We start from the raw sequence: 72,089 nt of genomic DNA, 5'->3' as shown, positions 1-72,089 counted from the left end.
TTATGCTCTACAAGATTTTGGCTGGAAGTAGCATTTAGACCAACCAACATAGTCTGGAAGGAAATCTGCAGCTTGTAGGGATATGTGATCTTCCTGTCTGAGAGAGAAACAGCAACCAGTAAAACCAAATACCAGTTGAAAACAATTATTCTAACTTAACTAGCTGTGTTACTTAGACCATGGGAAAATAGATAATTGGGATCTATAAGGAGGTGTTAACCATGTCTTTGCCTATATTTCTGTCTTAGGGAGACAGTGAATTTTTCTACCATCTGTGGGATGCTGTTGGTTAACAGAGGGAAACTGGGGTGTTCCATAAAGGCAGTGCTTCTATAGAGTTCTCAATTAGGCTATCTTCTAGTGTTATGGATTCCAGTTTCTAATTTTTATGTTAATTAGTTCATCTTTCCCAGGCTTTTGGGGAGCCTCCCTGGAGGGAAGGAGAAGGGAGTCAGAGCTGACTCAGGATAAATGCTCTGCCCTGGATGTCTGTGTCCTTCATCCACTGTCTTTGCAAGGGCACTGTGAGGCTGCTGAGCCATACAAACTGAGGAGCATTTCTGGTGCTTTGGATGGTGTACCCTGCGTTTTGGAAAGGGTGTGGACTGGGTATGGGGTGGTTTTTTTTTTCCACTGTGAGTTGCATCTCACATGTGTGTCTAGGTTGGTGCTTTTTTCCCCTCTTGGTGTGAGGTCATGTTTGATGCATATAATGTATTCAGGGAGTGTAATGATAAAAAGGGCTGTTTGAAAGGTAGGAGTTTCTGGGAAATATCTTTGAAGATTGACAATTCTTCTAGCACAGGCTGTAAGCTTTCAAATGCTGTACTTTTGTAAATAAGAATTCTCCATTGGAGGTGTTTTCCAAGAATACTGCTCTAGTCAAGTTAAAAATCTTTTTAGGTAACTAAGTGATATCACATCTGTCCTTCTCAGAAGATAGGCTGGTGTTTGAAGGGATGTCTCATATTAATTATTTTTTTATCTCTATTTTTAAGAATTGATTTATGATGACTGATTAGAACAACTGTTACTTCGACAATAATCATATCAACAAGTAACAATTCTTGTTCACAATACCTGTGTTGAATTCTTTGTCATCTGGTTGGAAAGGGTGTTGGAGGTAGAAATTAGTCTGGGAGAACTCTTGACTATTTTCTGCTGGATCTCATCATCTGGAGGGGACAAGAATCCTAAAACAGGCTCAAGATTCCTCAGTCTCCTGAGGGTTTTTTCGTGTCTTTAGAATGACAGTTTGAGTATGGACCACTGGTACACAAGAGGGATAGAGATATAACACTTATAAAAAGTTTGTTGTAGTGAATAATTCTCAGAGCTGTTTGTCAGCCTCATTGATGTGTTCTTTCCATTTCATGATTACCATCTTCTTTCTTTTGTTTGCTATTTTAATTGCTGTTTGATGGTTATGGACAGTATGGATTTTCCTCTCTGAAAGATAACAGCGTTTTCTGCTCTCTAGTCAGAAAACATCATTCACATAGACTGACTAATGTATACAGTTAAGTAATCATTTGCAATTTGTATGCAGCTTTGAAATTTCCCCTGGTTTAAATCTGAAGAGCTTGTTTACCTGAAAGTCTACTTTCTTTTCCTCATAAAGGCTCTTTTTCTGCAAGTCTTGAGTGGGAATCTGCCTCTCAGGCAGCAGCAGAGATGGAGGTGAAGTTGGTAGTATGCTTTCTGTGTGATTACATATTAGCTGAAGTGCATAAAGTCTTTAGAGTGGGCTTGCAATTAGAGCCCTCCCCTTTCAATTACACGAATATCTTAATGATGAAAATGAAGGGTTGTGAGTTGTTTTCTCTATGGTAAGGTCAGGCTCTTTGCAGTGATCATGCCCTCAGAGCAACAACTGAAGTCCAGGGAATAGAGTAGGAGAATAAGGACCACAAGGGCTATAATTTTTCATTTTGATAATTCTTTTCCCTACGCAAAATTACCAAGTTTTATACTGTAATTGCAAGCACACATCAGGACATCTGGAGGAACAACAACCACTTGAAGAAAACCAAGGTAGACATCAACACTAATTTTCCTGTAGATAGCTACAGATATTGCTGCTGATAGTATTTTGTAGCAGAAAGAGGAAGTCCTCTTCTGTTATTGGCAGTGGATAAAAAAATAGCAGTAAAAAAAAAACAAATTAAAGGAAATGGATTTACTCTAGCTGCTAAACAGGTGGGAACACGAGAGTTTGACAAGGGTTTGTCTTTGATCACAAGGGCACTAATGTGCAGAGCAGGCAGTTAAGGACAGGCATCCACCAGGAGAGAGAATTGTCTTGATTTTAATATATCTTAGGCTGTTTACAATAACCTCTGCTGCTTGTGTGGTGTTTTATTTTTCTTCAAACCTTCCCACCAACCTGCAACAGAACCTCTTGAGAGGGGGACTTCTGCTTTATGATTGAGTTCAAAACTGGAAGACATGTTCCTTTTTCCTGGCATAATAGATTAAGAGTTAGAAGGATTTTTTTTTAAGGACTCATTTTTTTTTTATAGCTTTACCTCTAATTACCTCCTTAAAAATATTTGTATGTATCTCTAGGATATGTGACTGGTCTGGTCCCACTCTTATTAGGGAGGTTGCTGCAATCTTCCAATCCATTTTTGTTTTGGCACTCAGTTTGTAACTCTATTTAGCCTGTCAAACCTTTTGACAGCAGCTCTAAGCATTTGCCAAGCTGGCTATCTTTAATTTGAGGAAGGAAACACTGATAGAGATGATTTTCTCTGCAAGTGTTAATGATTTTCTTGAGAAGGACAAGTTCCAGACAATGACTCATGCATGCCTTTGGGAAGCAGTCTCTACATCCAATTAACCAACTGGAGTTATTGCTTTATCAGGAGTAGGATGAACTCTAATGCTGCAAAACACTGTTTCTAGAATGTTTCTTTGACTTGAGTGAGCAATAATTCTAATTTGATGTGATAATACACATTCTACTATAGTATGGCAAATTAATGTGTCAACTTGGTATAGATAAATTTCTTTCATGTTAAGAGCCTTGATGTAGCTGATGTAAATTGGTTTTTATTCAATGGGGTTAATTTATACTGGTTCCAGATCTGGTCAATTATTTTCTGTTTATGTCACCTTGTAAGGGGAAAATAATAAGGGCTAAATTCATAACCTTGTGTCTCATTGAGTAAAGCAGCAAACATGAAGTTCATTATGTAATAATTCTATTTAGCTAAGCAACTTGTCTCTGGTTGAAGATACAGATAGAATGCATACATAATTGACCTGAAAGGAAAACAAATTACAACAAGGGCAAGTTCAGCATAACCTCAAGAATGAGTTAGAATTCACTCCAAGTCACTGTTGGGAGTTATGGGGGAATGCCTTCCTTTTTACCTCACTTGAGGAAATGGAGTACATTGAGACAACTAAGCCAAAGGAAAAACTTTTCATATTAACAAATAGATCTTCAAATAATGAGATAGAACATCATCTATAGATTTTTGGTGATGTGGTTACCCTTGTCACTCATAATATGTCGATATTGATAGACTGTTTGATATTTTATAAAAGTAATGTGGACAGGAATGGGCCTTTTTTAATCACAGATGATGAGAAAGCAATGTGGTATTGGAGATTTAACAACATATACTTATGATCATTTGAGGTGTTTGAGGTGATAAATCTAAATGCTTTTGTGAATAAGACCAGGATTAATTAAGGGTTGAAATTTGAGCAAGTTATCAGATTATATTGTGTTGTTTCTTTCATGTACGCAAATATGTAAACAATATTTTTTCCTCTACCTTGTAGAAAGATACAGTACTATCTGTTTTTTGGACTGAGTTGCATCATTGTACTTCTCCTCTCTGCCTAATGTCTAACAAAAAAAGTAACATTTAATTAGAAGTAGTTATTGGGAAACACCAATTAGCTAATTTTTAGAATTATAGCCTGGTTATTTTGTGGTTAGTGTTCTTCCTCGTAGATGTGAATTATAAATTCTTATCATGTTTGCACACATGACATTCTAGTTTATGTGCAATAGTATTTCTTCAGTACACTGCTCACTGTGCTGCCAGAGCTGCAATTTTGGGTAGGCAGGCTGCTCTAAATCAGCCTGAACTAGTCTAAGCTTTGCCTTTTGTCTACTTGATTGTATATGCAGGAAACAACATAGCAGACAATTAAATACTTTTTCTAAATTATTTAAAAGACTGAGGTTTGACTTAGTAACGTGACCAAGGTTTCCAAGACCATTTTCTCTATGGCACAGATGTGCCTATATCCTGTGTCTGCCAATATCATCTGTTTGTTAATCATAAAGTTAATTTATATTTCAGTGGCTAATCTTTTTATCTGAGTAGATACACACTGTCCAAGTCTGTGTCCTTCAGAGTTTGATCCCAAATCCTCTCTACCTGCCATCACTTTAAGTCTAAATGATGAGTTTGTTACTAGTATTCACTCCTGGACCAACTTTTGCTCACTAGTATGTGATCTTTTCCAGTCTTTTTGTTCTCCCTTATTTCTTAATTAAATGGATGCTTTTTACTACTGCAGATGAAATGATCCAATAATATCTGGCTGTAGTGATCAGAATAATGAGCAAATGATACTTTTAATATAGGTAGCTTTGCTTTGAGCTTCTTTTGAAACTAAGTGGAGTATTAAATTAGACAATGCTTGAGGAAGCATTGTACCAGCTAAATTTTAAACTGACTTTTAATAATGTATTTCTAGTAGAGCTTCTAAAGAGCTGTCTAATATTTTTGGAATGACCACAGACACATGAAATGCCATTTTAGGCTGTTTATACTGGTGAAATTCTCAATAGTGCTTTTTAGATAAAATGTGTAGCCTTGATTTGAGTTCATGTTGTACATCTTGTGCCACTATCCCTTCTGGAGAACAGATCAAAAGGCACTGACCTGTGTATAAGATTGCAATTTGGAGAAACCTGGTTTCTTATTTGTCTTTGTTTTTTGACATTTTTCATGTAGCCTTGTTTAAAGATAGAGGCTCATTTTTCTTTCTGTATAGCTTGAAATCTTTTTCCTAGGAGTGTGGATTCCTTATTTTTTACTAGTGCATTAATGGTTCCTGAAATAAATTCAAGTATTTTCCTGACTAAAAGCTCTCACACCTTAGAGAAAAGGGAAGTTGTCTGAGGTCACAAGTTGTGTGCTACAGCTTTGAATGGAAACTGTTTGTGGGGGTGATTTGGTTTGGTGGGGATTTAGTTGGTTGGTTTGGGTTTTTGTTTTTTTGGTTTGTAGGTTTTTGGACTTTTTTGTTAAGTTTTTTGGGGTTTTTTTTGTTGTGTTTTTTTTTTTTTAACCCAAAGTGGGTATGGAAAAATTTCAAAGCAGGAATTAAACTTGGGATTTTTTTTTCCCATTTTCAAATGGGAAGACTGAGGAAGCTTGAGGAAGCCTGGTGACTGGCCCCCTGCCACCAGTCATGTCAGGCACTGGTAACAGCACTGACAGAGGTGTTGTACTCAAGACAAGGCATTTGCTTGGCTAGAATGCCTTTGAGCTGAAAGGTGTCTGCAGCTTCAGTGAGAGTGGGCTCCTTTCATTGTTTGTTCAGAGAAATTATTAATCTTATTCAGCCTGCTGTCTAGCTAATATCAAATATCAATAAAAATATGTAGTCTTCTGCACTCATCCTTCTTAGGAAAGACACTGTTTGCTGAAAGCAAGAGGGTTTATAGACAGCTGGAGTATGCCAGTTTTGGGAAGGGTGATAGGATGCAATACAGATGGATGTAAGGAAAAAAACCCCAAAGGCTAAATAAGGGATTGCTAAAATACAGCAGCAGGATAGGTTGAAAGCAGGTGCAAGTATGTAAGTCCATCTGGAGTCAAATCTTCTGAACTGTTTACTATAAACTGTTAATATGGCTGTAAATATTATTGATAAACCAAAGTGGAACTCTGGTAATCGGGATCCTGAAAATTTAAGGAGGTTAATGTCTAGGATATGGAAGTTAGAAATGCCCTTCATAATTAAAAATAAAGTAGTGTTGTATTTGTCCTTAAAAAGTGAGACACATTATTTTTACTCCCACTTGCAAGGACCAGTGGATGGAAAAGATTAGCAGTAAGCAGCAAAAACTTGAGGGGAAAAATGACCAATGTCACCTTTCAAGACACAAAAGCTGCAGCAACTGAATTTTTATGTTGCTTCCCGGCTCCCCACAATGACTTACAGTTCACATTTGCAGCAGTGGCTGCTGAGAACTAAAGGCTTACTCAGCAGAAGTAACCTAAGGTGAGCGCACGGCGCTCGCTGGTACGGGGTCAGCGCGAGATGAAAATGCTTCACACCCCACCATCATCAATATTGCCAGATAGGGAGGGCAGCCACATGATAACAGGGCTGCCTGTGACCTTGGTGGAAGTGACAAACACCCCACATTACAGCAGTTCACAAGTGGCAATAAGTAATAGGGCTCGCAGAGGTGGCCATCACATATAAGTAATTAACTGGAGCAATGCAGAGAGAATGCATGAGCCTGGGAAATGGTCCAAGGGAGAAGTATAAAAAATACCCATACAAACTAGAGGAAAAAGACAGTTTTGTTTTAAGAAAACAGACTTGTGAAGGTTCCTGATAGTGTCCTGGACTGGCTGGGAAGTGGAGATAAGTTGGATGAATGCTATATAAAAAGATAAATACCTTGCATGCTTTGGATAGGATTACATTGGCAGAATTGGCGTTTTCTTTCCTGCTCACAAATGAAGCATATAGCAAAAGAGTACATATCTCATGGGAGGGAAGGATATGTCCAAACTGGGGCTTAAAACATAAATACATCCAGGGCCAATGTCCTGGACTTACAGTAAAAAATTATTGCTTTCATTTTAAATACTTTTGTTTCTTATTCTCACCCATGTGAAAGGAAAGAGATGATACTTGAAAACATCTCCAGCATGTAATTGAAGTAGTGGTGCCTTCCTGAGTCAGCAGCTGAGGGGTGTGGTGGGGAAAAATGAAATTAAAAGGGATTATTGCAGTGCAGAGGTGTGTCAGAACTACAGGTCACACAGAAAGAATTAGTCCTGCAGAGGCATTTCTACCAATGAAGTGTGTCTTGTAGATTTCTCAAGCATGTACACTGTTATTAAAAGTATAAATTCAGGAGAAAGCCATTTTGGCCAGCTTTGTCGCTAAGCATTTATCACTTTTTAAAGCTTTGGAATCTTCTGTGATGGAAGCTCAACCTTCAAATTGCTTCAGTCTCTCACTATAAGGAGAGAGTGCTATCTTACAATATCAACATCTTTTTTAATTTTTTTTCAGCAGATCCAACTTTTATATCTCTCTTCATCATATTCTGCTCTCCACCTTTTCTAAAAACTGGATGTTACTAAGTAGACAAAGGTTTCCTGCAGTAAGTAAGAGCCACACACTATAAACCTCTAAAATCCAGGACTTTATACCTCCATTTTGTGTAATGTCTGGAGAACGCTTGAGTTGAAAAATTGAATAAAAATATAGCAATCTCTTTTTCCCCTGTTGTGCTTTACAGGTATGGTTGCAAAATAGAGCATTTGGGTCATCAGGTTCTGGGGCAAATGATAAGAAAGTTCTAAGCAGAACATTCATTTGCAAATCTTTTTCTTTTTGTCTTGTGTTTTGTCAATCTCATTTTTATAGTGGGCAGCGAGCACTTTTGTGTGCAGAGAGATCTTATTCAACTCTAGCTCCACTTTTTGAGGGATTCCATAACTGGACAAGGAAGCAGGAAATATTCCTCACTTTGATATTTTCCCTTTCAATTTAATAAGCTGAGGCAGTCTTAAACAGGTGGCACGGAAAAGAAACAACAATTGTTTAAGATTGTCCTGTGGCTCATATCAAAGGTGCTTCTGAAACTACATGACAAGAAGGGAGATTTGAGCAAGAGACAGAAATAGAACTTCTTCAGAGGCTGTGATTGCAGAGGGGTGACCCGGGGAACACAGTTCATAATCATAAAGAACTGATTTCCTTAACTGGAGTAGATTTTTCTTTTGTGTTAGACTTTTTCTTTTAATCTGACATGTGGGTTTGAAGGTGTTCCACTTCTGCAAATTGGCCAGAATTCCTCAAGTGCTCAGTACCCAATGTGCAAGTTCTCTTCAAAAACGGCTGTTTACCCTGAAGATAAACCAGTTGTGTCCCCTTGAAAGTCAAGTCCAGACTCTTAGAAAAATTAAGGACGACTTTATCTCACATGCAATAGCAGCACAAAGACTTCAAATACTACAAAGAAAGTAGAGCTTGATGTCTTCAGCCTGGTGTATTCCAATGTTTCTTAAAGAAATAAAGAGCAATAGTAGGGAGGTTGCCTATTAGTAGGTCTGAGAAAAGTAGAGAATTGGAAATAATTATGATTGCCCTGAAAATCTTCAGTTTTGGTTTTTCTGTATGTTAGAAAACTATGGGTTAAAAAATGAATATGCATGACTTGAACTACTGATTGCTTGAAAATGCTTTATCAACCAGTGAGATGCTTTTCATGGTACCTAAATCCAGCAGTGAACAACAGCTATCAAAATTGCTGGAGGATTTAAGAACACAATTTCCAAAGACTGTAGAAAACTAGATGTTTATAGGCACTTCTATGCTTTTGAAAATCTACTCCTGAACACTATTCTTAAGAGATGTATAGAGCATGTAAGTAAATAAATGATATACAATTTTAAGGTCAAGTCCATGAACAGTTCTAGGATGCTATCTATTAAATAATTATTGATGTATAGATTTCTTTTGATTGAGTATTCTTCTGTAGCTACAAACTCTTGTTCTAGTGGATTTTTTTCAGGCATGTACCGTACTTGATAATAATACGTAAGCTTCTAGTTTCTTGAAAACACTACTAGCTGGAAATCCCATTGAAAACAGTGCAATTGACATTGTTCACATCATCTATGGAATAATTCCTCTGCTTAGGTTAAGAAACTGTCTGGTCATGTTGAGTACTATTCTGGTAAAAACCTGTGGGAATCTTTGGAATTGTCATGGAAACCTTTCAAGTGAGGGCTGGTAAGTTTGCTGCAAGCGCACAGTTTTCGCTGGCTGCCTTTAATTCCTGAATTCCTGACTCTCTTTTCATTTAAACCAGTTCCCTAAAATGTAAGTTTCCCTAAATGATTAGACTTTGGTGGATGGGTGCATATGGTTCTTTCCAAGACAAGCACCTTTTCGGAGAGAGAAGCCACTGTTTTGGGATGAAACCACCCAGAACAGTTGCTAGAACATATTTCCATCCACAGCTGATGGCCAGCTGGCAGTGGCTCCTGCTGGCTGCAGATACTTGCCAGAACTAAATGTGGTTTTGTCCTCCCTGCCTTCCAGTTTTGTTCTCTCTGTTTTAATATTCCCTTTGTTTCTAGTGTTTCAGAATCATCTACCCTGTGACCCTTTGTAGGGCAGCTATGTGTCCTTACACACAACCTTTTTCTTTAATGTATAATAACATATGATACTGGGGCCAAACAAGTATTACTCAATTAGATTGGAAGATAAAAATTCAATTTTTTACACCCAGTTTTGCACTTCCTTTATGTTCAATTCAAAGTATGTTTTGTGATGAAGCTTCTACTGAAGTGTTTATCAACTATTTCTCTAACTAATATTCTGTTTATCTTAATGACTTTTTTAGAATATATTATCTACCTCTTGACAGCTCTTAGGGGCATAATATGTATTGAATTTACAGAACTCATGATATCTTTAAGGATGCTGAACAGTGCCACTAGCATTAGTTAGAGCAAGAAGTATAAAACATTTTAAAAAACAATTTAAACCAGATTTATTTTGTTTTCCCTATGGTTAAAAAACCCCAGAAATTTGGCTAGTGGTAGAAAATACAGTTTTACAACTTTTGATGGGAAGTGAGAGCTAATATAGACTGACATTGAGTAACTTTGCATGTTTTTGGGATTTGTTCCAAGTATTTAAATTTTAAAAAGCTTAAATAATAATACTGTACTAAATAGAAATTCTTCATAATGCACAAAAGTGAAGTTGCACTTCATATGCATGTTATTTTATATTAAATGTAAAATTATGCAATGTATTATGCATATTATTTTGGCAAATTGTTTTTTTTGTTTGTTTTTGCAACGCACTATCTAAAGAAAATTTGAGTGGAAGTTTTCCATGTATTAAATGATGTTTCACCTGATCATATTTTTATCAATGTAACTTATTAACTTTTTTTGCAGTCTGCTTCATTATCATAAATGTTTGTATACAGCAGGAATGAAAAACCTTAGGAAGAGCATCTCTAGAACGCTGTTGCCATCCATTTTGCTTCATATAGAGTTATGTAAAGGCATTTGCTTGATTTTTTTGTTTCTTGGCTGGGCTTTCTTTCCTATGCACTCATAAAACTGCAGTTGAAAATAACCAAAATTAGAAAACAGTTTCTATGAAAAAGCTCACTGTATTTTCTATTAAAAAAATCTCACTGTGCTTCCTTGTATTATAGACCTCTTAAAAAGGGACATTTTTCAGTAGATATTATGGGGAGTTAATAAGTGCTGCAGTGTACTGAACCTTGTCTTTGAAACATGTTTCTTTTAACCTTTTAAATCAGTGGAAACTTTTTTTTTTTCAGATAAATCCACTGAAATTTATTACAGAAAGGTGAACAGAAAATGGTAGAACTGTCTCGTGCAAACTAGCTGTAGCACAGCTGCACTCTAAAAAATGTTTTAAATTTCATATTAACTCTGTAGAAATAATCATAAAATCCATGCAGTGTTAGTTCTGGAAATTTCTGTGGCTGATCACTGTTAATTATTTCTGAAACACTTTAAGCAATTTTTTGGTAAGTGCTCAGAGTGTTCAAATCCCTTTCTGTGTGGTATAATAATTTATGTTCTCCAAATGTTATCTAGATTGGAAGTACAGATATCAAGCATGGTGTGGTACTTTGAGTAACATTCACTGTCAAAATGCAAATCTAGGAAATAGTTTTACAATAGATTAATTTTTTACAGAAGTTTTTTTTACTTGCAGGTTACTAAGTCTGAGACACATTAAAGATGCAAGTTTTAAATTGTCCTTCTATAAGATTTTATCCATGGTTCTCTAGATGAGTTTTGAAATGTTGTACATACAAAAAGAGAAGCTGCAAGGCTGTTAGACTGTTTGGGCCCCTGAAGTGAAAATAAAAGTGGCAACAAAGGGGAATATTGAATCTGAAACTTGCATGCAGCAGGGCAATGGGATTTCTTCTGAAGGGAATCAGGGAGGTAATGATCCTAAAAAACCTCCTCTGTGCATGAATAAGGAGGTATCAAAAAGTAGTAATGATGAGTGAGGAGAAATAGGAGAGGAAGCAAGGTTATTAAGGAACTAATCATAAATTAGCAGTGAAGATTGATAACAATGTGCCACAACAAGAGAGAGGAGATAACTCAAAGTATGATGGTGAAGGAGGCAAAGTCAAGGTCAAGGTTTCCTTCTCTCCCACACTGCATCTCCCATTAGCCTTGCTCTCTTTCTGTCCATGGCAAGTTTGTTGGGAAGTGCAGCCTTTATTTGTCCTGGTCTGGAGGCTCCAGACAGAGATCCTTTCTGTCCCCATCCTTCTTTGGCCTGTGTTGGCAGGAGTCTGGCACTGTAAGGCACAATATAAACCTAACTGGCAAAAATTCCTGGTTTTGGATTGGCTCTTTTTGGATTTTGGGTTCTTAGTCTCTTATAATAAGAGATAATGATAAGAAAAAATTTAATTCTAAGATAATCAAATTAGATGTTATGAAACCAGCTATGTGTTCTTGAGAGGTGGCCGTGGAGCAGTGACATGGGAGATGGCACACAGAAGGGGAGGAGTATCAAACTTGGTGTGGTCAGCCCCTGCACAGTTTGAAAGTGGCAGATAAGAGCAGAAGAGGGACCAAATCAAAGTAGTGATTTGGAGCCTTCCCTGTTTCCTCTCTAGTCCAGCATAGTGTCTAGCTCCAGATATTTACCTGTGTTTTCTACAGGCTTGTGAGTTTTTGGCCCTCAATGGTGAGGGTATGGAACAGGTGCCTTCTCAGAAAGATGCAAATAATGATAAACATTTGAAATCTGAATAAAAGAAAGTGTAAAACGTTCACTTCAAAGATTTTACAATATTATTGAAATTAATTCAATAATCATTGAAGGATTATTCATTTCTCACTCATATTTGTCTTGTATTGAGTAGTGATGATTACATGACACTGATGCATGAACTAATATTCTAATAGATTTTTAATTGAACTGAGGAAAATACTTGTGGGGTCAAAGTTTTTAATGAATGAGCAGATTAAATGTCCCATGAAAGGTACCATATGGTTTTTTAAAATCTGAAAATTAGTTGCAAAGTCACAGTTAATTTAATTATATGGCCTCTCTGTCTTGGGATAATAAAGTACACTGAGAGTTATAATAGAGAATTAAACCTTTGCTATTGAGAGACCTTTTAAAAAACAAATGTTTGGATAACTGCTTTTAAATTACTCATATTTATGAGAATATTGTTTTAAAGATAATGTATTTATGTCATAACACAATAGTGACTGGTGGTGTGTCATCTTATGCACACACATTTTGCTCACAGTAAAGAAAAGATATTCTTGTAAACACATGGGAAGCAAATATTTTGGGCCACTTAAAGAGTTTTAGTTTTAAGTACTCTGACCAACCTTTTTGACCAGTATACACTAACTTTTACAGAACACCTTTGTAAGGAACCATCTCCTTTCAATATAGCCTCAGAAATCTTATTAGTAATTGTTAAAGAAGTAAATATGGAATGATTTTTTGCTTAGACCTATTTAATAAATAATCTATTTAAATTTTTTTCATAGAAGTAGATGGAAAAAAAAGTCAAGTAAAATTTCACTGATTAGCAAAAGCTGTTATTTTCTTTACTAACAGCTTGATGAGGTGTGTAGCTTTTCAAATAGATTGATCAGTCTTTAAGAATCCATTCTGACTTCTTATACCTGACTTCTATATACAAAATGAAACAATAGGAAAAGGTTGGAACTTGTCATGCCTCAACACTTCTTGAATAGAAAGAAATCCTGGTTTGAAATAGGGAATACCCAGAGGGAACTGGAATAGATAACCTGAGTCATTGTTAAAAGAGATTTAATTATTTTCTTTTCTTTATCTCCTTTATTTTCAGGGGCAGAGGTGTTTCTACAGACCTGTGATATTGTCTTGTACTTCACAATTTCCTCCTCAAACCTACTTACCTTTCTTTTTTAAATGAGCACGTTTGAATACTTTCATTTACAAGTGTTCATGGTAGGGTAATATAGTGAGTCTTATTGATTATATTTCTGGTGAAATATTTCCTACTTCTTGTCATATTATTAAATTATGCAGCACAGGACTTTGATGACATAAAGGGAACTACATATACAAACAATTTTTTGCTGATCTAAATGACTGTGCTACTGAGTATTAAAAGTGTTATGGGAGCTAAAGGAATTGGAGTGTCCCTCAGTGCAAAATACTTTTTAGGTAGGAAACACTTCCTTTTTGCTTCCAAAAAATTAATGCTAAAGACAAGATTTGCAGGCAGATTGATTAGCATAGGAGAACAGTTTGGGTTTTTTTAATGTGCCCTAGGATATAAATCGTTCTCAACTACTATTTGCCTGAATCTCAATTCCTTGAGATCTATACCAGAAAAACATTAATACTAAGCACGTGAAAAGATGAGCTTAAACATTTCAAAACCTTTTTCCATGGAGCTGGTTGGATGGAAACCTATGGGAAATACTTTAAAAAACAATAGCCTAAAAATGAGATTTCTGGCAAGATTTATTTTCTGCAGAGTTGGGGAGAAAGGAACAGTAGTAGGCTTGTGTCCAGTACCTCTGATGTACATTTGCTCTGTAAACACCTTTACCTTCTAAGTTGTTTTTCTTTTTAAACTGTAAGACTGGAATATAAGTAATTTTAGGCAGTGGCTTTTCAGTTCTACTCCCTTTATAGTGTTGTGAGTAATAATTAACCATTGTGACCATTAAATGCAATTTTTTGTTTGATGTATGCCATTTGCAGTAAAAACTAAAAAGCTGAAAGTAGATTTAAATTGACCAAAAATAGACAATTGAGGTTTTTTTTTTACCTGTGAACTACTGGGTTTTTTGTGGGTTTTTTTGATTTTTTTTTTTTGTGTTGGTTATAGTTGGAATCTGAGAGAATTCTGGGCATGTGTTTCTACCTCTGGGAGGCCCTTGACATGCAATGAGAATGGAAGAATATTTAAATCTGGATTAGAAGCAGGTAAATTGTCAGGAAGACATGAAGGAGTCAGTGGAGGAGAAGAGGAAAAAGGCTATTTCTATATTGACATGCCATGTGTCAATAATATCAAAGTGTTTGATATTGATATTATGTTGCTATGAGAAACAAAGGCTTAGTCTACTTATGATCTAATTTCATGTTATATCTAATGTAAATCATCTTTAAATCCTGGTTTTAAAATTAAAAAAAAAATGAATGAACAACCAAAGCATAATACTTAAATGTTATTGAAAAAAAATTTTCATTCTCTGTTACTTTTCTTATTTATTACATCTGACAGTATCTGTTGATAGCCATGAGGAAGATCACCTTTTATGATGAGTTATTGCAGTTGTGCCTTCTTTGTTATTGAGTTTTGCTTTGCTTAAATTAGACTTTGTCATTCTTCAGATTATAGATCTCTCTAACTAAATCTGAGAGATTCTGATAGGATTTGTGTGGTTTTTTAAGGATTCTGCACAACACCAAGTGCTCTGCCTATAACTGATCCTAACTAGTTGGAATAACATATTGAGTAAAAAAATCCCCAAGCTATACTGTAACAATGAAAAAATAGGCAATTGCTATTTTAAATAATTGCTGAAGGTGGTGTTCTGGTGAAATTATCGGGGTTTAAACAGTCTGGTTGCAACCACAATAGTGAGCAAAGATGAAGGAAATAGATTCAAGTGCAACTTTCTTAGCTGAAAAAAAAAAAAGCTGAGAGAACAAGGGGCTGAGTTTTTATGCCTTGATAAAGACACACAGTCTTGCCTGAAGGACAAAGGGTGGTGAAAAAAACCAACTTAGCACAAAAGTCAGGTTCTGATGTCTACGCTTCTGCCTGTACAGAAGGTAAGGGAACTGGTCTCTAGCCAGTTACATGTATGAAGGCAGCTTGGCAGTGAGTGACTGATGGGGACAGTGCTCTTGTTATCTACACTGTCACCCTCTCCAAACTGCAGGGAGACTTTGCTGGACTGCTCCTGCAGCAGCTCTGTTTGCCACCTTTAACTCTTCTGGTGTTACAGAGAGAATTTATTCAGAAGCACCTGCGTTTTTGGTGCCTGATCCTGAAAATATGAACATGAATAAATTCCTGCATGAGGCCTGTCCCACAGGAATGTGACACTTAAAGTGGATTGCATGCTTAGAACTGTTCTTGTGAGCAAGGATTTGTGTGTAGAAAGGATGTGGTGTTTTCCAAAGGGATATTCCACACCCTATGATACCATGCTCAGTATGTAAAGCAGGGGACAGAAGGAGGAAGGGAAGGATGTTGTGAGTGATCTTTTGTCACTGTCAAATTTTCTGGAAAAATCCCCTTACCCAGGATTCTTCTCCTGGGAAGCCTCAGAAAAAAAGGAAAACAATATTGTCTCATTTGCTTCTCCTGTGTTTTGTTGCTTTGGAATGTGGTTGGAGATTGTTTATCCAACATGTGAATTGTTTTTACTCAATGGCCAATCCTGATCAGGCTGTGTCAGGACTCTGGAAGGGGTCAGGAATTTTTCAGCATTATCTTCTAGCCTTTTGTCTGTGTCCTTTTTCTATTCTTTAGAATAGTTTTAGTATAGCATTCTGAAATATAATTTCATATCATAAAATACTAAATTAGCCTTCTAAGAACATGGAGTCAAATTCATCGTTTCCTTTCTGCTACAGGGGAACCTGGAAACTCCACAATGTTTGTACTCCCAAGTCAGTTTTATGTGATGGAGCCCTGCTTTCCTATGGATGGCTGAATACCTGCCTGCCCATGGCAAGTGGTGAATGAACTCCTTGTTTTACTGTGCTTGCATGCCTGGCTTGTTTTTGACTGGTTAAGCTGTCTCTATCTCAGCCTCTGGGTGTTCTCACTTTTGTTCTTCCAAGTCTTTCCCCCATCCCAACATGGAGGCAGTGAGCTAACAGCTGTGCTGCTGGCTGAGGTCAAACCACAACATTTCTTTTCCCTTTTTTTTTAAGGAAAAAAAAATCCAAAGAACAACTGCATTTTATGGAGAGGGTTAAGTTTCATGAGTCTATTAAAAAAAGCAAATGAAAACCAAGAAGTGACATTTCATAGGTCACCTGCATGGCTGGAACATGCTAAAGCCATTATGTGGATGTTTGCCACCAGACTTAACAGGGGAACTAATAAGAGGAGCAGCTTACCCTTTTTGTGTACAAAATGTTACTGGGCTTACTCAGCTGGTGCATTTCATAAATATTTGCTGATTAGCTTTAGGCAAATGCTACAGTTAAGCATCACTTTGAAGCATTTTAAGTGGATGTTCTGGTGGCTGCACATCTCAAATCCTGTAATAAAGCCAAAACATATTGCATAGAAAATTGGTGTGTTCATAACTTTTATACTCCTCTTCCCTTTTATGTATCTTTGCTTCTGCAGCTCCAGCTTCACAAGGAGCACATCAGAAGATGCCTTTTTTGTGCTTTTCAGTTTGTATGCCTCTCTTTCAGGTTCTTCATCTCAGTCCTTGTTCAAGATTTTTCTTATCACTTTTTTCTCTTTCCTGCCCTATGGCCTTGTGCAACTATTGTTTCAAACTTCAGACATGAATCTAATCTTATGCTTTCTCACTTACTACTTTCCCCCCATGCTGTAGTTATGAAATTTTCTGTATTTACCAGATCCATGGGTCTTTCCTGAGTTAGCTTCCATTTTTCACACCAGCTACCAATCCTATTTTTCTTCTGATAGCTCCCGCCCAAATCCCCTTTTTGTTTACAACAATGACTTTTTTCTCTATCACCCAAAGGGCTGTGGGACATTTTGCAAAATTCAGCTTTTCCAAATGAGGCTGTTATTCTCCCTTACATTAGGATATTGATTTCTCAAATGTCTTGAAGATGCAGATAATTTAAGAAAATCCCCAGTAAGCATACTCTTGTTTTCTTTTTATCCCATATATTGTATTTCTGCTAGGTACAGTGATATTACTTGTCACAGACATATTTTCTGAAAAATCCTTTCACTGGGGTTTTTCTCCTGAGAAGCTGAGAGGCCTCAGAAACTAAGTGTAAACAATAATTATCAGCTGCTGTGGAATGTGGTGAGTGCATCTTTGATTGGTCTCAGGTGGTTGTTTTTAATCTATGACCAATCACAAGTCCAGCTGTGTCAGGAACTCTGGGCAGTCACAAGATTTTACTATGCATTCTTTTCTAGCCTTCTGATATCTCCTTTCTCTTTTCTTTAGTGTAGTTTTAGTAGATAATTTTCTTTTAATATAATATATATCATAAAATAATCAGCCTTCTGAAACATGGAGTCAAGATTCTCATCTCTTCCCTCATCCTGGGGACCTGCAAACACCACCACAATTACTTGTGAAGAAAGTAGCAGCTTGACAAGTTTGAATCAACTGGTGTAAATGTATGGATTGTTTCTGCTATTCTGTTTCATATGTCAGCACATATGATGTGTCAGCATCCAAAAGGGTATCTTTTTTTTCTTCTTGTTTTTTCTTTTTGCTAAATGTGGAGGATTGCCAGCAGCAGGTCCCTATTTGCTGGCATTAGGAGGACAGGCTCAGCAGGGCTGGGAGGCTGAGGCAGCTTTCCTGTGCATTTCCAATTCATCCTAGCAGGTTGTCTCTCTGTGGCAGGATGACACACAAAGTGCACTGTGGGATTGTGGTGCTTTCTGCTCTACAGATGGAAAAGAGAATACTTGTGTCTGCACTTCAGATCTAGAGCTAGACAGAGCCTGCCTGCAGTCTTTTATCCTTGCATGTATTGTGAGCAATCTTGAGTGTACAGCACAATCTAGCAGGTGCTCTTTCCCAGCTCAACTTCCCCTGACTTATTCTGAAAATAAAAGAAAACCCGTGCACACACTGACAAAAGAGTGAGATCCTAAGAGTCAAAGCAGATGAAATGACTACTTCTGAAGTTGCCATACCAGACTGGATTCTGTTTTGCTTGGCACATCTATTATTGATATGCTTGCTGTGCAGATGTTGTTCATGTAAATACAGGAATGAATTGTACTGACATATCAGAATTGCTGGTACCTGCCCTGATTTGATGATGAATAAATGAAAGCACTCATTTCTGTTAGTGCTAAAGAAGGGCTAAATGATTCACTCACATATACATGTACTTTTACAATTTCTGTACATTAACTATCACAATATGATTTACTTTTTTTAGACAGAGGGCTTCTTAATCAACACTCCTAAGATATCAAATTATGAATGATATTTTATTACAACAGATTGTATTTCTTAGAGAGTGATAGTGTTATGCAGGCTTTTTGAATTTCCAGTGCATAGTTGCACATCTTTGTGACCTGTTAATGCACACCAGCTCAGAGCCAAATAGCCACTAGCTATTCAGAGAGAGTGTGACATTTGAGTTCTCTTGTTTTCTCCTACAGTCATATTTCCAGAAGTGACATCAATTAACACATCAAACATTTCCTCTTAAAGATTTTTTCATTTGTACTGAAAGCCTTTTAATTTAAAGGTATAAATGTTTTTCCTAGTTTTCATATGATGTTTAGAAAAATGTATGTATTAATACATGAATTACACTGGTATAACAATCCAAAATTAAGGGGGTTTTATGTATTTATATGTTCTATATATTCTCCCATATAAGATTCATCCCTTTTCTTAGCATTTACTTGCCTGTGATTTGGATAAAAAGCTTATGTTACCTCCCCAAATCTGCTGATTAGCATAGAGCATGTAATTATCTCCTGGAGGGGGGGGGGGGGGGGGGGGAAGTTACTTGATCTTTAATATATTGGTGTAATGACAGATTTAAAAAAAAATTGTAAGTTAGAAAGGTTACTTTCAGACATAATTAACCAGAACTTAGACTTTTCCCTGCTATTAAAATATAGGTACCTACTGTCCAGGGTTAGAAAACAATTATTTCTATGGTTTACTGCATGTTCATTACTGAAATGTGATCCTGTGGTCTCATTTTGCAGTGAAGGTGTATAGGAGGTGACTGAGCTTAGAGGTGAGAGCAGGATATTCCATTCAAAAGGTAAGTGGGGGTTCAGCACAGTGAAAAGATAAATATTCTTGCTGGTAACAGCAGGAAATGCTCTTTGATGTGTTCTCTAGCAGTTCAGTACAAATGGACCTGTCATGAATGCTGATGGAATTGAAAACTAACTAGAGGAGTCAGCCTTGAGAACATATCTCCTTACAATCCTGTTTTGGCATTAGAAGTATAGCATTTTATAAATAAGGAAATAAGTCAGACAATCCAAACTTATATTACCAGTGTATACAATGAGTAATTTTCAGAAAATGCTATTAAGATCAATCAGGAAGAAATATTTATCTTTAAAGGCAAAAGTCCTTGAGCTTTTTGAATAGTGAAATTGTAATCTAGCCAGAAACTAATTTTTCAGAAGGTATATTGTTTTCAGAGAGGACATGAAATTAAGATTCACATTTCTCATAAAAATCTAAAGATTTATTAGAACCTTATATTTCATTAGCATTGTCCATTGGGGTAGAGCATTTCAAATAAACAGACAATTTTTTTGATGTCAGCTTGGTAAAATAAGTTGAAACTTTAATTTTCTATACTATAATATTGAACTTCATGTACTTTCCTGATATTTCACAACTTGTATTGAGTATCTTTGTATGCTATGCTCATCCAAGTAGATTTCCCAATTTATGAAATAATATATTAGGAAATATATTATTCCTCCCCTCACATAGACCAAGGAATTTTGCCCCACACCATGATGTATGTGCTTCAGCCAAGAGGAAGCCAAACCTAGTAGATAAATGAAAAATTAGGTGCATTGTTGTAGCTGAAATTATTCTTCAACCTCCAAAACATTGTGGCCTTTAAATGTTCAAAGGGGATTTATAAGAAAGATGGGAATGGGTGTTTGAGCAGGGCCTGTTGTAATAGGACAAATTGTAATGTTTTCAGACTAATAGAGGGTTGGTTTAGACTAGGTATAAGGATGAAATTTTACAATGGGGGTGAGGCAAATGGCACACTTTGCTCAAGGAGGTTGTAGATGCCCTGCTCCTAGAAAACTTCAAGGTCAGGCTGGACATGGCTCTGAAGAAATGACCCTGCTCCTTGTAGGGTGTTGGATGAGGTGACCTTTAAATATTCTGTGATTCCATCCAAATACAAATGTAGGCTTGAGTGAGAGCAATATACTTTACATTCTGTGCAGAATACATTATTTTTATTTATGTGTTTTCCTGGCTGCATAACCATACAAATGGAACGGCTTGGAATAATTTATTTGAAGGATAACATATATACACCATCTCTAATTTATAAATGATAACATTGTACAAATAGCAAAAACCAAGCCACTTGCAGTAAAAATTGAACCTGGAAATAAAATAGATGGACTCTCATCCTTGGGGAGAAGTTTGGTCCCATGAATGCTCTACTGCTTGAGAATATTTTACTAGAGATAGAAATTATCCTTGCCAGGGAAGCATCTCAAGATCAGAGGTTTTAGGTTTTATAAAATTCCATGTTGCAGGGAGGGACAAGAACATAGTGATGTGAATTTCAGTAATTCTTGAAATAATCACTGCTTCTAAATGGAAGTGTTTTAAAGAAGATTAAGAGGCTGCTCCTGGTTGCCAAATGTAAGCTATCCTGAGGTACAAGTGCTACTGACCTACACAGCAGCAACAGGTAGCTTTGGGTTTAATGTTCACTTGGGAAAGAGAACTTCCATAGAGGGAATATGGTTCTGGGTTTGAAATTCACAGATGTTGAAGACCAATTGCCTTCATCAACCAGTAATTTTGATCAATGTTTTTTGTTTGTTTTCCCATGGTTATGTGGGTCTCACTTTATAGTGGCTGGAATTATGATGGTTATTAGACAACAGAGTTTCTTCTACCACACTACAGGATTTTTTGGGTTGGTATTTTGGCTCTGAAATGATTCAGGGTATTAAATAGATGCCGCCTACAACATCTATTCTGAAGAAAAAGTATTGAAATATGGAAAACAATGATAATAAAGGGGAAAAGATTTAGCAGTTCTTTCTGATTCAGTGAGGGTTTCAGAACTAATTTCTCCTTTTTTTCATTGAACGAGTAGAATTGGTTGGAGGAGGGATTGAGCAAATAAAAGTTTAGAGTTTTTCTAATAACAAACTCATGTGTCAGCAGTTCTGAGTGGTGACAGTTTTACACAGCTAGATATTTTAATGTAGCACTATTAATACAGCTAATGTTCTCCTGACTATGGAGAAGTTGGAGGAAAAAGCTTTCCTCTATCAATTTGTCACAGTGCTTTGCCAGAAGGAATCAACTTAATTATATCTTAATTTGTAGCTTTAATAAATGCCATGAAATTGCCTTTTTTTTTTGGCAAGACAGTACTCAGTATAATCTAAAAAAATTCAATTGCTACATACATGATACTAAATTTATTTTTTAAAAAAGATTTTGTTAGAAAATAATGCATGATGCTAAATCTATGCTTTAAACAACTGCTCTAAAGAAACTCTAAGGAGTTTGTAGTCTAAAGATTAAGTTTCACGTGCAGATTCAAGTTTGGCCACATGTCAATTACGAAAAAATTCAGATCACCTTCAAAAAGTCAGAATAAAATCCAAATTGTTACCTTACAAAACAAAATAAAACCAATGAAAATAGAAAGAAACTAAATAAAACCAATACATTTTTCATATCCTTAATAATTTTAGTTAAATATCTATTTAATTGCACATCCTCATAAAAACAGTTTTATAATATTGCTTTGTAACTGTGTACTTTCTATGATTTTACAAGATGTAAATGGTTTTAGGAATTATTTTTTATAACTATTGATTCCAAAAATATTTCTCTTATTGTTTTCTTATACTTTATTTAGGGGGGTGGAATGTTACAAACTTAAGGTAAGTTAATGCCTTTGAAGTCACTTCATATTAAGTTTTTCAGTATAAGAAAAATAGGAAGAAATAAGCAAGACTAACTTATAGGAATCTGTTATTTTCATCTATCAACACATACTCCACAAAAAGGCATTGAAGCATCAGAATTTATTTGCAGGCAAACTAAAATTATTCTTCTGATTGATATTTGCTGTTTCCTGTTACTCTCTGATGAAAGAAAATATAGTTCCTTGCTATACAAAATCTGTAATATTCATTCATAGTATAAATGGCTCCCAAATGATTATTTAAGCCAAACAAGGTTTCATTGTCACCAGGGAGTGTCAAGCAAGGTCTTGGGATTTGCATAATAATTGGTTTGAAACAAGTGATATTCCATACAGAACTATGTATACAGAGAGTAATGAATATGGTAGCCACAGTCTGTGAGATCAGTATCAGCACCATAATGAAAACTGAATATTTTTCAGTCTTTGGAGGTTTTCAAACATCCATAGAGCTAATGAGCTAATTTAGATAAGCATTAAACATGAATTTAATCACATTACTGGTAATTATTAGCAGACACACAATATGAAGGCCTTACAGTTTCCTTCAAAAGTTGTAATTAACCATAAAAAAAGAAATTGTTTGACCTAATGTACTGCATATAAATGACTCAACTAAACACTTTTCGATTTAACAGAATGCTTAGCTTAGAGTCATTTTTCCTTATATATTTTTCAGCTGAAAGTTCAAATGTGTTTTTTGCCACACAGTAGCTTAAGAGCAAGAGCTCACATGACTGCAGATGTTACTCACTGAAATCCAAACCTATTTCCTAAATAAACACAACATAACTTCATCTGATCTATGGCCTCCTTCCTATGCTGGTCATGAGTTAGCAGGTAAGAACCTGCTGCCAGTAATCTCCCCAACTCCTGGGAAATACTTAAAGTTAAGCATGTGAGCAAAAGTCTTGAGTTTAAGCATAAAAACTGCACTCAAGATTTGGAGTTTTGCTTGGCAAGCATGGGCAGGAGCATCTGACCCAAAAGTCTTGGGAGAGACAAAAAAAATCTTCTCCCTGGCTGCCTACAGCTACGTTCCCAAAGCATTTCAGTGATAGAAGACAATGCCTGGAGCATAAAAATAAGTATATATGTAATTTTTTTAAAAACGATTTTGAAATAAAGTTTCTAGCTCTAGAAATGTGTAACCAGATAAATATTTTTAGTTTGCCTGTGTTGAAGTAAAACAGCTCTTTCCCAAAGGCTTAAAGCTGGAGTGTGTAGAGTCTGGTCCCTGAAGTTATGGTTCTGGAAAGAAATGCTTAATAATCTGATTTCAAATAATGGTAGAGAACTGTTTTTTGAAAGCTGGCAAATGACTGTGACTCCTCAATTTCTCTCAGGCAGAAGGAGAGGGCTTTCTGATTTAACAGAGTGGTGAACTCATCTACTTTTTCATTTTTCAATGGACCATTGCTCAATAACACATCTTCCATGCCTTTACTCATGTTACTCAGAAGTTAAACTTTTTCAGCAATATTGAAAAATGGAGATTTAGATGAAAAGAGATAAAAGGCCTTTTTTCCAATGGATTATCACTGATATGAAATTATTATCTTTTCAGAGGCTTGTAGAAATCCATATTTTTCACTGTAAAATTGGCAGAGAAACCATTTTCTGTGTAAAAGATTTTCAGTAAAAAATGTTCAGCTACCTCTCTGCCTAGCCATGCCAGCTATGCTCTCTGTGCCTGTGATTAAGCTGAAGCCTTTTCTGGGCTCCTACAGGTCAGCTCTCAACCTAGAATGTTCTTTTGCTCACAATGATGTGGGTAGAGGGGAATCAAGCCACTTTTTCCTGTCTGAGAAATGAATAACAAAATGTGCCATGCTTAAATCTCATGTGGGATTTTGATGAAAACTCCCTTCCAGCACCCAAGCCCCACAATATTTGGCCTAGGAACAAGAAGAATTCCTCAGATGGAAGAGTAGTTAATGAGCTGTGGGGATACAGACATCAGCAATCACCAGGTGTAGATGCCTCGTAGATGCCTCTGTTGGGTGAAATTCTCCTGCTCCTTTCAGCTCTTTCTCCTTCCTCTCCTTCACCCAACTGCTCCTCACTCTACTTGAGAACATTTTCCTCTCCTTCCACCTCTCCCTTCCCCTGATATAGTCACAGTTTCTTCTTTTGTTCTTCTTCCAGCTGGGTAATCCTTGCTAAATAGAGCACTCATGAAATATTGTGGAGCTGTGATGACTCCTGCAATTGCATTCCTCAATTTATTTGTTATACATCTTTCTCTCATGATATGTTTATGTAGGCAGCTACAACAGTGGAACACACTATCTATAGACTAATTAGAATTTACTATAATAAACACAGCTATGAATCACAACTTTCATTATTTCCTGCCTTAATAAACTGTTGATATAATCCAGGACAATGACAAGGAAATGACCATTAACAACAAATATTTGGTATTTACTAATTAATTAAAGCTGCTCATTAATTTATTTGAAGGATAAAGATTCAAGAAACAGGCCATTCATGTAATTTACTGTAAATGGAAACCAAAATATCTTCTCTTGGAATTTAAATTTTCATGAAATTTTGCATGTTGCATTTAGGACCTTGTGGGTGGAAAGCTACAGCTGTTTGAAGAATAAACTTCCTCATTTCTTTCTCAGTCAGAGCACTCAGAAGCTGTATGGTGTGTATGTGAAATTGCATTAAGCAAATTAAAAAATTGTTTTCTTTTGCACACTGACTTCATGGAAAGAATATTTCTTGCTATGTTTTTGTGCTTTGTCTACAGCAAGTGGAGCTGTGACCTTATCTCCATGCCTCACCTCGATGTCTCTTAGTTCTGTTGTGTTTACCTAATATGACACAAAAATAAAATATATCAGCTTCTTGCAAGAATAGAAAATTGGACTGAGAAAAGGTTTTTAACTTTGTTGCCTCAGGCACAGCTTGAGTTAAGTGACTCCCGTGCCTATGAAACTGATTTCTGCAGCCCATCTCCTGGAATGTCTTCACACAAATACTCCTGTCTTCTTTTGCTGATGTCTTTCTCTGTCTGTTTTTGTAGTACTCTAATTGCACCTGGGCATTCTCCTCCTATTGTTTCAGTGTGTCAAAATTGAGTTTGAGAAGTTTCTAGCTGTTAAAAACTCAGGTTTAATTAACATATGATGCTGTCTTACCTCTTTCAGAGTCTTTATCAAGAGCCTAAAGCATTTCACGTCCTGTGTTGATGAAATTTTCCCTAATTTTGATATATACTGGGAAAGCATAAAATGTAATGAGAACATGTGGGGATAACAAAGAGGATATTAGAAAAAACAGCTTTAATAATAACTCTGGAATTTTCCCTGGTTATGACAGGGATTGTCTCTCATGGTGTTGAAGGGCTGCTTGTTGGTGCTGAGGAGGCTGTGGAACTGCACAGCCACTTCCCAGGGCTGTGGTGGAAAATGTGCTTTGGACAGAGCAGTTCTTACTCAGACACTGGGGCTCCACTGCCTGATTTATGTCTGGGAATCTGGCTTTTGGATCATGAAAACAAATTTTCTTGAGCTATGTTGAATGTACTGATGTACTGAATCTGTATCTTTAATAAAAAGGTTGTTATTAAGGAATATCCCTTCAGGATATTAATTTATAGGAATGTTATTATATTAATATATAGTAATAATACTGGATAACAATATATTAGGACTAGAACTTCAGGAATATTGTCCCAAACTGAGAAAACTATTTTTGAAACCAAAATAATAAAAACATAACCACAATGGGTGTCAGCAGAAGAAATACTGCATTTTGTTAGCGTTTCTTTTTGTTATAAATTATTCCATGCCTACCATATCACGTTTCCAATTTTCCAGAGCCAAAAGTCTGACTTTTGTAAAATGTATTTTGAAGCTTATTTGTGTTTGGTCTCTCTGAGTTCAAAATTATCTTTTCAAGTTGAATGAATCCATACCTAAATTTTACAAGTAGTACAGTTCCAGTATGCTTTTGGAATATGATATTTTTTTTTAAGTCCTTCATAGTGGTTCTAGGGCATTCTCTTAGATCATAGCAGAGGAACCAGTGCACTTCCAACTGCATTTGAGGTTTTTTTTTTTTTTTTGGTAGAAGCTAATTATTAAATTTTATGACTTGCAACTGTCATTTTAAGCTTAGTTTTTTATAAACAAGGAACAAGTATATTCATCATTAATCTGACAGAGACTCATTAATTTATGTCTCATGATAGTCCAAAAAATTAAGGTAGCCTCTCTTTTTTACCCCATAGGAAAGGTACTTGAAAAATTATAGTAATTATTTTTGTCTCATTGAATCAGAATGGATTTTAATAGATAGAAGAAATATTCCTATACCATGCTTGCCACCCTCCTCTTTTTATCTTTGCATTTTCAAATAACGGGAAGAAGAAAACCTAAAAAAGAATAACGAAAACCAGCGTAATTTTGACCTACGTAGCTCCTTCAGTCAGTCGTTTCTTTTTTAAAAAAAAACCCACTAAATGAGAAAAAAATGATGTGCCTGTATGCCTGTGGAAGCAGAGGGCTCCAGTGGGATCTTGTTCATTCTGTGAGTTTTTGTGACCTCTGGATGAGCAGAGCGCTGCGCATGAATATGTACCAGCCAGGCAGATGTTACACTTACTGACCTTCACTCACTGAAACTGATAATCAGTTTGGCTGTCATTCATTGTCCTTTTGAGGCTTTCTGGCAGCAAATGAATGCCAAGGAGACATATTTGATCCTGTAGGTCCTGCCAGAAATTAGGTTTGGACTTGGATATTTTGAAATGAATCTGAGTCGAGTTTGACAACAAAGGGAGGCTGCTGCAGTAACATGTGCAGGTGATGCACTTCTCAATCTGTTTGTATTCTCCAGACAGGGAGAGATCAGGGCCCTTTCCTGCCTTTTATTCAGCTGTGGATATCAAGGCCGAATACACAGTAATGTCAAAACATATAATTTATTTATTTATGCAGACAAACTGCTACTGAAGTTGCACCTGTGTAACCTAATGAATGGGGCATCAGTGTTTGAGTTAATAACAGGCAAAGAATTAATTACCAGCAGCAGAAGTCTTCAGCTTTGTAATTTGGAAATTAGAATGGGGTGAGGACACACATTAAATATTAAGATTTTTTTGTTTTACACAGCTAATAGTGTCTTGCATACTGTAGTTGCCCCCTGCATAAATGTTTTATTAAAAAGCAAATTTTGTATGTTTTTAATAATTTTTGGTTTTTTTGCCCTCCTACTATTTCAATGGTTTTCAGAGGCTCTGCACAAGTAGATGAGAATGAGCAATCCATGTGCTGGATAGAAGGAATGTGGCAACAGAAGAATAACAAGGTTTAAGAATCAGAACATATGAGTATTTGTACGGCTGCAGAAGCTGCAGTGGGACACAAGCCTGTGCTTCACAACCATCCAGAAACTCAGAAAAGGTAAATATACTGAATGTGCTTTTCAAGTGGGGGGAAAAAATGAAGAAATTTAATTAGTAGTAATCAACAAAGATTATGTTGTTACATACTGGAATTTAGACTCCAGGGCTGTAATTGCAGCTTTCAGCTGAGGAGCATCCAGGGCAGCTCATCAGGAATGTGAGCTTGGTCCTTTTTCAGGCTGCGGTTTTTATGTGCTGATCTATTCTTCTGCCATAGCTGTGCTTACCCAGAGGGCTGTGATGAACAGGAAAGAAACCCTGGACCAGCAACCCCCTCCCTCTGCCTCTATTTGTTCCAAGGAGAGGAATCAGAAACTGATATTCTCTCAGGAATATGAGGGTGATCCCTTGATTATTTTAGCCTTCAATTGCCTTTCCATTAGCAGTCGTGTTCCACTAAAACGCAGGTGTGAGGAAAAAATGCACAATCCTGTTCCTAAAATCCTTCAGTGAGCTCCTAGGGCAGTAGGAGTCCTTAATGGCTTTGCTGCCCAGCTGACCTCTCAGTGTTCCAGGGCCTTTGGGGTGTTGCTGGCCCTGCTGTACGAGGTTTGCACCTGGAGCTGAGCCAGGGCTGGCAGTGACCTGGGCTGTTCATAGCACAGCTCACAATTTGCACAGAGGAGCTGGAGTTTTTTGAGCACTCTCCAGCCATGCAAGTTCCCATGCCACTCACTAACCCAGGCTGTTTCTTATTCCAGAGCTTTTAGCCTCTGTTTCCGTGTCACTGCTGAGTGCAGATGTGATCCGTGCTGGTTAAAGGGGTGTTCAGAAAGATGAAAGGAAATGGCTTTTAGACAAGGGTGAAATAGTATCTCACTTGTATCCATGAATGTGTTTTTCACTTTGAGAATTTATATGGTAATTTAAAAAAAAAAGAAAAAAACCAAACGTTACTGAAGATTTTTAAGATTTGTAAAGATATGTTTTTAATAATAGATATATATATTTTCACTGTAACTATGCTATCCATAATTCCATGTAGATGTAACCAAGTAAATTTTCTTTTAAACTTTCAATTTTCTTTTCAACCGTTTTTCAACAATTTTCAACCATTTTCTATTAAACCTAGCAATCACATGTAAGAAGTTCCATTTCCCCATTGACTTTCCTGCTTTTCCAATTGTGAGTTTCAGCTGTAAAACTCTGCAGTCTTAATGGCAACTAAAATTTGATCAGCAGCACAAAACCACCCTAGAGTGATATGAAACCACTGAATCCTTTGAATCTTGTCCTGCCTGAGACCTTAATCCTGCCTTCAGAATGAACACTTTTTAAAATATGGAAGACAATTCAATCTCTGAAAAATTGAAATCCCAGGGATTTCTATGACACAGGTTCTCAGTTCCAAAGGAAAAAAACAGGAAAACATTTCTGACTCTGTGCAGGTGAAAATTAGGAAGCAGGTAGGGTGATAAGAGGAGAGTCTAAATTTGCAGTTTAGGGAATTTTCCAGGTTATTTGGCTCAGAAAAAAAAAAAAAAAACAGAAAACAAAAAAAAACCAAAACATAAATCCCTTTGTATGTTTATTCTCCATGTATTTTCTTTGTCAGGGTGACATTTAGTGTTCGTCACAAATGCGAGCAGAAGTTTGCTTTGTTTGGTTTATTTAGTCTGGAAAAAAGCACTAGTTGGCCTGTGCTTTACCAGAAAACTGTTATTGTTGTGCTTACACGTGCAAGTAAATAAGATATAAAGTGGCATAATGGTATCCATTCAGCCAAGTCCTGTTTGTTGAACCGACCACCATTAGTGGCTGTGAATGGGTCTCATTGTGCTGGTGTCAATGAGGTTGTCCTTAGTCCTGTGAACTTGAGAACAGTTGGTTATGGCTGAGAAAAAGGCTAAATAATGGGATTTGAAACAGTGTTTTGCAATTACCAAGGCACTGTTACTGAATATTTGTTTTACTCTGGAGAGAGGGACTTTGTGTCCAAGCAGAGATCCTCAAAACTGAATGTGCAGGACTGTTTCAGTCTGAGTCTGGGAGATGTGTAGGCAATTCTGTGGTCCTGTATGATGTTCTATTTCCAAATTCATGGTTCTGTGTCTTTATTGGACTGCATGTTTTTAATGTAGCCAGGTCTCCTCCAATGTGAGTAATTCCTTTATTTGTGCTCCCCCATTGCACAGATCCCAAATATCTTTAACACTGCCAGAGTGGTATGAACGTAGTTAAGAAGAGGAAGCCTCAGCTCTTCTGCTGAGGAATGATGATTAAAGGGATGGTATTTTTATTTCAATTATTAGATGGACACAGAAATCACTATCCCATAAACATGTGGCATTAATGCAGTGGTGCCCAGTATGCAGTATAGTCCTTTAGTGGATGAAAAGCTGTTTTCTTGCTGGGGCCTTAGGAAGTGATGGGAAGGAGGAATTGGTTCACTTGAGGTGCTGGAGGCTGAGCCTCAGAAGTCAAGTCATTCATCCTGCCTAGAAGGTGATCCTGGCCTCGAGACTCTCATCATTTGTTTGGCTTTTCAGTGGCCTGGCTGTTCCCTAGAGGTAGATCAGGGCAAAGGGAGGAGTTCAGAGTCTGCAGTTTTTGTGTCTGCTACTGTGCAGACAATGCAAACAACTGCATTGCAGTAAAGAGGGATGGGATGGCAGGGAACTGTACCCTGGAGTGCCTTTTCCTCTCTCTGCTGGACTGAAGAGTATCATTGGCATGTACATTTCCCTTTGCTATCACTGGTATGTTAGTCATACTTAAATGCATCATAATCCACTGAAATAAGTTGTTGGGTGTTTCATTACCAATTATTGGGTGATGGGAAGCAAAGGATTATAAGAAAGAATTTGTAAAGGATATCAATTTTGAAAGGCAAAGAGCAAGGCTGCAGAAGGAAATGTAAACAGATTTACAGAATAACTCCCTCACCTGGTGTTACTAATGGAAAATATCAATACACCAGGAAAGGTAATTTGGTACATTGGCATGGGAACCAATGTCCTTTGTTTCAGTGCAAAATTGCATTCTGGACACAGCAGAAACCTATGGGAAGGTGAAAATCTCCTATTTCCTGGCATCTGTGAGATTTAGTAGAAAATACTGTTGAGGACAAGATAGGAGCATAGTCACCACAACACACCAGTGTCACAACAACCTAGAAAAAGACTAATTTCAGTACCTATGTGCTGAAAAACACAGCCCTGCTTAAATAGAAGATTGTAGTCATGTGAACATACAGGGAGCAATTCCTTTTTGTCAGCTGTGTTGGTCTCTCAGCCTAAAGGCACCTGCTGAGCTATTCCCACTCTCATTTCAATCCAGAAAATTCACAGGTGGTTCATGTTAGATTATGGGGACCTTCATGGCCATCATTTTGATGCTACTACTCCTCTGCTCACTGTATTTCAGTTCTTTGATCAGGGGATTGGTTTTCCTTATAGTCACAGATGGTTGCTGTTTGACAGGCTGACAGGCAGACAAAGTAAATAGGCATGAAAAGAAAATATTCCTTTGTTTTGGTGAGTCAGGCCAATGTCATGTGGGTAGACACTGCTCTGGGAGAGGGTATTGTGTGTGTAATGTCACATAGGAATCTTGCATCTTTCTTTCCTGGACTGTCTTGTCGAGGATTTGATCAACAAATCTGAGCTTACAATGACATTTCACTGTTACCTTTTCAATTAAGGTGGTAAGCATTGCTATCACAGAGCAATGTGGAATTTGGAGGGGTTAGTCTGGAAAAATCCCATCTGGCAAAGATGTACCTCATCCTGCATATCAATAGGAGTTTTGAGCAGAGATCAATAGCACAATGAAATGCTACATAATTATTGTGTGTCCGTGCCTGTATCTACTTGCCTGCATTCAAAAAGAAATAAAACACTCAAAAAAAGCCCAATCAAACAAAACCACACTTCAGGTCACCAGAGACACATCTCCTGATATAGCATTAAATTAGTTACCCAGTCAGTATGAAGACTTTTATGAAATATTTCTATATTATGAAAAGAGAAATCTAATAAATCAATACTGATTTTGAAATTGATTAAATACTTTGGATTAAGGACTGTTGCACAGCATTTGTGGCAACTCCTGATGCGACATCTGGTCAGTGAATTCTCCTGGGGTAATTTTGTGGGATTGGAAACCTGGTTTTCCATAAAGAAATTGTTACTGACCTATTGATGTGATGTGACATTGCTTCCTTCTTTGGCAGCTTGGGCAGTAGCAGAGAGAGTTGGTCCCATCAGCCCTTACACTGATCTGTTGCCAGGTAAACAAGAAAAAGAATCAGATAGGGAACAAGCTGGCTGCCCCCTCTCTCCCCTCAAACCAAAGCAAAAAAACAAGAGAAATTAATGATGTCATCTTTTTCTCATTGTTTATCAATTCAATTGAATCTGAAGCTGTACTTTTTGTCATCGCCTTTAGTTTTATTTTAAAAAATGAAGCTACCAATGAAATGAATTTTGCTTTATTGATATGTTACCTGGTAGAAAACCAACTCTTAATATTCAGTACTTAAAATAAATTATTTGGTTATTGTAAATAGTTGAAAGAAAGCTCCATTACCAGAGACCTTTCTATACAGTTTTTTCTTTTCTGTGTCTTGAACAGTTTGGCTGGATCAGGTTTAGCTGGTCAATTAAGATAAATAGTGGTTTGCTAAGCACTTACTGTTGAAAAGGAAAAGCCAGCATGTTATTCCTAAGGGCACGGGGGAAAAAGAAATGTTGATTTTTTTTTCTTTATTATTTCATCCATTCTGGAACCTGGTGGTTTTCAGGTCATAGTTTCATATTAGGACCTTTGAGAGAGTTCTTGCTACAAAGACTGCATCTCCCATCAGCCCAAAATTAATAGGGTAAAACACACTTTGGGGCTCACACACTTTCAGATGCTCATCTTCTGCCCATGGAAAGCTTGATGGTGGGGCAGGCACCCAAGAATTTCAGAACTTTGGTGATATAGGAGGAACCCTAGACCAGCCAGGAGTTCTGGCCACCAGTTTTGGAATAGATATTTTGGTTCACTTTGGTAGCTTGGATTTGGTAATCTCAGTTTCCAGGGATTATTTGCATTGATTGTGGTGTCTCCACCTACTGAAAACAACTAATTTATTTTTAAGGAAAATATTTTAAATCATCAATTTTTTAAAAAGTGGTAGATACTGTGATTTTAAAATAGAATTGGCTTTGTTCCATAGGTACAATTACAAGAGATTTTGCTGTAGCAAGAAAAAGAGTTGGTGAAACTTTCAAACCTATGTATTCAGATATTTTCCTAAAATTCCTACTATTCCTAAAATGCTAATTTACAATCTGTGTAAATCAACACTGTAAATTTGTATCAATAACTTACCCTGAGTAGGGTAAACACAGTTGGGTAAATTTCTGTAATATGCTACGACTATCAGGGGAAACAAGCATAAATATAGAAATAAAAAAGATATTTCCACAAACACAATTACTTGGTGGTTGTTTACTGATGCTTTCTCAGATTGAGATAAATTAAGGTCAGGAAAGACTGTATCTCAAAAAAAATTAAGGTCAGAAGAGAAAGAACACAAAAAAATCTCATGCAGAAATAACAAGCAATAGTATTTTAAAAGCATTCAAAATTACATATGGAATGAATGTAAGTTTTAAGGATAAGTTCCTGGATATTTGAAGTGGACGCTAATGATACAATTTTTTTTGATACTGAGTATTAAAAAAAGCTAAAGATGTTTCTGTGTAGCATTTGAGTATCTGAAATAATGATTAATCACGACTTAATGAATCTGCACTGGAAACATTTTCCTTTTCAGTTGTACTTGTGTTAGATTCTGCTGTTGCCATCAAGTTCTTCTTCTCCCAGAATCTATAAGAGGCCAATATTTATTTCTCCCAGCTCTGTGTTATGAATCAGAAGATGGATTGGAAAATAACTGAAAATGTTAATGGTTTTATCACTGAGTTGTCCTTCAGCACCTGTGAGGCTTTTTGGTGAGCTGTGTGAAGGTGAAGGCGCAGATACACAGTGATCCATGCAGGCTCAGGCTTAATTTCTGAGTAAGTCCCAAGCTTTGATTGTGTGTCACTCCATTGTGGTCTTTCTATTACGAATGTACAATGGCAGCTCCCCAGTCTGCCTTCTGAGGAATTCTACAAGCTCTCTACACTGCAAACTTCACTTAGGTCTGTAAGAGTACCTGGCTGATAGACATATTTGTTCAATGTATCCCATGGCATAATTTTTTAATTGTTTCCAGCTCCAGTATTACTACCGTTAATTTTCTCTCCCTGGGTTTCCATAAAATTTATGTCTTTTTTGAAAAAGGAAAATAAACCCAAATGATTAAAACATTCTTATTATTTAAGTTCAAATATTATGACTAGGCTGTTAACTTTGGTTGCTGCTAGCAAGAGTAACATTATCCATCTACCCTTCCTCTGCATTGAATTAATGGCCAGGTTTTTATTCATCTTAGCTGATTTTTTTTACTTTTCTCCATGTGTCTATCACTTCAGGAAAATTAATGAGTCAACATTGTACCAGTTCTGGAGAACTGATAAATGAGAAAAATCAGTCACCTTGTTCAGCTTGTGTCTTTGCATTAAATCAATCTTGAAATAATTTATCCTTCCCACGAGCCTTGCAGATACACAGATCTCATTTATGCAGCTTCTGTGCAACTTTCTTCACAGCTTTCATTTGATTTGCTTATCCATGTGCTTCTGCTACTAATGTTGGATACTGGGCTTAATAGGATGGATGGCAAGTCTTCGTGGTGTTTCAAATACTCTGAGTAAATCAGATCATTAAAATACAGCTTAACCTAATGGATCACCCTGGAGTGTAAAATAAATCCTTCTCTACATTAAAATGAACAGAAATGTGGGTTTTTAGCATCGTCCACAGACTGGAAAATAACTATTAACGTGTATGTGGAAAAACAGTATGAAATACTATGTTTGACTTATAATTCCCTGAAGCTCAGGTTTTACTCTTCTGTCCACATCTTCCTTTGGGATTTCACTTGAGGGAGGGGCCATTTCTTTGCATGTTGTTTGCGCAGTGCTCTGACACATGGTTGGGTGCTCCTTGTTGCACTAATAGGCTCAGTTTTTAATCAGAAACATCATTAAAAATCGGTTTATTATGCAGTATTCCAGTCTAATCAGGTTTATTGATGCCAAGACCTTGGTTGGGGATCTAAATGTATTAAAGAATGAAACAGAAATTTCTGTGCTTTGTACAGCACACTTTAATATTATTGCTTTGTCTGACAGGTGAAATTGTCTCAAAGCTCATTTGTGCCTGGACTGCAAGGGCTGAAGCAGCTCTGGCCCAGGGTCTAGGCTTCCATTCAGTCTGTGCATGTTTTCTTGGCTTCTGTCTCTATTTCATTTTGCAGTAACTGGTGTGTATGTAGAGGGACTGGTGCCAAACTGGCTCTCTGCCTGGCAGAACACTGGGATGCAGCAGGGCCACGTGTCCAAACCTGGGAATGAAGAAGTGTCCCCAGGCTAAGTCAAATATCAAAGAGAAGACTTGTTCTGAGGAGGACTGACTGGTAGAAAAGAGGTGAGAATATGATCTGCTGACACTTCACCACATCAGAGTTGTGGTAATTCCAGGAAAAAATGCCATTGTGGATGATTAGGACACTGCTAAATATGCATTTCAAGCAGAGAATTTAGAATCCTTCAAAATACCTTAAAGATTCTCTATAAATTAACACCTGCAGCAGGTATTTTAAATTAATTTTGTTGCCTACCCCACTGCTCTTTGCCATTTGATGCAGTCCCTGTTCAGCCTTGCATTTTCTGCTCTGTTTGGCTTATCTCTGGCCAAGGCTTTAATCCCCTAATAGCAAACTGAGGTCATATCAGCTCTCAAATGCTGCTGTGTTGTGCAGCCACTTTATCAATGTGAGAAGAGCCTGCCTGCCTGACCCTGGGAGCTGCACTACAGGGCTGTACATGTGCCACCAACATGCAGGTCACACTCAACAGCCAGCACCAGGCACCACCCCTGAGACTTCCAGCAGAGCAAATAGAAGTGTCCACGTGAAAGGAAGAGCAAGGGCTGGAGCTGCTGCTTCACAGGTTTGAGCATTAGTGCCTCTGCTTGGAAGATAATTATGTGTTTTATATACATTAAATGACTGTGCCAGCTGAAGAATAATTTTATCAAAGAAAGAAAGGGCAGCTTAAAAAAAAAAAATCAATGATAAACAGAAAAGGTGAATGCTCACAGTTTTATTAAGCCCCAAACAACTGACTGTAAACATAAGCATGAATAGTTAAGAAAAAACATTAAAAAAACCCCTGAGAGATATAAAGTCTTTGTCTACCACCATGGCTTCCTCCAGGTCTGCCAGCTTGACTCTAAACCAACATCAGGCCTCAAAAGGCTTTATAAATCTAGAATGTGAAGTATTGCTTTCTCTAAAAGCTGAAGAAAATAGAAAATCAGAATAGAACTTGAAGGCTTAAATACTGAATTTCTTAGTAGTGAGTCAGGAAAAAGCCAAACCTGAACAAGTGCTCTGAGCAAGTATTTGATTTCTTTTTTAAAATTCTTTTTCATAAAATGCAATACAAGGTTTAAAAAGTACAGAAATGCTGGCTGGAAGGTGTTGGCCAGGTCCCCTTTACAAAGAATATTTCCAGAAAGAATTTCATGGTGCAATCCAATTAGCCTTTCTGTAGCTGCAAAACTCTTCACAAAACCAGCTCCCTAAGTTCATGTGCATTGAGCAGTTCAAGTGAAAATCTGTCAGTGGAACTGAATTAAAACCATAGAGCCAAGGTCTCTCCTGGTATAAATCATGTGCATTGCTATAATAAAACAACATACAACAGAAGCAATTCTTCACACCACTGAGTTTTTGGCATGGGAGTTGGTCCCAGAATCCAAGTCTTACTGTTCCAGCTTCCATATTTCATAATGTGTCAGAAAACCTAAACTACAATATGCTGTAATAATTTTGTGACATTTGAGAATAGAATAAATGTGACATGGGATCTCAAAAAGCTAAAATAAGTTGGGATTTATCTTATTTTTCTTTTTGAATGGTCTTGGTCATGCTAGTAAATGGCACTTTCTCATGTGTAAAATGAAGTGGAGGTATTGTACCATGTCCTGGTTTTACCAGTTGAAGCCTCTTTCTTTTTCCAAAGTCATAAAGTATATGTCAAGCACTCTGAGCAACTCCTTTATGCCTTGCTGGCAGTGCTGCAATTAGTATCACACTGTGTCATATTCCAAGCTCAGTGACTGTTAAATGTGCTATGCCTGCATCACACTAACTACTATATCAGTCATTTCAGATGACCCCCTTGAAAATTGCTGCCAAAAGTTTATATGTCAGAAACCACTTTGAAAATGCTTATGAAGTGAAGAATTTTCACAGCTCTTTACCTACTTAAATACTAAAAACTGTCAGTCAATGAAATCAGGCTCGACAGTTTATATTCCAAGACTCACTGTTCAAAGATTTGCTTGAGAAATTATTCCCATCATCTGTCAGCAAGTGGCTTCTGTGTTTAGTGGGTTGCTCACTTTTATGTTGTAATGCCCACTGTAAGTTGCTACAAAAGACCTGCCAGAACCCTTGGTATTGTTTTTATATTGGGTGAGCCTGGGACATCTACATCAGCAGTGTCTTCAGTTCCAAGTGATTTCAAAAAAATATGATCCAGAGATTTATTTACAGAGCAGTCAACAACTGATGAAACTTTTAGAGAAAGGAGGTGAGGAGTTTGTTACATTTTAAGAATTTGAACTGTAAATTTATCCCCTACATCCGCTGCCAAAGGCAAGGTTTGATTTATGGCTGAGTCTCTATTTATTTCTTTTAATTTCCTGGGAAAATATACAGGTGGGACTTAAGTAATATGGCTGAGGTCCAAGCCTAAGCTCACAACATCCATAGGCTAGATTTTAGTCTTTATTTTATAATAGCTGCATAGCCATCAACATAGTGCTAAGAGTCAATATCTACAATGAACTGCTATTAATTTAAATCTTTTATTTGTAAGTTAACAGCTGTTAGACTGAATGACAAAAGTGCACCAGGACTTTGTGTGCCCCATTGCCAGCCTGTACCAAACCTTTTCTCTTCCTTTCCTCTTAACACTGAGGAGATTCTTCAGTGGCATTGGGCTTTTTGCTCAGCCTGATCAGGTGAGGGATCTGGGTGTTGGGATTATTCAGAAAGGAAATTTATCTGTTCTGAAGGCTGTCAACAGGACCTACCCAGCAGACCTGCTCAAGGCATAATAAATGTCTGTCCCTATGACTGGGTTCTTCACAAAACAAAGAAAAATTGCCTTACAGTGATCTGTCTTTTACATAGGAGAAGACAGGTTCAGTGCTCTCTTCACTCTCAAAGGATTAATTTCCTTTCACTTACTCTCCATGAAATGACTCCAGGTCAAGTGCAGGACTTTGTGTTCTGTCCCAGGAAGAGGGAAATTCAAACAGAAAAGGAGGATATCTGTGTCCTTGTCTTTTAATTGCTGCTGTGTTTCACATGAAACTCTCACTAGATGGAAAAATAATGATGGGACTGAGAAATGACTGCAGCCTACCCTCTATGTGTTAACTGTAGAGATTTTTATAGCTTTATTATGGATGCTGCTTCATTTTCTAACAAGGCATACTGTCCCTGAAAAAGAGCTAAAAGAGTTTTCTTCCTTGTTTAAAGCTTTTTCTGCCTTGCTTAAATCTGTACTTTTCTCCTGTGAAATGGGTTTTGTAGATTCAGGAGAATTAGTCAGCCAGCAGGTCATTCTGTCTGGTGCTGCCTTGCCTCCTGCAGAATGGAGATGCAACTCCCAGAGATCCATCCCCACCAAATGCCCTGTGGCAACCAGGAATTTGCCTGCAAAGGATAAATTATCACAGAGCTGCCTCTTAATAAGGTATGTCTACATAGTCCTTATAAACATCTGTGTGTTTCCAAATGTGTTTAGGTGTATAAATATTTAGGGTTATAACAACATAGGTATAAAAAGCCCAGCTGTAAATGATGATAAATGAATGCCTAATAGTGTCAGTGGGAAAAATCTTCACTGAATTTCATCAGCATTCAACCAGACCCTTCCCAAGGAAACAAGTTTTTGAGGTTCCCTGCTAGTTACAGGGAAACATAGACCTTGGAGAGGAGCAGAGACAAAAGTGTTTCCAACAGTTTGTTCTTGTTTTTCTGTAGTCTGGTGAGGAGCCTTTTTGCTGTCTGGCCTCACCATTTGAAACACCAAGCCTTTGGAGGGTGTTTAACTTTTAACCTCTAACTTTGTCCTGGTTTTCCTGGCCTGACTGAGTATGTTGCTATCAGAAATACTCTAAAACAAAGGCAAATTGTCTCTCTTGGAGACATTTCTCTACCCTGTAGAGGAATTGCTCTGAGAATGGAGCCCTATGTTAATTATATGAGAATTAGTGGTATCTAATATTCAGTTTAGACACATCTTCCTTGGTATCATAAATAAGTGTGATCTACTATAACAGGCAAGTGAAAGCATGATTTAGTCAGAAGTAAAATATGTTGCAAGGGAATGACTACTTTCAAATCCCTTTTACCTATATAACACCAATCTAAAATAAAGGAATGCTAAATAGGGACTCTAAGGGATGTGAGAGTAGGATCTCTTATTGATCTATAGGGACAACACTGCTTGGGATTTGGTAAAATTTATTGCTGAATCCAAAATCTTAGTTCTATTGTTATGAGTTCGTTTTTTTTGTTTTGTGGGTTTTTCTTCCCAAAGAATCCCAGAAACTGCCATGGAAGGCCTGCAACCATGGAATTTACAACAAAGCTTTGAGGTTTAGGTTGCCTGTCAAGAGCATGAAACAAGTCAGACTAGAATGTTTAATCATCATAAAACTGGACTCCTTAACCACTTATTGTGGTATCTACCATTGCTGGAGTGATAAACCTCCTTGAGAACACATGAATCATTTTACACTTTGTAGGTGCTTTTCAAAGACTTATGTGCCAAGTGCACAATAGAAATATGTGATGCTTTGTGTATTGCCCAAAGAACACAGAACGATGATAATTTCAGCATGAGGAACATCACCAGCTCTAATCTTCAGGCTAAAGTGGGTGTGTGAGAAAATGCCTTACTAAGATGACTAAAGTAGGTAAGGGGTGCTAAAGAAGAATTTTGCTGAGTAGTATGAGCAGTTCTGACACTAATTTTTTCTTGATGAAATTGAATGACATAAATAAGCGAGCCTCAATTAGGCTGGGCTAATATACTAATAGGACCTGTAATATTATTAAAGGTGGTCCTTCATAAACAGAAGTACTATCTAAACACTGTTTATTGCATTGTGTTTCTGGCTATGGGGCTACTCTTATCTTTGTTTCTATTTTGATCATACCTCAGTGGGGTTGTCACTGATCCTGACAGACAGTGCAATTCCACTTGTAATTCCTACAGTTATTTGCCATGTCACATTCCTGGATCAGTTTAAAATCCTCCTGCTGCCTCTGGAGTTCATGCCTGGTGGAGAAACTGGTGACCAGACAGGTGTCTCAAACTATTGTTTAATGTTGGGAACACAAAACCCTCTATGGGTCGTTTGAACAACAAAAATAACTACATTTGTGATTTAACTTGGATCTGCCCACACCCTGCTGTGGAATTCAGGAATTTGTTGGGTTTTTTTATCAACTGTAGGAGTGATCAGTGAGCTTTATCTGAGCTCAACTTCTCAAGAAATTTCTTAGCAGCTTTTGTGGTCCAGAGAAGGATTTCCTTTCCAAACCAGTTTCAAAGCCTTTGCCTTCTCATTTTCTCAGTGCCTTTCCTCTTTGACAACCTGGTCGGGTGAGTTCAAGCAGGGGTCAGCCCTTGTGTTGCCTCTCAAGTGTTGCTGGATGGGAAGTCATCCGAAGGTGCTGCATTCTTCTCCACTCACAGGAACCAGCCCTTTGTTAAATTAAGGCTTTATATTCACTTACATTCAGCACTTATAGTACTTCTGCCTTATTGAGAAATGCCTCTTGAACCCATTTTTATCTACTTCCCATATTTATCTATTCTATCTAAACCCATATTTATCTACTTCTCACAAGCACTGTCAAACCTTGCTATTGCAGTTTAGGTTTTTAACTCCAGATTTGCATTCTGTCCCAAGAGCTTTCTGCCTCCCAGCAATGTTAGCAGGAGAAAACAATTTTTTACCTCAAATATTCTGTGGTTTAGAGTTTCCCTGACCCTCTTGTAATTCTGGTAATCTGTGGCAGGGTAGGAGGATGCTAATTTCTACAGCACAGTTTGCTAGAATTATCTGTTAATCCCAAAATGTCAGAAGCTTTGTACAGGATAAAAAAAATATTTCTGTGGTCTGTTTCACATCTAAGTCAGGCTGAATTCTTTACTGAGTGCTGTACGACTCTTTCTTGTAAAGACCCCTGGATGCTATTTCAAAATAAACAAACCAGCCTACTTCTAAACTGTGCCACTCTATATTTTATCTAGAATCATCTTTTGGCCATATCTGGTGCCCGAGGCAATATTCAGGATCTTTGTCCATCAGCAAGCACATCCTTTGTCAGTGCTCCTTTAATGATGTAAGCCTTGCAAGGTACAAATGCCCCAGCTGGGCTGGGGGCATAGACTGGAGGAGAAGGGAGAAGATCCTTCCAGAAATTACTTTTCAATTGCTGGAGTCCCCAAAAACAGCTTATCTCTTGTTGGTGCCACCCTTAGTTGCAGAGATATCCTTTTGTCCCCTCAGATCTCTATGGCTGCTAAAATTCCAGCCTTGTTAGTCTATTTCCTTTATGTCTTGGCAAATGTTTTGCTAAATATGTTTAAATTAAGTGAATAAATTAGTTATTGTCTGATTACTTCAGTTAGTAGTTTGTTTAGTTGCTGTCTTGTCACAAATATATTTGTGTGGAGCTGGCAATTTATTTCTGACTTGGTGCAGCATTTTAATTTCCCCTATCTGTAGTTCATGATCTCTTGATACCTCAAGGAGAAAAAATCCTTGTGGATTTTGTTTTATGTTTTTCCTTTTTTCTCGTATTATTTTGGGGTTTTCTTATTTTTCCTCCCTCTTTACCTCCCTGCTTTTTCTTTTTTCCTGTATTTATTCTTATAATTTTCTTAATTTTTGGTTTTGATATTCCTTTTCTTTTTCCTGCTCCAGGACTTGAAGGATGTCAGATTTTGTCAGAGGAAAAGGAGTGCTCTATACTTACTAGAGAAAAGTACCCTTTTACACTGTCCATCCCTGCAACAGGCAGAACAATTCCTGAATTGCTTTTTTTTTTTTTTTTGAGCTTACCTTTTTTAAAGGTAACATCCAGCCATATCAGCACAGTGCTTAGTCCTGCCTGTGCTTCCCATTGAAACTAGATTTTTAGTGATCCACTCTCTTTTGTCCTGAAGGATGGTGCTCCTTCCCAAGGGCCAAAGGAAACAGGGCCACATGGCTGGCTGGAGTATTTGTGAATTGAAATCTTCAGTAGTTGAGAACTGAGTGAATTCAAATCCCTTAACACAGGACCAAGTTAACTGATTTATGCAATAGTATTGCTCCATGTACTTCATAAGGCAGTTTAGTATTGTGTCCTCCCAAATGGAATGTTAAAAAAAATATTTAAATTGATCATAAACCTGAGCAAGAGTTTTACAAAGTGCTTAGCCAGCTCAGCTGTTGCTTGTGATCCTTGCTTCATGCTATAGCTCAAATTTCATTAGGAGCTGCTTTTCATTAAAGTTAAATAATCCCTTAAAATCCTTATAAAATCAGAAGACACACTTGCTTGAACTGTTTTTCTTCCTCTAAAGCACACTTTGTACAAATGAAGCTGACTTTCAGATAATGATTTGCACAGCACTATATAATATGAATGCTTCTGAAATTTATAGCATGCCACGAACTGTTTAATACTCAACAGTTAAACTGCTGTGTTTCCACAGCAAGCTGTAATAACTAAGGGTTTAATACAGAATCTGGTATCTGGACAGTTATTAACATTGTTTTCCTAGTATTTTACTGCCTGCTTGTAAACACTAGTTTATTGAAGTGTATCTACATGGTCATATAAACTGTGAAAAAGGCCACGTTGTTTTCTTTGCCAGAGGTACTGCAGATGTAATGAAAAAGTCCTGACCTTGAACTTAGACATCCAATCCTATATACACAAAAAAAGTACATCCCGTCCTACCACACTATTTTGACCCTGTATACCTGTTCAGGCTTTTGACAAACAGCTAGAGGAAGTTGCTGCTCTGGAGATCTGGTTTGTTTGAGTTAGGTTTTTAAACTCTGTAATTCCCTTTAAAGAACTAGGGCTCCCTCCCTTCCCCCTTTATAATCTGTAAAAAGGAGGAAGGACACTTCAATGTATAGTGTTATTTTTACTGCTGGATCTTGTGCCAGCAGAAATGTGAGGTTTAATTTTATTAGACTGTAGAGATTAAAAATACCGTAAGAATCTCAGTAAATGGTTATGAGTCCATATATTCATGTTTCAAAGTAATTATCTTCTCTGATCTTATTTAGGTATATTTTAAAACTCGTCCTTTCACTCTTTATCAACTTAGGTAAAGATATTCGGTAAGGCTTTAGCAGCTGTACAAAACAAACCAATCAAATTAAAAAATAAAAACAGAAAACAACTGTTGCCTAGGTGTTGAAGCCATTGAAGTGTAATGCTGACTGGCACAAGAAATCACAGGTCATCCAATAGATTCAAAAATTAGGGTGGGGATGTTAAGGACTTACCTCCATTTACCTAACTGAGCAAAGCCTAGCTGAATTGTCAGAATCAACCCATATCATCCTCCACAGTGCTGGGGCTTCTTTTGGGAAAGAAATCTACCCAGTTCATCAGGAAGGGGAAAAGTGAAGAAATTAGCAGCTGTTTTTGTAGGGAGGATGTAATAACTTAAGCTGCCAGCTCAGCAGGGTTAAGTCCAGAATCTGTACAAGTAAAAATAACTTTCATGTATTTTTTGTACAGACCTTCACTTTCTAAGGTTAAACTTATATTTCCAGACCTAAAGTCTACAAGAGCTTCCTCTGTAATCCATGGCACGTGTTTCCCTGCTCTCCAGCCAGTATTCTTTGGCTAGATCAGATGTTTCAGAGCCCTGTCATGGATCACTTTGTTCTCAAAGGTAAGTACCTGGCAAATGAAGTCAGGTTCTAACCTGGTGAAAGATCCTTCCTTGTTGCTTATTCTCTATAAAATTTGCTGTAATAGGAGAAATTTCTAATTAAATTAGGTCTCCAGATAACCTCAAACACTGCACAGGTGCTTTATATCTATATCTATCTATGTCTATCTATATCTATACCATCTATATCTATATGATCTATATATTTCTGTCAGAATTTTCAATACCTGAGTATTAAAACCTCTTTGATGGGATTTTACATCTAGACATAAACATATCACAGATATGGCAGAGAAGGCATTATCCATCTCTGATGCCTTTTGAAAAGTTCAGACACAAAAAGGCACTGTTAGTATTTTGGATGAATTGAACCTTGGAGGGGAAAAAAAGGAGCAAAAGATAGGAGTAAGAAGTAGAACATTTTCTTAATAAAAGAGAAAGTTAGAAGACCTACTAGGCTTCTTACTACTTTAATAGACTTCTCATACCAAACATCAGGTGGTGGTCTCTTTTTGCTTGTTTGTGTGTGTGTTCATGCCTTTTAGATGGAAAGGAAATTCCAAACAATTCTCACTGATCTTAGTTTTATTTTTAATTCTTCTACATTCTCAAAATACACATTCCATTATTAGAAAATAAGTGTAAAAAAAAGCCAAAGAATTACCTGTGGAAGAAGAGTGTTATTTTTAGCATTATGGAACTTTACTATTCTTTAAAATGGCAATTGTTTTCTATTTCATTTTAGGATGAGTAGGTATTTTCTACATTTGCCGGTAGAATAGATAGTTCCTTTGCTGTCTCTTTTACTACTAGGTTTGATTCATCCACTTGTAAATGAAAAGAATGAGCACAGAATGATTCCCTGATTCAGCCTGCGGCTTTTTTTAAGTCTGGTGAGTGTATCTATCACTCATTCTGAGTTTATACCAAATACAGATACCAGTGGAACTGTAACTAAAAGAGTAAAAATGATGCAACAAAGACACAGAGCACTGCATTCACTAGTCAATAGCCCAGTTGCCTTTTACCCTTTAGAATGACATTTAAAAAGTCCTAGCAAGGTCTAAAAGGGCTTCAGTACATCTGTTTGGTTGGGTTGTTTTTTTTGGGTTTTTTTTGAGTAAAGCATAGAAGTGTCAGATAACAAAGTTTAAATGAAACATGAGAAGGCAGGATGTAATTCTTTTTAGTGAACTTATTTTCCTTCAAGATTCTCCTCCTTGGCTAAACTGATTGGCTGGTACATAAATGTATTATAAATATACATAAATGGTACATAAATCTATCTCTATATATAGATAGATATTTATAGATTTTTTTTCCTATTATGTAGCAGGAGATATGTTTCAAGACCAGGTATTTTTTTTCTATATTCCAGCATGACATGGGGTCTCCCATGCACATATAAAAGAAGGCAGAGAGGCTTTGAGCAAAATCCAAGTATTTTAGCACTCCTCAGCTGCTCTCCAGCACTGCAGCTCATTTCCTTTTACTCTCAGATGCCCATTCCATAAATGTACAGCCAAAACCTTATTGATTTTTTTTTTGCAAAGTCTGCTCTTGCTCCGACAGAATTGTAAGAACAGTGGCCAAAGTTCTGATAGCTCTATCACATCTTTTAACACAGAGTTGAATTTTGCAAACCTTGGTTTTTCCAGCCTAAGGTACGATTAAATAGCCATGCCATTTTAAAATTACTGAACTAGGACTTAAATGAATGTAGCTTAATACCTGAGATATATTTTCTGACATCCTGAACTTAGGGTAAGTAATTCTGTGCTTTTAGTAGGCTGGTTTGATGGCATCATCTGGCATAAATGGACTAATTTGTATTTCTAAATTAAAATTCCAGGTATGCTGGTGTTTTCTTCAGCACACATATATTTAATGCAGAAAAGTACTGGTAGGGGTTTCATTAACATAAATGACAATTGCACATGAAGAATTAGAGCCTGCTGTCAAGGTAAAGACAGTACTGCAGGGAGAAATCTTTTTCTAACCTACTTGTATAGGATTAATGTTCAAAAACCTATCATAATTATCTTCACTATGAACTTGTTTTTCAGATCAGCATCTTATTTTAAAAAATACAGGCATGCACAAAAAATAAATCCAAGCAAAATATGCCAAATATGTATTATTATGGCTTATTAGTGCTTGATTCCCATTCGAAATACAGAAGTTGCCATCATCCTCCTTCTGAGATCCAAAAGGAGTTTGGGCAGGAAAGAGAGAAAGTAGGAACAGAGTAGTCTGTGAAAGACTCAGAATCTCATTGATCGCTCCTGTGGACCATCATTTACATTTCAAACCTGAGAGCTTAAAACCTTAACACATAGGAAAATCTGTGTTTCTTGCTGCTTCACCACGGGGGCCAAATTTGCACATCCCCCAAGACAGTTGGGGTCAGATCACACCACTTGTTCTTGAGCTGTCCATTTGAAACACTCCAATCCTGTATGGAAATGGTGAGTTCTTGCTCTGTGCAGTGTACACGATCACCTGTGCTCACCAGGAATGGCAAAGTGGCCACAGCAGGTTCCCCTTTGCTCAAGCTCCAGCCCTGGTGTCACTTCTTATTGCTGATTCTCAGCTTTAGCCTTGAGCCTTGTCATCAGGTACAAAGGATATTTCTTGACTGACAACTCCATCTGTAGCTGATAGGGAGTAAAAATGATGTTAACTAGCAAAAGAAGATATTTAAAACTACTGTAGCACATGTGCTGACATGGAAAAGTTACTTGTAGTTTTTTCTTTCTAGCCTAGTTATTGTTTTTAAAGCTCTTGTAATTAATAAAAAGGCACTACACTAACATTTTTTATGACCAAGACTTCTCATGACTTTGCTATTATGTCTAAAAAGAAGTTGGGTCTTGCTGGCTGATGATTTCTTCACTGTCAAGCAAGTCTAACCTTCAAGAGAGAAGGTTAAACTTAGCACAGGTGCATATATATAAATTTTGGGTGGAGGGATATAAACCTTTAACAGAGCATTCTTCAGTCTACTAAGAGACAAATGTGTGAAAACAGACCCCCAAAAAGTTATGAAATCCTCATTCACCTATGCTAGCATGGATTTCTGTGTTATCTTGGAAGCATATGAAAGAATAAGGGGTCTTAAATTCCATTTGTGTTTATTTGCATTGAACGAATGTATAACAACATGAACTAATGTATGAAAATTAAAAGGATACATAAGTCCAGCCCAATCCAGCCACAAAAGTGGACCTGAGTTTCATGCATCTGCACTTTTAATTTTATTTTTCATGTCACCATTTTCAAGATGAAAAAAATGTTGTACAACGTAAAATTAATTATCCCCAAATACTTAGCTGCATTAGCACTCCTAAAGGTGTCTCTCTGAATAGAAATATAATAAATTATCAAGGCACCACTGTGTACTTGAGCTACCTATTTTCTGATAATCTACAAAATAATTCAGTAAAATAAATATTATGAAGTAGTTTAATATCTCTTAATATATTTATTACATTATACATTTTTTCTAGACTGTTCCTGTTGTCTTTTGGCTTAATATTTTCTTGAAGGTTGAAAGGACAAGAAAAACTATACTGTAAATCTGTTGGCTCTTACTTGATAAATTATAAAAAACTTTTGGTCTTTTGATCTTGAAACAACATAACCTAAAAGCCTTTTCCTTTTGGCTGGAATCCCAGATTCCAAATGTCATTCAAAGGATACATTTTCATGATAAACTATTTGATACTCTACATCCTTGTATAAATTTGTATTTTTTTGTATTTTGGTTTTTATATTGATGCTTTCCATGAAGTTTCTCATATTTAACTTCAGTTATTTAATTAGGATTATATAAGATTGGATATTTTAAATAAAAGATTTTTTTTCCAAAAAACGAATACCAGAACTTAGAGAAGATGAAATTTAAAGTGGAAATCAATCTTTCTCAATTGTTAGATGAAACCAAATAATTTGAAATCAAACATGTGCCACTGTACTATATTTGAGAAGAGAGATGGACATTTGAGAGAATGAAGGGAGGAACAGGAATTAGTATTAGAAAAACTATCTTGCTCAAGTTTACTTGAGTAGAGATACATAACTGAAAAAGAGATTTTAATTTCCTTTTTGCTTTATGGCTTATTATCCACATCTAATTGGTTTTTTAAACACTAATTTTACAGTTGGAGACAAATTTATTTCACAACTGTGGAACACATACTGTGGAAAAATAGTGAAGATACATGGCGGTGTATACATATAAAAAATTATTAAATCCTTGTCATCCAGTATGTCATTACATGTAAGTCAAGAAAATATTTGACTTCAGTAACTTTAATTTAATGGGAAGAGTAGGAAATTGATTTACTGCAAATTGTGTTGATATTACTGCATAATACAGCCTTGCAAAATTATCATGAAAATTTACCGGTGTGGATGCAATTATTTATTTCTTTGCCTTCTTTTTCTCAGTAATCAATCATGGTGGTGAATTAATAATTCTTTTTTCACTGTATTGCATAATATTATTCATTTCAGCAAGTTGAATGAGCAAAAATTTGCTAAACTGCTAGACTATAAATACATATTTCCATAAACTTGTCTTTTGTAAATAAATTGTGTGTTGTAACTCTGTAGCTTTCTTGTGTGTTGGGGATGTAATCAACATTGAAATTGTAATAGAATGCAGGAGGGTTACGTAAAATTACAGTTGTAAATGGCACAAACTTTTTTTGTTTGTTTATTTTTTAATTTTAGGAACCTTACAGGCATAGAATTAATATTAACCACATGACAGGGCATGTAACACTTGCTGGGCTTATATTGTAGAGCAATATCTTTAGTGCTTTAATAACAGATTTGTAGCATTTTTTCTCATGAATTAAATGATTGTATTTAAGCTCCAGGTCCTATCAGTGGTGCAGTGCTAATGATTTGCTCATCTCTCTCCATGGATGCTTGTACAAGGGGGTATGGGACTAACAGGTGGGTCTGGATTTCATCAAGAAGAGGATTGACAAGAATTTCACTAGTCTAACAATTTGAATTGAGAACATTAACCTCTTTCCCCATCGTTTTACTTGTTTGGATATTGGCCTCATGCTTCAAGCTGGGGGACCATGCAGTGGTGTTTTGTGGAGGATTTTGGGTTCTGTGCTGAGGGCAGCACAATTTGAAATGGAGGAATGGAGTCCTTCTTGTATCTCTGAAAGTCCAGTAAGTTTCTGCTTATGAAGCCCAGGCCTCACCAAGCACTTTTGTGCACTTGAATGGTTCAGCTCTGTGATGTCCTGGACCTGGAGTGGCACTACAAAGAATCCTAGAAAATTAGGTCTCTATTCATTCCTTCTGTGTCTTTATCCAGTAATACTGACATTACAACATTATTGGAAGAATTCTGTATCTCACCAAAATTAACATGAAAATCCAGTTTAATGCCAAACTTTTTTTTTTTAAATTTGTCATTCGATGATGTAGAGTTGGTTGAGATGCTGGAGAGGGATTTTGTTGTGGGAAGATCCCTGTCAGTGACAGGGCATTGAGGTGGGTGAGAAACTTCTGGTTTCTTGAGAGAGAGAGAAGACTGAGAGTAGGAAAAGTGAGCTGGAGGAAACAGAGGGCAATTTTCAACAAATACTTAGTGGTCCTGGAGTTCATGAGACTGTTCAGAGTTGAAATTAATAATGGAAATTGAATCTCTGTAAGTAATATACTCTATAAGGCAAAAAGGTTGTTTTGCTATTAAAGAGGAGGGGAAATAAAAGCAACAAAACCAACCTCTTGTTTGCAAAAACAGAAAACAGTTTTGTTGTGGAATAAAAGTCAATGACTGAGAAAATAATGAAGGCATCTATATGAGAGTTTGTGACAGCAGTTTCATCTGCCAAAGGGTGGAATATTTTTCCATGTTCAGGTGGGTGATGCCAGAACTGAAGGTTAACTTTTGACCAGGGATATATTGTACAATTTTCTTCTTGGCATCATTGATTTAAATATACGAATTGAGCTATGCAAGAGTGGGAAGCAGATAAACTATCATTAGCATCATTCTAGTAACACCAGCTGCAATGAATACCAAACAGGTTTATACTTAGCAGGGGAAAGTACATGTAGCTGCACTGAGATTTGAGCATCTATTAACAGCTTGTCCAGTGGCTGAGATTAGAGCAGTCTCCTGTCAGTTGGTGTGTTTCACTCACAAAGTGTTCTGCTTAACATTAAGATAATCACTGTTTATGAAAAGACAGAAATCAAAAATATATACAATAAATCAGACTGCCCTATAGGATACTAGGTCCATGTCTGGTCATATATAGAATTTATTACTTCCTTCCTCAACACACAAGATTGAACTTTAAACAGATCCGGCATTTAAACCTAAAATTTAGAGTGTGCTGTTGCCAAATATTCTTTTGCTGCTGTGGAAAGCATTTCAGCTTGTGATGCAAAAGATAAAACTTCTTCTAAATTTCCCACAGAACAAACAAAAAGGTATATTTCCAGAATCTGCAGCCAGGGTAGAACACCTATGTATTTTTCAGCATGAATCAATGTACAGTAACAGGAGTTACTAATGTAATTTCAGCCATTCCAATACCACTTCTTGTTGCATTTTGAGCATTTTGGGGTTAGTTTCTTTTAGGCTTTGGTCACTACTTGCAGCATTGAGTGGTTCAGGGTACCCTCTTTGTTTTGCTGCTCCCATCTGGAGGCTGCAGGACTGTGTCCCTTCACTTATGAACAATTGTGTAGCTCAGAGTGGAGCATGGTCTGGTTTTCATCCCAACTTTGAGTGAGAGTTGCTCTGGACTGGAATACAGGTGAGTGCTACCAATTAGGAGCTGAGTTGAGCAGTGCAAAATTGACTGAAATATTGCAGGCCCTGACCTAATGAAAATCTGAGGCCAAGATGTGCAGAAATCAAGCATTCAAAAAAACATTGGGAGTATATGCTCAAACACAAGTAATTTCTTTATGATTTAATGCCTGCTTAATGTGTTTCCCTCAATATCAGCTTTGAGTTTCACTGATTCAGAAAGAAGCTGAAGGTGTTAATTGTGATTTTACCAGTAATTATAGTGTTGGAGAATTTGTGGACATTTTCTCACAGGAAAGCAAAAAACAATCTCCTTCCTGGATGTTTCTTCAGCTGCAGTAGAAGCAGACTGAATTTGAGCTTTTCAGGGGCTGTTATTAAACAGGTATTGACTTTGATTCAGGGAGTGATATTTACATACCTGGTAGAAAAAATATAGTTCCAGCTTTGACTCCATTGGATAGTGGAATCAGGGGTTAATATAGTCACGGTGGTAAAGAAATTCAAGTAACTCTGAGTTTGCTCAGCTATCAGTCAACACATGGTAATTCATTAGAAATCTGCTCTAAGAAATGTGTTCTAACCCCTTTTCTCACATGGATCAGCTGCAGTGGTTCTGCAGAATGCTGTGACAACTAGATCAGTTTTAAGAATTCTATTTGTCAAGGAAAACACCTTTGAAACATATAACAGAGATGGACATAAATTAAATTATCATCTCAGCTACTTCATAAGACTAGGATAATACGTACTGGTTTCAGGCATATTTATTTCCACAAAGAAAAACAATTGGATGTGTCTTTCACTACAATCTTAGTAGCTTTCTGGATCCTGTCTTTTGCTTAATCTGATTGTTATTATTGGAACAGCACAGTAAGTACCTCATGCAGCACTTTTCTGTTTCGCTTCTCTAGAGGCCTATGGAAATTAAAAATTATTTAGCACAAAAATGTTATTATCTCTGAAAAGAACAAAGACAAATCTATTGAAAAGTGGGTCTTCTCTGTGCATTAGTTCTGGGTATAATCTTGAGAAATTTTATATAGTAAGAAGAGGAAAGTGCTAAGTAATACATTCAGTGTAGATTTCAGATAAAACTGACCTGGCTTCCTGTTTGCATTATATAGGTGGAATTGGAAAAGAAGATCGTTCAATTCCTTTTGCTGTTTCAGGATATAAGTAAAATAGCTTGTCCCTGGCTTTTGAGAGTTTGAGGGGTTATAAACTTGAGGCTTCATTTCCAGGCATGATGGAAACTCTGTCAGCTGTTCCAGCAGATACACATCATCACACATCTGGGCTAGCAGAATATTTTTGAAAAGAGTTGATGCTTAATTGGAGTTATTATGGAACTGTTAAATCTTTGGATCATAAAAATTTCCTTTAAAGCAGAGTGAGCTGTAAATTTTCATAAAAATCAAAGATGTTGCACTTACAAAAACAATAATTATAGTCCTTCTTGTATCTCTGAAAGTCCAGTAAGAACTGTCTTCATCAAACCTCATAGTCCTAACTATTAAAAGTGACATTAATAAGAAACATATCTAATAATATCTAAATTTGATATTTTTGGCCATGTCTTATATTTCCCACCCTTCCAGGAAAACCTGGTACAGAGGAATAACAAGAGATAAAAAGTGTAAATGCCACGTTCAATCTCTGATAGACACAGGAATATAAAAATCTTCTCTCATCTCTATAAAAGTGAGTGGAGTTGCTTGTTCTCCAGTGGTAAATTTAACACTGAAAACACTGCTGAAACAAGTGAGTGTGTTGTGCCTTGAAAAATGACTCAGCTTTATCTGTAAGTAATTTTTCATCTACTTCAGTCATCAGTTCACTTCTGTTTGGTCACAGGATTACAGCAGAAATATGAAAGCAAGATTGTTGCTCTGATCATTCTTCAGCTGTTTTCCATCCCATTTTCTGAGCCTTTTGCACATGAGCTGGATGGATGCAGCTGGGGCTGTGGTCAGTGTGTCTGTCCAGGCTGAGGCTGGTGAGGAGTGGTGTCCCTCAAAGCTCCTTGATGTCCTTGTCAGTGACACAGGGATATCCAGTGCATTCCCAGCAGGTTTGAGGGTGGCTCCAAGCTGAGAAGTGCAGCTGGCACTAGAGAAGGAAGGCATTTCATGGTTTCCCATTAAATTATTAGTATAGGGTAGCCAAACTCTGGTAGATACAAAGCTCCACAGCTCCATGTCCCCAACCATGGCCAGGGACAAGGCTGAGCATGGATTGCTGAATACACGTTTACCTGACCATCTGGATTGGAGAATTTGTGTCACAGCAGTGAGTAAAACACAGTCCAAACCCAAAGATTTACCATGCTTTGCACAGTTAATTTTGGAAAAATTAATATGGGCACTAGAAATTATTACATTAATTATTTGAGACACAAATACAGGACCCTACACTTTTCTGTTGCACCACTGAATCTGCAGAAAGGAAACAAGCAAAAGGCAGTGGGAGAATGTGTTCCAGAGCTGACATTTATCTTGCTGATAAACTACAGGCTTCACCTCCATCTCATCCAGAGTAGCCTCTTCTTGTTGTGGTCGTGTGTAGATACTGGACAACATTAATATTCAGGAAAAAAAAAATGTAGTGAGATTGATTTTTAATGTGATGAATTTTTTGTATTGTGAATTTTAGTTGTTGTTGTTGTCTCATCACCTGTGAACTGTCTGGGTTGTACATGATAAGTCTGAACAGGCTTGCATTTTGGAAACAGAGTAGAAAGTCTCTATTAAGACTGCCAGTTACAAAATAAAATTCCTGTAAAAACATTATTGAAAATAACAAAACTTTATGATATAAAATCTAAGTGATTTTTCCATTAGAAAAGGATACAAAATAGACAAGACAGATCTAACTGGCAAGGTTAGAACATAGTTAAGTAGGTTTTCCTCATTAAAATAAAATAACCACAAAAATCCTGCAAACTAACCAGCATAAATGATTTCTGGAACCTCTTTGCTCTGCTGGCAGATGATAGTGATTATACTAATTATAGTTATATTTTCTGCAGAAGTTTACGAATAATGCATGAAATTAAAATATTGTTTCAGGTTTTGTTTGTCAGATGTTAAAATTACAGAGACAAAGACTTTCTGTGAACTTTTTTGAGAGCAGTAATCTCAGGAAATGGGCAATCCAAGTTCAGCATTGTTTTGGCATTACATCCCTTTGCAGTAAAATGCTGAACAGATGTATCTGATAGCAGTTGTAACCTATTCAGAAGGAAGCCTGCCAGTGCTAACCTACCACTGGTAGAAAGTAATAAAATGTCTCTGGAACCTGTTCACTGCATATGGTTTGCCCGAGGTTACTGTCTTGCCTTTCTTACAATGTTACCCAATAAATCACAGAAAATATGGATTCATTTTGAACTTAAATGAAATAAGACAGGGGGAAAAAAAAAAACCAAACCAAATCCAAAGAGCAGACTGTGAAGACTGTTGGATATTTTTCTTTCAGACATGAAATCAGCTATTTATAAGACTAAACTATTTTAAAAATACCTAAAATAGTGTCACTAAAATGTTTCTATTATTGCTTAATGTACTTATTTTCTTTTCAGAGAGAAATGCTATTTCAACCTACACTTATACAACATCTGCTGTGTTAATTATCAATATATTACTAAGCCCTCAATTTCCTTACTCAAACATAATTCTTTGAAACATCACAAGAAACAATGGATTTAGGAGTATATCACTTGGGGATTGATGTACTGTTCAACTTAGATTCCTTCATTCTGGCCAGATGGAGTTCATAAGAAGTTGTGGGGGAGGAAGCCTCTAAACTATTGCCAAAAATCTTTACTGCACATGCAAGATTTGCAAAGATGGTGAAAGAGCAGGTTATCCAACCAACCAGCAGCCCGTAGGGAGAAAAAGCATAGGTTTTACATATAAATCAGTTATGGCCTTAATGCAAAATCAAAGGTAACTCTGTTTCACACTGGAGAAAGCCTGTTCTCATACACTGCAGCTGCTATTTTAAATGAGCCATTTGCTTAGTCTGTGCCCATATCAGTTTCCACAAGGGCAGTACTTAGATAAAGAGTTGGAATCTTCTTATGATATGTATCAAAGAATACGACTTAGAAAGATAAAACCAGGAAGAGATAAACAGTCACAAATTCTGCACATTTGATTTTAAATTACTTACATTTGGAGGGGGGGAAAAAAAGTATATTTTCAGTTACCTAAGGTGGGATTTGTATCATGTGCATCTGAGCCTGGCACCTTGACCTGCCTTTAAGACAAAAGAGATGAGCTGCCACCTTTAGTAAGCCAGCTAACTTGTTTTGATGATTTCTGTGCATGAGGAGAGCTGCTAATGTTTGTGTTTTTCCACTGATGCTCCAGGCAGCCCAAGGGGCGGGGTCAGTTTGCACTGGCCAGTATCATCCTCCCTCCATGGCTGTGGGTATGTCACAGTGCAGAGCTCTGTGAGCTCCAGCAAGCTGAGAGGCAGTGCACCTACCTCATTGTTTTCTTAATTTATTTCTGCATCCACTCTGCTCCTGATCCTCTTCTGAGAGTGTAAATGGTCCTGGAATTCTGCATCCAGGAGCCAGGCCCAGGCCAAATGGCATGTGTGTTCATTTAGGTAATGAGGAGATTTACAGAGACACTCATCCTTGGCTCTAGGTGTGCTCAGGGCAGGTGAACCCTGGACCATCTTGTTAAACTTGCCTGCTTATTAAGCACACCTTGTGTGGAGGAGTCCTTTGGATGTGCAGAGATTTGATATGAATGAATTTGCCTTGAGGTCAAAGAGATACTTTTTCCTCAGGAAATATATTAATTTATAGCACCGTATCGTATGTAGTAGGACACTGTTTAAAATATGTATAACATGCTTTAGGCATTCAGAAAATGCTTGTTTAAAGAGGATTGACTATCTAAATAAATTTAGAGAAAATATGAATTTATCAAATGCTACAATTAAGGCTCCTTTGCTTTTCTTGGCAGTTCTTCCCGAGGAACAAAATTTTTGCTCTTTTGGAACAATGAGCCTCATTGCTAGGAGTCATAAATCAAGCCAAAGTAGCCTGAGGGATTTATACCAGAGAATGATCTGCAGCACCAGGTAAAATTATTCCCAAAGAAAGATTCTTGGTGTAATTCCAATGAATTCACTGAATAAATGTGTCCCTTTAATCATATATGAAATAATCTTGCCTCCTCACATGCAATGTCACTGGCTTGCAGAAGAGATTTCTAATATGCTATTTCCTATCTCTTCACTGGCTGAATTAAAGCTAATAACATCCCTTCAGCTGATTTCCTTCTCTTACACAGACAACATCATTACTTTGTTACTTTATACTACTTTTAGAATGGAAAGTAAATATTTTGACAGTAAATAAGTATTAGGTTGCCTTAGTATGCTTAAAATCTTTACGAGATTTTATTAGAAAATATATATACCTGTACCAAAGAGTTGTAAATGCAGATTGTAGTGTAGCTCAACAAAGTGATGTTCTTTATCTTTTAAATTATCATTTCTGTGTGTTAACCAAGTATCTACAAAGAGATTGGAAAACCACAAGCCTTTGGAGCAAAATAGGATGTTAAGATATATGTTAGGAATTAATTTGGTTTTACTTTTTCTAGTTCTCTGAAGGAAGGAAATAGAATATATTATAAACACATTCTTGAGTTTTTGTAGTTCTTGAAACTGCTGATGTTGTTTAGAAACATTTCTTCTGCCTCTGCAGCTTTGAATTGTCGCAACAGTAATAATTTTTGCCTGAAAGTTATGATCTTATTTATACGAAGAAACTCATGCCCAAGCAGAGCATTTACTGTCATATGTCAAACTCCACAGATACATTTGCTGTCACCTATTTGTCCTGCATCAAAAAGTAAAATTATAATACAAGGCGGATTTGCAGATACAATAAATAACAATTATGATTAAGAAAAACTATTTCTCCAACAAAAATAGATTTTAATGCTTTCTCCTAGAGATCTATTTTGTAGTTTATAAATTAAATACCTGTGTTTGAAAACAGAAAATGTTTCTTTTCAGAGTTGAGTGGGAAATTAAGATTTAGTGCTAATTTCATTTAGAGAAAACGTGTGGTAAAGTTCAAATGCAAGACATGGACAACTTAAAACTCATGCAGGTTTTTTCCACAACTATTTTCAAAAGGTTCTGATTTTACTGTTGATTCTCATTTCAAATTAAAGACTAATATGCAATTCAATTCACCCAATGTTTAAGGAACATGAAGGTTGTGACACAAACTGACAACAGACAGGAAATTCAAAGTTAAGGCTATAACTGTGGTTTTAAGTCATGTAATGGAAAAACAGAGAGCATTATAGCTAGAGTGTCAGCCTTAGGTTTCAATTTCCTGGCTTTTGTCAGTTTATGTCACAACATTAATTATGTTTAACATAACTTTTCAATTTAATTTCCTTGTCTGTTTTCCTGTAACTTCTTCTCGTTGCTGTTCTTGTTACAGGGGAAAATAAATTTCATTACAATTAAGAAGGCACATGTTATTTACCAGAATGATTATCTTTTTTTTTTCCCCCTTAAGTTATGCCAGTTTTGACTGGGAATGAGTTACTTTTCTCACAGTGGCTGTGTTTTTAAATTTGTGCTGGAAGCAGTATTGATAACACAGGGATGTTTTATTTTTTGCTGAGCAGAGCTTGCACAATCAAGGTCTTTTCTGCCTTTTAAGCCACCCACCAGTGAATGGACTTGGGGGATGCACGAAGAGTTTGGAGGGACAGAGTTGGGACAGCAGACCCCAAGAGGCCCAAGGAATATCCCATACCAGGCTCAGCAATAAAAGCTGGTGAGGAAGGGGGAAGAGGGGATGCTGGCAATAATGGCATTTGCCTTTCAAAAATCACTATTCTGTGATGGAGCCCCATTTTCCTGGGGATCACTGAACCCCTCCTTGCTGGTGGGAAGCACTGAATGACTTCTTTGCTTTGCTCACTTGCAGCTTTTGCTTTACCTATTAACCAGTCTTTGGTTCAACCCATGAGACTGACTTCGGACTTCTACACATCCAAGTCCCTCCTCCATCCCTCTGTGGGGAAGGGAGTGAGCATCTGCACGGGACTGAGCAGCCACAAAAAACCCACAACATTTTTCTCAAAGCCATGATGCATAACTTGGAAAGCCTGTTTTTATCTATCTTGTTATTGCTAATTTAGAATTGCTATGATGAATTTGTTTTAGCTCCCTATAGAAGAGAGAGGTTGAGGTATTTTTACAAAATCAATTTGCTTAAAAAGGCACTAAAACTATTTGCACTAAAACTATTTATTTATTAAAACAAAAAAAATTGCAACCTACCACAATTTTAAGGCCATAATAGGTATTCTAGATCAAGAAAATTATAGTTTCTTAGGTGTTATGAGAGCTTATAATGAATGAGTCATGCTCTGCAACACAGAATTTAAGGGTTCCAGTCAACACAATTTTCATTATAAGAGATGGAAGATTGTACCAAGAGAGGTGTCTGGCCTTGCAGTACGTGCTGCAGCCCCTGTGGATGTTGATGTTGAATTTACAGAGGGAAATTGTTGTCCTATGAATTGGTATTAGTAGGGGAAAATACTTCCACACTGCTGACATAATTCCATCCTGTACGTTGTTAATTTCTCTGTTCATTTCCACATTTCAATGGGAAAAAGAACCATTAATTTTAGAGTGCTTTTCATTACCAAAAAATAGATGTACTTATTTATGTCTTTATTTAAATTATGCAGTACCATAAGGATATCTGATTAAGAGCAATGGATTTTTACCTAGAGAGGAAGTCCCTAGGTGCTGGATATAAATCTAATCTCATTCTTTGAAGTTTTATATCTACTTTGGATCTGAAGTCTTGTATCACAATATCCTTGGAAACCTGAATGCAACACATTGACTTTCAAAGCACTTATTCCCAGCTGCAGGATCTTCAGGAGCTTATGTTTGGTGTGACTGATGAGAAGCCTTCAGATCTGAATTTTAACAGTGAAATTAGAATAGGAATCTTTTAGGTGTCTAAAAAAAAAACTTTCCAAACAATAAAAATTGATAACAGACTTTTTTTCTTTTCAGTTCAATATTTTGTTACAACTGAATGAGACTTCTCTGTTTTAGTTCCTCAATCTGGACAGGACAAGGCTGTGTTTTTTGAGGAACAACAGATCTTGGATTGTGTATCTTGGTTGGAGATTTTGCTTCCTGCTAAATGTTCATGCCTGTTTTTTCTCCCCCTGTTCAGGATAAAAAATTCATCAAGTCTCAGTGGCTTGCAAATAAGCCGAATGTATATGGCCAGCTTTTTCTCCACTATGGATTTTAATAATAAAAAGTGGAATTTTAAAATTACAGACAATTTCAGGTGCAATCTGTATACACTGCAAAACTTAAAGCTGTGTTTTTGGTAGCTTGCAGTCCCTTAAACAGGCAGAAAATCCCTTCCAACTGTGTGCATAGATTTCTTAGAAAATCAGGAACAGATATGTAAAAACAGTAAAAGTAAATTACTTAAATAACTTTAGTTGGTCCAAGTTGGAATTTTTTTCCTCACACAGCTGGCAAAAAAACCCCATGGAATAAACTGTACTTGCAGATATTGGGAACAATCTGTTTCCTATAAGAGGTCAGCCAGCTTAATTAGTCTCTTTACTATTAAATACATTTTAGCATATATGTTTTTAATGGCTAAAGTGTTACTGAGTTTCAAAAAAGTTTTATTTACCCTAAATTAATGTTTGCTTTTTGATAATGCCTCATGGTTTTACTCAACCTCACTTTAGTGAAATAGTTTGGAACGATACGTGCAGGTTAAGATCCCCACTATATTCACTATTAGGACAGGAACAAATGACCTCTTAAGGAAACCTTCCTGGTTTTTTGTGTGCTGTTTTTCCCTACATTTTTGCATATACTGGAGTAACCTGATGTCACAGTTTTAGGCTGAGTTTTTTACTGTTTTATTGTTGTTTTACCTTCTCACACACATTGCAACTTAGATTAATTTCCTTGTGTCTGTAGCATTTTTATTTCTGATTGCCTTTTAAGTGGTCCCAGCAATGTAAGATATTCATAAGAAAAGGCACGACTTTTATAGGGAATAATTTGACTGTTAAGTTTATGCGAATGTATCATTACATAAAAAAAATTAAATTTTTATTTTTTTTATAACTGATAATAAAGCTCTCTGATGAGCTGTTAAAGTACTGGTGTGGAAAACTACTTCTTAGTCACCACTGTACATTATTTTCTAGAGAGCTATTCACTGAAACAGCCATTTTTATACTTTATCTGCTCATTTTGAATGTTGACTTTTTTTTCAGTAACCTCGGACCTATATGTTTAAAAATTAAACATTTTTATAAATGTTTTAGAATGTGATTTTACATGTTCTAGACTAAAATGCTTACTTTATTTTACAGTTTCTTTTTATTATCAAGATAGAGCCATGGATCAGAAGAGGAAGCTGTGCCAGTTCACTGTTCTATTTTATTCGCCAGCTTTTCTCCTTATTAGTCTTTAAAAATTCCTTATTTACCACATGCAGCAGGACTGATCACCCACAATAAAACCTGCAGCTGTTTCTGCTTTTTTTTCTTTCTCCTTTTGCCTTCTGCTAACTGTCCCAAACACAGCCAACAATGGTCTGTCCACCCAGGGAACCAACATCAAAAGTCTCTTTTGTTTTAGCACATTCCTCCTCTGCTGCCCCAAGAGCAGCAGCTTTTATGGCATTTGTGGCACGTCAGCAGTTGTGAGGAAGACTGTGGGCCGTAATCTCTCATTAATTCTCCTGGCCAGAAGCTCTCTGGGGTGGCTCCAGCCCCTAGTGCCAGCAGCACCAGCTGGCCCAGCATCCCTGTGGGAGGGTGTCTGCCCTTTTGCCACTTCTTTTATGGAGTTGCTGTCGGGCCAAGAGGTCCTGAGGAGTCCCAAGATGCCCTGCTGCATTGACTGGAAGGAGAGAGAGATGTTGGCTCTCACTGGGCATTTGGTGTCGCAGAACCTTCCAGAGGTCCTAGCTGTGATTTGACACTGGGAGGACACCAGCCACTGCAGTCTGTTTGTAGACATGCTGCTGCTCATCAGGCTCTGGTTAGAATCCAAGAATCATTATGGCTGGAAAAAACCTCCAAGATGACCAAGTCCAGCCTTTGGCTGAGCACCAACATGTGAGCTAAACCACAGCACCAAGTGCTGCACTGAGTCATTTCTCCAACACTTCCAGGGATAAGGACTCCACCACCTCCTGGGCAGCAATTGAAGAAATTACAATTCTTGACTTGGTGGACTGCAGGTAAATTTCTGATATAAACAAGAAAACGAGAAAAAGACTTGTGCTCGGTACTCAGGAGAGGCCACCCAGTGGTTGCTGTTCTTCTGTGTAGTGTTACCTGTTTTAAAGTGACAACAAAAGGAACTTCTAAAGCCTGTCTCCCCTTTGACGACCTAAGAATGAATTATTAAAACCACACTTTGTGAACCACACATTCTGTCTCACATGTATATTGTCTCAAGATGATCAGCCTTTCTGTATTGTGACATGAGAAGGAGAAGCTGCTTTGATTTTGGAGACAATGCAAATTAAGAAAAAAAAAAAAAAGAAGAAAAGAACAGGCTGGCACTTCTCTTTGTTGTATAGACAGGAATTCCGAGACAAATTAAGCTGTTTTCTACTCATGCAACCTTGATGTGGCCAATAAGTGGCTTTGCCATCACACCCTCTGCTTGTGGTTTAACCCCAGACAACAACAAAGCACCCCCCAACCACAAGCTCCACATTGGTTTGGGGGAAAAGATCAAGAGGATAAAAGTGCAGAACCCCATGGGCTGTTAGAAACAGTTTAATAGGGAAAGCAAAGGCTATACAAAAGCAAAGCAAAACCAAGAATTCTTTCACCAGTTCCCATGGGCAGACAGTAGTTCTGGCATTCATCTTTGTATGCTGAACATGATGCCATGTGCTATGGAATGTCCCTTTGCTCAGTTTACACAATAAAATGTACTTCGTCTACTGAAATGTCCAATTGTAGAGGGTTACTGAAAGTGAGAAAATATTGCATTCTTGGTTTATGCAGAAATCAGGTGAAAACAAACTCCTGCTGACTTGAAAAATATTACCTATGCTTCCCCACTGTGACAAATCCTCGCTAAAAATCTTGTCTTGGTTGCTCTGAAGCCCAGTGACCTACCCCAGGCTTGAAAATTTAAATTTTAACAGATAAGTATTAGACAAAAACAAATATTTGAAAGCTTTTATACGTTAAAATGAAGAAAATGCTTTGCATATTCTTAGTTTGATTACTCATTTTGGTAGTGTTATTAAAAGTATCACTTATTACATTTTCAGGACTCTTCTAATAAAAAACACTAAGTATTTGCTTTAAGTGAAAAAATTCAGTGCTGTGCTACTGTTTTTTTGAAGAGAAACCTGCATTTCTGACATGTAGCAATGGTGATATATTCTGTTGTTTATTCCAGGCTTCAGAATTTACCAACACCTCTGAGGCATTTGTCATCTCATGGTAATATCTCTCTTATCTGTCTTATTGTTTAATTGCTCCATTGCCCAGCTGCATAACCCTGATCAATCTAACCTGATTGTGAAATTTCCCATATCCCTAATGGAGAGGGTTCCATTATATCCCTCTTTAAAATGAGGGATATTTAGGTGGTGTGTTCATTATTCACTCTTATTAGAAGATTGGTACCTAAAAAACCAATCATATGAACACGTGATGGTTAATAAATTGGTAAAAAACTACTTAGATTAATAACCTTTGGTCAGTTTACATAATAAAATGTACTTTATCTACTGAAATGTCCAATTCTAGATGGTAGAAAGGCAGTATTGTATGTAAGGAACTTGCACTTAAATGTAGATGTAAATCAGTGCATAAGGAAGCACCTGTAAGTATTTATGTATTATTTTCTTTCATAGATCTTTTTATAAAAAATATAATTTCTTTGCAGATATTCTTAGGTATGGATGTGATTTTAATATGAGGAGCACAATGAATTATTTTAGTGCTTTTTAAGAAAAATTTATGGGTAATATTTGATTATATACTTGGGGTTCTTACTTTGCAAGTTGCTCATGCAATTTTATTACACATTTTGAGGAAAAAAATCTAGAATCTTTGCCAAATTAAACCAGCCGATCTTTAATTTCACTGAACTTGCTCCATTTCAGAGGACTCAGACTCACTAGGGAGAAGTCTGCATAACCTGTAGGAATAAAGTATCACAAATTCCCATTTGCCACCTGGACCTGGGCAGTGATAAATTTATAATGGATTATGATTTTGCCTGCTAATTTTTACCATGAAAGTAATGAGTCAAAATCTGGTTCAATTCTAAAACTGGGTTACTTTTATTTGTGATAGTATTTATTGTTTGTATTTTTTCACTGGTGAAGTTATTAAGCATTAGAAGTAAATGCAAAAAGTTCTTTTCTGCAGGTCTTAGTTTTCAGCATTAGCACATTTGCTATCTTTTTCTTTATGTATAAAATAGATGTCATTCCAGTGAATCTCTCAGTAAATTTCTCCTAAATCTTTATGCTTTTCTTTATGACATGAACTTTGCAGTATGAGCCCACCTTTTCCTTTTAAAAATGTAAAATCAAAATGAAAGAACTTGAAAAAAGTTATGTTATGAAGGCATGTAATAATGCTTCTTTTTAGAATTATTTTTACAAGTTACCTCCAGCCACTGCTATTTTCACAAGCACTACCAGTATGATTGTCTTGTATGAGCTGTTTGAAAACTATTTTTTCAGTTTTCTAAGCAGGAAAGAACTGAGATTTGCAGAGGGGAAAGGGACTGAAGAGCAGTACTGTAATGAAGGATAGTAAGTAGCCCTACCATATAAAGCTGAAAGGTGGGAAAGGATATTAAACTGGGAACCTTGCTTTGGCAAAAGAGAACCCTTCATATGCAGAGATAAGAATTCATTGTAAGTGTAATTAAAATTATAACAGATTGATCAAAAAAATTACAAACAGTTACTTTCAGTCCAGTTGCAATCATGCTAAAACCTGCAGCCAAATTATCTAATTAATGCAGAAAAACCTCTTTGATAACAAAGCTTAAATTTTTAATGCAAAAATTTGTTAATCTCCACCCTTTACTTTTGCTGCTATGACCACCCTGGGGCTCCCCTTCTGGCCCCAAAGGTTCAGCCAGACGGGGCACGAGGGGTTTTGGTAAATGCCACAGCAGCCTGGCACATCTGGATGAGCCCTTGCAAGTCCTGTCTGGAATAAAATAAAAAGTCTGGGTTCTTTCATTAGGATGTGCAAAACATTGCAAATACTGGGCTACAAGAAGCCTTCAAGTTCTCATTTTTTAGTATTGACAGGGTGGAGGTCAGGTGACAGGGGGCTTTGATGTGCCACTTCTAGAAGAGTTTCAGTTTAGAGAAAAAGGGAATTGTAATGAATTTTTGTTGATCCCTAATTTATAGCCTTTCCCTCCCTCAAAAGCTCCCGTATCATTTCTGTGTTTGGCACAGAAATCAATCTAGTAGAGACACAGCAAGGCTTCATAATCAGCTATTACAAAACAGATTGAGCCTGGCATCAGAGGAGAAGGGGGATTTCACTGTTGTGAACAATTTCACTGGGGGCTCCAAGATGCTCAAATGTTACTTGTCCATCTCTAGTGCCCCTTTTCTTTTACCCTTCCTATATTGCACTCTGGCAGCCAATATGAAGTCACACAATGGGAAAAAAATATCAACTTTATGATTTAAGTGTAATTTCTTTCTAGTTATATTTTTGCCTTCTAGGTTTTGATTAAATTAATTCAGAATTTAACAAAGACAAAGGTGCCACCCATGTTTGCTTTTTCCCTCCCTCACATTAATTATAATGTGTATATGTTTTAAATTTCATGAGCAAGTCAGTAGGTTTGATCTGCAGCCTGGTAACAACTTTTAGAATCCATAAGTTCAATTAAGAGTCTGTGTTTTGTGTGAAAAGTTGTCTGTGTTGAGCTTGACCACTGTAGCTGGAATTTTACAATAAGACCTTCCAAGCAGCAACGAGCACCAGCAACAATCTTAGACTGAAATTCTTTCTACTTATTGGTTCTTTATGTAAAGATGCACAGATGAGAACTGATGACCACAGTACAACAATGTGTGATTTTGAAATTCTCAATGGTGTTTTGTACAGCTGGGATCAATGTTTAAGTGAGGGAAGAATGTAAAAATATTCTCATATATAACTTTGTAGCTGGAAAAAAACCACACTGGCTCATTTAATTCACTGGTTGATGATCACATACAGAAAAATCTACCATAGCTTTTGTTAGGAGAACAGATTCATTGAATAATGGGTAATATTGGTTACTGGAAAGCCTGATGATGTTGAATGGCTGAAATCTTATAAGTACAATTTGAGAACAATTTAATGCATCTAATCCAAATATGTAATTCAGACAATATGAGAAACAGGCCTGTGGAGTAAATTGTAGTCATCCCAAGAAATAAGATAATGTCCTCAATGGGGCAATCTTTACTTACTGTATCCTTAGTACTGATGAGTCAGCAAGGCTGGTATTTGGAAAAAAATTAAGGTTTTTCCTGACATTCAAGGCTCCAGAAAATTCAAGGTAGTTTAATTACTGTATTACATAATCAGGGAAATCCAAGTGAGATTGGTGCTAGCCTGATCTTGAAGTATTTGTATTAGAAGCACATTGTGGGAAGAGATCCAAGGTACAAATTATCTTATCCTGCATTTTTGTTTGCTACAAGAGAATGTCTTTTGAAGCACCAGGAAACTTGAAGACTTGCAAAATTTCTCTTGTACACAACCATTTTTTACAACCACTGTTTTTTCTTTTTTTTTTTTTTTTTTTTTTTTGGCATTGTAGACTCCTGAAAGATTTCATACAAAGGAGACCTGAGCTGGGAAGACCAGCATCACTCACAGAGCTGCTCTGGTAAGAGGTGATATTTGTATGAGTGACCAAATGTCTAGACCACAGAAAATTTCTGCAACGGCAGATGACAGTCAAAGGCTTTCAGAAGTGACAAAGGAGAACGTAATTGTGCCAAATGAATCTTTGTAATGAATCTGGTTCTTTTGCTTTGCTCTCTCTCTCTCTTAAAATAAAAATAAAAAAAGCCCTAAATGCCTTTTCCAGGGACTGTTTTGGCACTATTACATCTTCTCTTCACCCCTTAGGAAAGCTTTTACCTTTAATTTTGGTGTATCCTGCTGTGGCCATGCTATTACTTAGCTATGACAAGAGTTTTAAAATTACAAACATGTGGGGCTGGGGTTGCTGCATTTTGCTTTAGCCTTTCAAAGTGGCTTGTTGATGTTAATATGCAGCACCCCTGCTGTGCTATTTTTTCTTATTCTGACTTTCTTTTTTTGTTGCATTTTGCATGTGGAGCCTGAGTGATTAATATTTCATCAGTTCTTTAGTGCAGAATGTCACAAGGATGTGTTGCATTTGGCTTTTCTGGAGCTCGGTTGCCACTGAATTGTGACTAATAGCTGGAGCTGGACCTCTAATGGTTTCATGGGATCACCATCAAATAGAAACAAACAACTGTTTGCCACATCATTAATCTATAAGAAGTTCATTAAATATCTTCATCTGCATTTTAAATGCAACCTTCTTTACAGTACGTAATAAATTATTCTGATAACGTGTACCCTGGCTTAATTTAATGTTTAATGTAAAATTTAATGTTTAATGTAAAATTCAATGTACAGTAGCACAGTTTCATTAGTGAAGTGGTCTGTTGCAAAAAAGAGGGTTACAAAATTTTGTGAAAAACAATGTTTATTTGTATATTTTGACTAGAGATGACATAAGGAAATGCATTTCAATTGTTTGCATTTTTAAAACTCCTAAATAAAAAAAGTATGTGTGTACACACATGTATGTACATAAATACCAGATGTTGGCAACACAACCACTTCCTCTAGAAAATAGATTTATTTTCATAAGTTAAATTGGATGTAATTTTTCACGTTTAGCTTGAAATCATCTTATGTTTGTATTAACAAACCTGAGGAAGAAACAACATATTTTTCCCTGATGTTTTTTTATTGCAAACACAGGACGATTATATGATTGAGCAATTGCAATTTCATTTCTTTCTAAAATGAATGCATGCTTTACAGGTGTTGGTGTGTGGTTCTTGGCATCAGTTTTTCACATGCACATCAGGTTGTAGACTTGGGGTAGCCTTTAAAAATAGTGGCAATGGTGATGGTGGGTGGCAAGCCCAGGGAGAGACCAGAATGCCAGGATTACATGAGAAAAAACAGGACTTAAAAGTGGGGGGATATAATCAGCTTAGCTAAATCTGAAAGAAACTCAGGCTGGAGGGCTCTTTGATTATGTTTCTAGCAGATAACCTGTTTGAGTTGGAATATAAGTGGATAATCCACCTAAGTGCTCATATCAGAAGGCTTTAACTCTGTGGAGTGATCTCAGTAGGATACAATTCTTCTACCAAAACCTCAGTGATCACATTAACAACTTAAAAAACACAGTTAATGTTGGCTTTTTAAGTTATATATAAAAAGAATTAATTTTCTGGTTTACCCTTGTTTTGGTTAATTTTTGAATAATTTTGTAGATCTTTCTGCTCGTTATTTTCAAAATCCAAGTAAGGAGTGCTCAACAGCAGACTTGTGCCCAGGCTTAGCTGGGGAAGACACACAGATAAAAAAATCAAACTCTTCTCATATAAAGCATTGAGCACAAATATAATATGGAAGCGATGTAGTGAATCTTGTAGCAAAATAAAGAGCACTGAAAAATAAAGAGCAAAAGATATTATGAATCTCATTTCAGAATTTTAACTTGGTGCTAGTACAAGGATAAGGATTCATTACAGGTTTTGCTCTGATCTGTCATGCAAAATGAAGTGGATTCTTTTGATTATTATTTCACTGAAGTAATTTCTAATGCAGATATATTTTCCTCCAATATTCTCATAGGAAAACATATTGTGGGAAATGAAAATCAGATTGTGTCACTGACGTATTGGATTTGAAGGCAAGCAGAGCCTTGGTGATTTTAGGTGATTATTGCATGGCTGCCTGGTGGTGAGGTCTCTTCTGTTTCCCACTGCATCTACCTTTGAGTTGTGTTGTGCCTACTGGAGGGAAAACCTGGCATTCTGTGTTGACAGTTCACATTTGAATAATTTTCTTCTTTACAACCTCTACAATATTTTTTAGTGTTTTTTCTTTCTTTAATCTATCAAAGAAAATCAAGAAGTTGCCTGATGGGTTAAGCTGGCAAATGCAGTAATTCCAAAGTCTCTCACTCTTCTTGGGTGTGGTGAAAATTTTGAAAATGTAACCACTGAAAAAAGAAACCAGAAAGCCAGGGGAAGTAACATGAGAACTGCTGTGATGCTTAAGGAGACTGGAACAGTTTGTCATTTCTAAAAGCTTGAGAGCTGTGCTATGCATTGTAACTTGGTGTCTTTGTTTCCGTGTTATCAGGGGTACATCTGCAGCCACAAAGCTGAAAGAAGGAGTACAGGGAGGAGTGAAAAACTCAAAGCAGAGAGGGAAGTGTTCCAGCTGTCAGGCTGTTGGGCATTCAGCATTGTAGAAATTGCAGGCTGTCCCTCCTGAGCTGCAAGGGCATCAGCCTCAGTCTCTGAGGCATTGCTGAGTTAAGAGTCATGATGATGAAAAGCATTTTATTATTTAAAAACAGATAAAGAAAAGCTCCAAACAGGACATCTCCAGAATATATTCCATGCAGGAATAAATAAATGCTTTTGGCTAGGAGATGCTTCCACAAAGTGTAAGATTAAGGTTTAGCTCATCTCTCTGGATCATATGCACAGCAGCAATTCTTTGGAAAGCAGGTAGTTTCTTGCCTTCCTGTTCAACAGTCTTGGCTTCAATTGTGAAGAATATATACAATCTTAATTTTTCTTTTTTTTTTTCTTTTGTGGGATGCAGAAAAATAGGAAAAAAAAAAAAAAAGAGAAGCTAGGCATGGATGGCAAGGCAAATCTCTCCTGTAACTGTTTTGCCTTTTGGAGAAGTAAATATGTAAGAAGCTGAGGAAACATAGCCAGCTTGTAGCCCCTTCCCTTGGTGAGGCTTGCTGTGAATAGGCAAATAATGCATTTCCCTGTGGAGCTCCTTACCTGGTAACTGCCCAGTAACATGGATTTGAGCTTGCCAGAGGCCTGCCTCTGGCTCTTGGCAGGATTGTTTTGTGCAGAGGAATGCAGTGCTGCTAAAACAGCCTTTGGGACTGATGGCCACAGACACAGCCCTGGCAGTTGTAAGCTTCCTTTTCCCCTTTCAACTGGAAATTTTTTACCCTTTTTCTAGCGCAGCCACAGCCATAAAATTCCATTTCCATTCAGCATTTGGCCTGCTGCAAAGTCAACCACAGTGGAGTTTTTATTTTGGGGAGCTGCATGCAGCCATTGCATTGGAGCAGCTACTGCATTTCATTAGAGCAAGACAAAACTAATCTCCCGTGATGAACTCTGCCGTCACTTCTGCTGTGCTACAACTGAAGATGAAGCTTCAGATCTGTCTTGCTCCTGAGCTGAGCTTAATCTGAGTGTTCTCTATAAATGTGTGTAAAACTCCATATCTCATTACTAGTCTCCTGGGCTTTCTCTAAAAAATACAGTAGATTAAAATGCAAGTTCATTAGGTTAAAGTGCTTAATTATCTTAAAACTCTCAGTGTTAGAGTCAGATGTCAAGATTTGATTAGCACTGCAGGGAGGCTCTGTAAGAAGCAAAATGGAAATAGCCATTGTCCTACTATAGTTAAAATGCTATAAATATGTAAATAAGGACACAAATATAGGTCTAGCTACATATGCAATATTTCTTAACTCTCAAATGAAATAATTAGCATAAGTTATTTTGTTGCATCCCTATCTCTGATACTTAATTATATCAATGCTACATTATTTAATATTCTATGACAAGTTGTCATAATCACATTTCCTTTCAGGCTTGTTTATTGCCTTCTTTACTTATTAAAGTGCTCTTTAGTTTTGTGTAGAGGAAAAATTAATATCATTTATTATTGACCCCTAATGCACCAAGATTTAGAGTTCTGAGACTCTCCCACAAGGTGTGTTATAAGGGTGAATTTTAGCTTGGGAAGAGTACTCTAAAATGATTAATGAGCCACCACCCAGGGAAGAAATGAAAATACTGTGTCTTACCATAAGAAAACACAATTATGTTAAAGCAGTCAAGGGATCTATATTTTCACCTTCCTTGTTTCGTGGCCTTCCTTTGTTACTCAGAAAGAGTTGGTGTATAGGAAAGAGAGCAGAAACTGCATTCCATGTGAGAAAGGCCAGCTGTGTATGGGAGGAAATGGGGTTTGATGGTTTTCAGTGCTCTAATTGCAATTCCATCCTTCCAGTTAGAAAAAAGTGTGGTGCAAACTACCAAAATCCGCATTCAGTTTCATTATGCTCTTCATGTTCTTGAAAAGAAAAAGAGCCCAGCTACCTAACATCAGCAAACAGGAAATGAAATTGAAAATGATCATTAGATAACTCTTGAACTTGCACCTCCATGATTTTTTTTTTCATCTGGCTATTCTCAGCTTCAAGGGGCAGTTGTGTAAGCCAGTAGCTATAATTATTATTTCTTAGGGCCTATTCTTTTCTGTTTTGTTTTGAGCTTGCTTATTTGCTTTGTGGTTTTGTTTGGTGGGTTTCTTTTTTTATTCTCATACAGGGATTTTATTCTTACAGTGTGTTTATTTTCTCCTAAGAGCTTTCAATCCTTTCTTTAATCCAAGATGAAACCTGCCACATAACACTGCACTGACAGTTCCCTGTGAACAGGTGAAATTCCAGGCACATGAGTGGCTGTGGTTTACAAAGGCTTGGGCAATGCTAACCAAGCATGCCTTTGGCAGATGTGGCAGTGCCTGTTGCAAGCTTTAGTTTGTGCCAGGTGGTGCTGCATAAGAATTTGATGCATTTTTGAGTTGAAAAATCTCATTTCTTCTGCTTGGATGCCCAGCGTTACACAATATTCATGATGGGGCTGCTCCACTGAGGCTGAGGTATTTAATCTGCAGCTTGCTGAAGGATTTTGAGACCTGTTAGCAGGGTGAGATTCAGGCAGGGAGCAGCTTTCCTGTCTATTCCAGTCCCTAGTGTTTCAGCTTTACTGTAGGAATATTTCACTTGCATATCTCTCTCTCTCTCTTAAGTGACACGATAATGAGATTTTTTTAGGTGGCATCAAAATGGTTCTGTAAATAGCTAAGGCAAAATCCTGCCCCAGGGAAGTAAGTAGCAGTGCTGTTGGAGGGAATTACAGTCAAATGCAAGTATCTGGGCAGGTGGTCTCCAGGGAAAAAAAATCAGAAGGCAGAGATGGACTTGATTGAGCCACCTGCATCCACACGAGAGCACCTCCAGAAAGGGAGAAGGGTCATCCATTCAACAATGGTTGTAGCAGAGGGTGTTTAATTCTTTGGATAATGATGGCTCTGTATAGAAAGATTTGAAAGCAAATAATCCTCCTGGTATGTTTCCTTTTTTTCCCAACCCTAGAATATTAATATTTCTATGACTAGAAAAAAAAATAACAAAACATTTTCTCTCAAAACATGTGTCTGGAAAAAAACAAAATCTAACTGAAAGCAGAGATTGCCAGTTAAATAGTATCATCAACACCTTTTAGTTAGTGCTTCCTAAAAGCATATTTGAATTATTTTGAAAGGTAATCTTGAAGATGTGAAATGGCATCCTGTGCTGCTTTTGTCTTGTTTATCCTCAACAGTTTTCAATGCTTTTCAATGCTTCGGTTTCTGCTTTGAGACTCTGTATCCTCAAGTTCTGTCTTGCACTGCCGACTGCCTGAATTTTCTCACTAATCCTAAAGTGTGTTGATACTCTCATACTGCTGCAAATGCATTAACCCTTAGGTTTCTGTGGATGTTTACAATTTTTCTCTCTACTGCTCATGGGAGGGAAGGCAATATCAGAAGTGTGCAAGCAGTGAGATGGTTAACTGGCTCCAGGACAGATGTTCATGTTGCTCTAATTTTGACAAAAGTACATTGGCTTCCTGTGAAGCAGAGGATTGATTTTTAAACATAGTATTTGCAGACCAAGCACTATGTGGCTCAAGTCCAGCTCTCTTGAAAGACTTATTAACAGCCCCTCACATTCTCTTTGTTCTTTGGAAAATCATCAACTCCTTCAGACACCTACTGTAGCTTCCTGGGGTTCCTATACCAGCATTCTATTAATGGTTGCTTCTTTTATCTGTTGAACATTTATGCTTCATTATTTCATGTTTTAAGAACATTTTTTTAAATTCTATTCATTAGGTAATTGCAAGAAGTCATGATATTTTTTTTTCTGTAAACAATAATTTGTTTGCAATTTCTTAGATTATGCTTTTATATCGTGCAATCAATAGATTTTACCTTCTAGCCTCAAAACATACTTTTAAGAAATCTATTTCAGACCATGTTTTTTAAATGGGCATGACTACCATTATTATTATTGTTATTTTTGTTTATGCTATTTTATTTATGTTTATTTTGTTTATAATTACTAATATATTTATGAA

The sequence above is a fragment of the Molothrus aeneus genome, chromosome 2, assembly GCF_037042795.1.
Source record: "Molothrus aeneus isolate 106 chromosome 2, BPBGC_Maene_1.0, whole genome shotgun sequence".
NCBI lineage: Eukaryota > Metazoa > Chordata > Aves > Passeriformes > Icteridae > Molothrus > Molothrus aeneus.
Note: the sequence above shows the minus strand (reverse complement) of the source record.